Here is a 72,089-nt window from a genome sequence, read left to right as displayed (position 1 = left end):
GGGGGTTCTTGCCGTGTAGGGGGGGCGATGTAACCAGCGTCCTACCCTGGCTCAATAGAAGGAACGGTCAAAACAAGCATGAAGGAGCGGAGGCTCGGTGTGGCTCAGACAAGTGTGAGGAGTGCTGGGGTGTGGACCGCTGAAGACCTTGGCTTCGAATCCAGGGAGGTGTGAAGGCCACCAGGGTGTCGTCAAGTGCATGTGGCGAGGTACTGCGATTCTTCTTCCAGTGAGTTGATCGGCAGGCGGCGTCTGGTGTGCTGAAGCGTGGGTGTGGGTGGAAACCTGAGCAGCGGGAGAAACCCCACGCGTGCGAGGGGGAAACACTCTATCCCCATGCAGACGGAGCGGGTGTCGTCCACAAAGTTTGCTGTGCCGCCATCTCCTGGCAGGCTCCTCCTCGAACGCGCACCCACGGGTAGGAAGGGAGTTTCGCAACATCGTCTCTGGTGGTGATCCACCAACCCTGGCTGCTGCTGCTGCTGCCGCCTTCACAGCCCTGCTGAGAATACAGGCGGCCACGTGCAGCAGCGTAGTCACTACAACCGCCAGCACCATAGCCACCACCACAACCACCACAACCACCACCACAGCCACCACCACCACAGCCACCACCACCACAGCCACCATAGCCACCCTCACAGCCACCACGGCCACCATAGCCACCACCACAACCACCGCCAACACCATAGCCACCACCACAACCACCACAACCACCATAGCCACCACCACAACTACCACAGCCACCACCACAGCCACCACCACCACAGCCACTACCACCACCACAGCCACCACCGCCACCACAACCACCACTGCCATCACAGCCACCACCACCACAGCCACCACCACCACAGCCACCGCCACCACCACCACCACCGCCACCGCCACCACCGCCACCACAACCACCACTGCCACCACAGCCACCACAGCCATCACCACCACTGGCACCACCACAGCCACCACCACCACTGCAGCCACCACCACCACCACCACCACCACAGCACCACCACCACTGCCACCACAACCACCGCCACCACCACCACCACAGCCACCACCACCACAGCCACCACCAAAAGGTGGGGGGGGGGGGGTGCCACATTCAGCGCGCCGCGGTGCTGAACCCTCAAAGCGATGGAACATTTCAACGGAGACGTGCGGGCAAAAAAAACTGATTTCACATTACGATCGTTTTTATTTACATTTCAAGTGTAAACAGTTTTGCCTGCTTCGGGCCAGAAGATTGCATCTTGCTACAATACACATCTTTGTAAGCACTTGTTTTTTACGCGCAGCAACGGGGGAAAAAAACTGGAAGCACGCAGCAAAAAAGAAAACTGTTATTTAATTTTCAGGGTTTTTATTTCTGCCCGTGGCAGAAAAACACTCTGTTATCACGCACGGCTAGAGAGATTATTCCAAACTTCAAAGCTGCTCCACTTCTTTTTTTATTCGTATTATTGTCATCAACTTGAGAACGAACGCGATTATGTAAAGCTTTTCGGGGCGTGAGGATAAGAATTGAATTTTGTTTTGATGCCAATTCTTAAATTATATAAAACAGCCAGAAAGTAAAAGTTGTCTCCGCTGCCATTCGGGATGCGGTAGAACTCACGGATGATGATGATCATGGGCCAGTGAGTGGCTAGTCCACATTCCCATGGTAGGAGAAAATAAATGTTGGACTGTCACTGGTCTGATGATGCCAATTTTACCAACCACAGTGATGACAAAAGTGATGATGATATGTACGGGACATTTTGATCGGTATCAAAATGATTTAAAAATAACAGCATGCTTTACAATCCCTGGCAATGAAAGGGGGGCTAAGATGTTAAAACAACCAACTAGATAACCAAATAGATGCCTATTGCAAGGCATCAACTCTGCATTCACCGCAAATTCTTGTGGCAAAATATTCAAATACAATAATTGCATTTGAAGTTTCATGTTCTCCGCGTGGTCTCGGGGAATTTTCTCCGGGTTCTCCGTTTCTTTTTTGTCCTCCCGTCAACATTTAGAATCGACACCACGCGTTTGTCGTGTGTGGCCGCGATCACGTGATGCCGACAAGCCACTTGGTTCAGCTCTGTCTTGTGACGGGCAGGCCGCTTCTGAAGAATAGCTTCCGTAGCTCAGTGGGGCCTTAGGGGCCGTCCATAAATGACGTCACGCACCTGGGGGGGGGGGGTCAGACATTTGTGACGATGTGTGACGAGGGGGGGGGGAGTTTGAGAAATGTGACGTCACATCAAAATGCGCAACTTTAAAGAAATATAGACAACACGTTCTACTTAATAAATATACTTTTTAACAAATGTTTTCTCCTACAACAGCAGAGTGCAGCGCCACATTAAATACGCACTACAATGACAATAGTTTAAAGCGATTTGAAGCATGTTTAATTTGTTGAGGGGGGGGGGGGCAGAGCTTTGTGATGTCATATTTGAGGGGGGGGTCTGACTTTTTGTGACGAGGGGGGGGGGTCAAAAATTATCAGGTGCGAACATTTTTTTTATTGCTGTGTTTTTTCACACCTGTTGATGATTGCTTGTGTTGCAGTCGAAACCTCGTGCGAATGTTATTGTTTTATATATTTGCATTTTATTGTTTCCCTTCTACGTGACTTTACCGAAAGAACCAAGCATATGAAACCCTGCAGTCACGAAAGCTTTAAAGCAAAATTTAGACTTGACCATGTATGGCAATAAAACGGGACTTAAATATTCAAACAATCACGGAGATACCTATTGCAAGGAACCACGTGTCTGCATCAACTGCACGTACTCGTGGCAAAACACGCAACCAAACACGCTCTGATTGTATCGGCCTCGTCTTTGAAACTGGTTGGCTTACACCCGAGACAGCCTTCTTCATGGCCTCGTCTCACCGCCAGTGTTTGACCGGGGAACAACGCCGATAGGCGATCAGTCCAAGGGCAGTGCAAACACAAAAGCATTTCTCGCCGGGGTTGAGCAGCTATATAATGGGATCTTTTTGAATCTAGATTTGAAGTTTATTTTTGTCATCATTTTGATCTTGGCATAAATGTGCGTGTTTGCTTGTTTTGCCACTCGTATGTGTGGTTAATGCAGACTTGTTGATTCCCTGAAATAGGTGTGTCCACGTGGCGCGTGAACATGTTAAAACCATACTCTTAGGTTTTTTCGGTAAAGTCACGTGGGTAAAAAATACATATTAAATTAAAAAAGAAAGAAATAATAATAAAAATAAAATAATAAATCACGACGTTTCGGAGGCAACACCAGTCTCCGTCATCAGGTGGGACCGTCACAGCTAAATTTACTGTATCAAGTTACCTACGTGACTTTCCCAAAATAACATAAGAGTATGAATCCTTGCAGTCACGAAAGCTTCAAATCTAGAATGTGAACACCAAATCTTTTACCGCCAGAAAGGGTATTTTATTTTGTCAGTGATGATGATGATGGAGCTGAGCCATGTGGTTATGATGTGTGATGAATAGATGATGATGATGTGTGATTAGGTGTGATACATTGATAGTCGATACGATCATATGTGATGAATTAATGATTATGCGTGATGACGATCATGAGTGATGATGAAATCATCATAATGATCATGAATTGATGATGAGGTTAGTTAATCATCAAAGAGAACACTGCGGTTACAACAAAGGAAGAAATACAATGCCCTACATTAGCAATTTCTATAAAATTACGGTTGATGGGATGAATAGGTGATGATGATGACTATGAGATTGCGTGATAAATTGATAGTGTATAAATCACGTGATGAATTAATGATTATGGGTGATGACAATGAGTGATAATAAAATTATAATAATGATGATGAATTGATGATGAGATTAGTTAATCATCAAAGAAAACATTGCGGTTCCAATGAAGCGAGAAATACAATGCCCTACTTGAACAAATTACATACACTTGTCCAGTCAAACATTCATTTTAACCAGAAATTACTTCTTTTGGAAGCAACCACGATTGCAATAACGTGCCAGTCAAATACGAACATCTGTCGGAACAAAGAAGAACAAAAAGAGCAGGTGTGCATTGTTCAGTTAATCTGAGAGCCATTGGCAAAAAAATAATAATCTATTTTCAGTAAAGCTAAACGGACTTTAGGGAACGGGATTGAAATGAAGGTCACGCATCTTGCTGCAAGGCCCTGTAGAGCAAACTGGAACCGACAACGATGAGAGCGGTTGGTACGTACGGTGCGAACGAAGTTCACCATAACGGCACTACACTATACACTACATACTACACTATACACTGCGCTACACGCTACAGTATACACTGATATACACTACACTACTATACACCACACCACGAAGACTAATTTATTTCTAACAACTTGTATTGTTTAGTTTGCTGTCGTTCCCACACCTGCGGTGAGCACGGTTCGCTGCGTCCGATGTGTAGTCGTGTACATTGTCGTGTAGAGTAGTGAGGTGTGTAGTATATAGTGTATCGTAGTGTGTATGTTTACCACGTAGGGTTTCGCGACCAATATCCATGATATCGGTTTTATTTGTGTATATATGTTGAACTTTCTTCTCACCATACGTAGCCAGCCGTTACTAATCCCAGGTGATGCGGGGGCGATGAGAGCAAGTGGGGGGGGGGGGTCTCTGATGCAGTCGCTGAGTAAATGGAAGGGAAGGCCACAATCGCCGATGTCTTTGAGAATGGACCTGGCTCAGAGAGAGATGGACTCAACACTGCCCCATAGACTCAACACTGACCCATAGACTCAACACTGCCAATAGACTCAACTATACCCATAGACTTAACACTGCTCCATAGACTCAACACTGCACCATAGACTCCACACTGCACCATAGACTCAACACTGCCCATAGACTCAACACTGCACCATAGACTCCACACTGCACCATAGACTCAACACTGCCCATAGACTCAACACTGCCCATAGACTCAACACTGCCCATAGACTCAACACTGCCCATAGACTCAACACTGCCCCATATACTCAACACTGCCCATAGACTCAACACTGCCCATAGACTCAACACTGCCCATAGACTCAACACTGCCCATAGACTCAACACTGCCCATAGACTCAACACTGCACATAGACTCAACACTGTCCATAGACTCAACACTGCACCATAGACTCAACACTGCCCATAGACTCAACACTGCACCATAGACTCAACACTGCACCATAGACTCAACACTGCACCATAGACTCAACACTGCCCATAGACTCAACACTGCCCCATAGACTCAACACTGCCCATAGACTCAACACTGCCCATAGACTCAACACTGCCCATAGACTCAACACTGCCCATAGACTCAACACAGCCCATAGACTCAACACTGCCCCATAGACTTAACACTGCCCATAGACTCAACACTGCACCATAGACTCAACACTGCACCATAGACTCAACACTGCCCATAGACTCAACACTGCCCATAGACTCAACACTGCCCATAGACTCAACACTGCCCATAGACTCAACACTGCCCATAGACTCAACACTGCACCATAGACTCAACACTGCCCATAGACTCAACACTGCACCATAGACTCAACACTGCACCATAGACTCAACACTGCTCCATAGACTCAACACTGCCCATAGACTCAACACTGCCCATAGACTCAACACTGCCCATAGACTCAATACTGCCCCATAGACTTAACACTGCCCATAGACTCAACAATGAACCATAGACTCAACACTGCCCCATAGACTCAACACTGCCTATAGACTCAACACTGCCCATAGATTCAACACTGCACCATAGACTCAACACTGCCCATAGACTCAACACTGCCCATAGACTCAACACTGCCCATAGACTCAACACTGCCCACAGACTCAACACTACCCATAGACTCAACACTGCCTCCTAGACTCAACAATGCCCCATCGACTCAACACTTCCCATATACCAACATTGCCCATAGACTAACACTGGCCACAGACGAGCAAGTTATTGAGTAGTATCATTGACAGAGATCAGTGGAAGGCCTTTGTCGCCGACGTTTCTGAGAACGGACCTGGCTCCCGGGGAGACCCAGAGGAGAACCGAATGTTCACGAGCGGATACCGGCGTCGGTTGTTGCGTTAAATCTTAAAGAAATAATTAACAAAATAATAAACCCCGTCCCATGTTTGAACCGAGAGAGAGAGGGAGGGAGGGAACGGTGCCATCATTTGCCCGCCGCTAATAAAACATCCGCACACAATCCCTCGATTTCCATTTCGTCGCATTTTTTTTTCATCAAAAATTTTAATTTCAATTTAATCCGGCGCCTGTTTGCGATTACTCTGGGACTTGAGCGTGGCGGTGTTTGTTTCTCCCCGTACACCTCCGCGCAAACTGTTGCCCTTTATACGCGCGTGTGCGTGTTAAGCCCCCTTGTCGTTTTTTACCAGATAATTCTTTTTTCTTTTTTTACCCCAAGCCACGCGTTTTATTGCAGATAATTCACGGAATATATTGCGCGCGCTGGAATAGTTTGTTTAATTTAAAAACAATTATCGCTTCCCACTCGATGTTACAAAATGTAATTTCAAAAAGATGCTCGCAATTGCTGTGTTCCCGAATAAGGTCGCTTTAAAGACGCTCGGTTAATTCCTGCGCGAGCCATCGGCAAACAATTTTCACGAGATATTTTCAATGAAATTGAAGGACTGTTTTTCGTCTTTCACCGACACGACTGCACTGCTGTCACTGGGCAGTCTGAAGTCACCCGCGCCAGTTCACGACGGCTGAACAAACAGCGATTCGGCGAATCTCTCTCTCCCATGGGCACGAAAGATGCCACACTTTGGCAATTTCGGGCGAGGTTCGTCTGCTAACATTTTTGAAAATGTATTTTGGTAACCATATGGTCAAAGAGAAGCGCCCGTTTTCGCTAACCGCACATACATCGGTAGGTGGTGCAAACATAAAACTGGTGCTCACAGATTCTCCATCTGCTCCAAAGGGCCATTACGACCGCACTTTAACAGCCCTCCTCCTCCCCCTTCCCACCGTGCCGACTGCCCCCTTTTTCTGTTGGAAACAAAAACAAACGAGAACACAAAAGCTGCCTCGCAGCAACAGCAGCAGCAACAGCGGCAGTAGCAGCAGCAGTAGCAGCAGCAGCGGCAGCAGCAGTAGCAGCAGCAGCAGTAGCAGCAGCAGTAGCAGCAGCAGCGGCAGCAGCAGTAGCAGCAGCAGTAGCAGCAGCAGTAGCAGCAGCAGCTGCAGCAGCAGTAGCAGCAGCAGTAGCAGCAGCAGTAGCAGCAGTAGCAGCAGCAGCAGCAGCAGCGGCAGCAGTAGTAGCAGCAGCAGTAGCAGCAGCGGCAGCAGCAGCAGCAGCGGCAGCAGCAGCGGCAGCAGCAGTAGCAGCAGCAGCAGCGGCAGCAGCAGCAGCAGCGGCAGCAGCAGCAGCAGTGGCAGCAGCAGCGGCAGCGGCAGCGGCAGCAGTAGCAGCAGTAGCAGCAGCAGCAGCGGCAGCGGCAGAAGCAGCAGCGGCAGCAGCAGCAGCAGTAGCAGCAGTAGCAGCAGTAGTAGCAGCAGCAGCGGCAGCAGTAGCAGCAGCGGCAGCGGCTTTTGGCTGCGAACGAAGACGAGGCTCACCGCGTCGTCGCGCGGCGCTTTCAGACGCGCTTCTGCGGCCGTCTGGAACGCTCTCCCCTTCCGATGTTAGGAAGCCACTGGGGGTGATGCACTTTTAAATCATCATCATCATCTCGATTGACCAACTCACTTCCTTAGAACAGGTTTGTGTGTGTGTTTAATTTGTTGTCCTTCCACCCCGCACCACCGATTACCGCAGTTGGCTGCACACGTGCGAAAGAAGTTGAACACACACACAGGTAGAGTCTGGGTTCAAGTACAAGGTCATTTTTAGGGAAGCAATAATGTCCGGTCCTTTGCCAATTCACTGCTCGACGAAGGCTTCCCAAAAGACGAAGTTCCCCCCGTGTAGCCCTGAAACGAACGAGTGGGGGGTGGGGCCAGTGCCGGGTTCATAGCACCGTGCCCTAACCACTACGCTACCCTTAACACACACAAAGACAAAGACAAAGATCACCCCGGATAGCCTTAACAGATTGTAGGGGCAAGTGCTGTTAGCGAGCACCTATGAAGGCCGGAACGACACACGAGGGGGTTATTGGCCAGCACCACTCCCGGCCGCCATTGTTTCCCCGGTGGCGAGGTTTACGCACCGCGCCAGGTACTTATTTAAGGCCGAGTCGACCTAGGGGAGGCCCAGAACCGGTACAGATAATCGTCACCGGTGTTGGTGACCGTGAGCGGGAATCAAACCCGGGTCGCCAGGTTCTTAGCGCAGCGTAGCGCTAACCACTACACCCACCGCTCCCCACAACACACACGCACGCGGCGAGTGTGTTGTAGAAAGCAAATTAAAAAAAAAACATTTTTTATGTTTTTTAAAGACGCTGCCTTCGGGGTAAATGCAAGCTGGTCGTAATGCTGACGCGGGCCACGTGCTCGCAGTACATAAATCAAGCGAGACTCTAATACATGCGGAGGCGTGCGCGGGGAGGCCAGATGGCCGCTCGTAATAGCCCGCACGCGGCAGCGCGGGGAGTTACGACTTCGAAATCTGCGATCATTACCAAGTCTTTAAACTCGAGGCGGCGGGGGCATCTCTCTGGGGGGGGAGGGGGGTCTTGGGGTTATGGGGTTCGTAATGTCTGTTGGCGTAGCAAGGGGGCACCGTTACGAAACGTCGGGCAGCTGATGAGGATGATGAGGATGATGCGGACACTCTCGTAACGACGATGATGATGACGCACACCACATGGCAAATGTAAATATGTTTGAGTCACTACCAGAAGCGACCTGGCCACAGCAAATGTCCTTATTGTCATCGAGTAGAAATGTATCGCAGCCAAATGCTCTAAGCGACTGGGCGATGTTGATTCTAAATGTGGAGGGGAAAATCGGAGGATCCGGAGACAGGGTCGGATTCGAGCCCACGACCTCCTGCATACCAGGCGAGGTAGTTAACATCTCCTAGCCACCGTGGCGGAGCGTGCGACTCGAAGCCCCAGTCACAAATACGAAGGAGGGAGGCATCATCGTCACCACAGCGATCATCCGGCTCATCAACCACCCCCATGTAGATTCACAGCTGCTGCTCTGCACCGACATCAGCCGCGAGGAGAAGAAGAAGACTGAGATCTATGGATTTACACAGACATCCGTAGACTCACGCAGAGACCCTTAGACTCACACAGAGGGCTTTGGATTCCAACTGAGACCCATAGACTCACGTAGAGACCCTTAGACTCACACAGAGGGCTTTGGATTCCAACTGAGACCCATAAACTCACGTAGAGACCCTTAGACTCACACAGAGACCCATAGACTCACGTAGAGACCCTTAGACTCACACAGAGACCCAGAGATTCACACGTAGAGCTTTAGAATCACACTGAACCTCTAGACTCATGCAGAGACCCTTAGACTCACGCAGAGACCCTTAGACTCACACAAGAGGGCTTTGGATTCCAACTGAGACCCATAAACTCACGTAGAGGCCCTTAGACTCACACAGAGACCCATAAACTCACGTAGAGACCCTTGGAGCCACGCAGAGATCTATACGAAGGAGGGAGGCATCATCGTCACCACAGCGATGATGATTCACCACTCCGTGACTCCAGACGCAATCATCTGGCTCATCAACCACCTCCATGTAGAATCACAGCTGCGGCTCTACATCATCAACATCATGAACCACACGAAAAGGAAGATAGCATGGACGTAGGGGCAATTTCAGACCCGAGCTTCAAGCCCTGGGGTCTGGGTGTCCCTCCCATGGGCTCATCATCGCCACGTCAGAGCCACGGAGCCAATACTGCTGAGGTCCCGAGTTCAAACCCCAGACGTGGGTCTCTCGCTCTCTCAGGGGTCCATAATTGCTTTGTAAGAGCGACTGAGTCAGCGTCTCGAAGCTCTTTGGTGTGAACCCCGGAGCCTTGAGAAACTCTCGCAAGTGGTTGCTAATGGCCGAATGTTGAATTTATTTTGCACCGCAGCCAGCCGCGCTAATCGGAGGCGCGGGGAAAGGACAACAAACGAAAGACAAAACGGCAGTTTCTCAAGAAATTAGTTTGCCAATCGAGACGATGATGACGATTTAAAATTGCATCATAGCCTCCGAGTGGTTTCCTTATATCGGAGGGAAGAGTGCGTTCCAGACGGCCGCAGAATCGGCGTCTGGTCAACCAAAAGCCACCGCCGCAGCGGCTGCGAGGATGGGCGGAGTCGGCGTGATGATGATGATGATGATGTGTGCTCTTTGACGTGATCAGCGAGGTGCTGTGGTCCCTTTGTGGCGAGCGCTTTGTGCGTGTAATGAGCGCGACCTACATTCATGTACCCGTTTGGCAACCGGAAAACCAATGCAGTACGTGTAAGCACTTGCCCCCAGCAGTGAGTTAAGGCTACCCGGGGGATCTTTGTCTTTGATGTCTGGCAAAAGAACCACCGCCTCCGCGTCGTGCCAAGCGGTAACCCTGTGGTGTGCTGTGCGCAATGCTATTGGGGGTGGTGGGGGGGCAGGGGGTGCACAGGCCAGCTGTTAGCCTCGTGGCTCGCTCGCATCCACCACGGTGGCGAACGGGGGCGCTGGACGGGGCCCCGCGAGGTGGCGGTTGACCCCTTTGCACGCGTCCAAATCTCTCTGTCTGTCTCTCTGTCTGTCTCTGTGTGTCTCTGTGTGTCTCTGGCTTCAATAATCCCGACTGGATTGTGAGATGGGCTCTCAGGTGCTTGCGGGGATCTGGACACGGTCCCGTCAGCGAGCTCGTCCTCTGGCGGGCGAGGCCGCGGTGGCTGGGCCCATCCACCCCGCGTGGCCGAGACAAGCGCATGTCCGAGCAGCTTCTGTTTGGCCGGAGAGAGGGAGGGTCAAACGGGCGCGGCACGGGCTGGAGAAGAGACGGACGCCGACGCGGCACGGGAGGGTGTGGAGCTGAGTGGGATTCGCCGATGATCGCTGCGAGCGGTGTCAAGATCGGCCTCTGTGGAGGTAGAGGAGGAGGAGGGGGAGGGGAGGTGTTGGATGTTCTCCCCGTGCTCGCATGGGTTATTTTTTGTTGTCCGGGTCCGTTGGGTTTTCACTCCACAATTCGACATTTGGCTTTAGATGATTTCGATTGTTTTTCTGCTATGAATGTCCACGTGATAAGCCACTTTTGTTGAGATGTCATTTGTGGCCAGACCGCTTCTGAACAATACGCTAATAGCTCAGTGGGCTTCGTCTAGCAACAACATCAAATAGTTTAGATTTATACTCTTTGGTTTTTTCGGTAAAGTCACGTAGGTAAAAAATAAAATAAAAATAAATTACATCACGACGTTTCGGAGGCAACACAAGCTTCCGTCTTCAGGTGGCACCGCCAAAGCAAAATTACTGTATCAAGTAGTTTATATTGATTCGTATATTTTGAAGTGATTTGTTTACCTTTCGTATACTTCACACTCGTGCCATGCTTGTATACTGTTTGTTGTTGTAACGTTCTGACCCACCCCTACTGGAGATGCGTGAAAACGAGCTCTGTAGCCCATCGGATTCCTCGAGCAGGAGCACTCCCATTGTGATTGTGAGGCTCGTGAAGGACGCCGCTGGGAAGTCGGAGGCAGTCGCCCTCCAGCTACAACGGAGGAGGGGGGAGAGGAGCGACGCTCACAACAACGACGAGCGGAGCGCCGGGGCGGTTAAAAGTAGCGAGTTGGCACGGTAGGGGGTAGGGGGTGGGGGGGGCGTCTGCCCGGTCGTCTCAGCGAGTCGCCGCCCACGCACCACGTGGGCGGCGTCCGCGTCGGCGCGGCCGCGGCTCGCGCGCGGTGCCGAACCAAAATCATGGCGCACAGTGTGAACCCCTGGGCATACAACCCTCCCATACCACCCACCCACCCATTCCACCTAAACACCCATTCCACCCACCCATACCACCCACCCATCCATACCACCCACCCACCCAACCACCCACCCATACCACCCACCAATACCACCCACCCACCAATACCACCCACCCACCCATACCACCCACCCACCCATACCACCCACCCACGAAACCCCTCTCCGAGTCTCAAAAACCTTTCTTCAGGAGGATGCTGCAGCTGACATTAACATTTGGGGGGGGGGGGGGTATTTCTCCAATATTTGAAGCGATGCAATAACTCCCGCGCACCAAAGTAGAGCAGCCCACTTGCTGCACTGCCACACTCCCACCCCACCCACGGCGACAGACACAGCCAAAGTGCTGCTGATGATGATGATGACGATGACGACGATGCTGCTGTCGGCGCCAAGAAAAATACATAAATACAAAATAAAGGGCGGACAGGTTTGCGTGGTGAACAAAGCGGGCTCGTTAATTTGTAATTGCAGGGCCCGTCTCTAAATGAAATTGCGGTTAAATTGGTTAGGACGAACACGAGTTATTGTGTTTACTGCGGAAATTATGTGTTCAAGTTGCACGAAGCCAACCCGCAGGCGATGACATACGCCGTAATGGCATTAGAGCACGCACACACACACACAAAACCCTGCACACAATCCAGTTTCTGCAAATTAAACACGTGTTAAAGCCACGTTTTTTCTCTCTCTTTAAAGTGCGTCTGCCTTTGTCAAAGGCAATGTTTACACACCGCAATATGCGTAAGTAAAAAAGGAATCATGCTAATATTTCCCGTACCTTGCAATTTACGTATCCCGCGTAAGCCTCAACGTTTGGATTGTGGCTGAACAAACGAGATATTGCCGCGTGCCACGCCGCGTTGGGCGACGCTCGCTCCCGCTGTTGACACTGTGCGGGCAGTGACGGTGGCGATTCCACGTTACTATGCCAAGGACGATTGTTCTCTGCGACTCTACTTTCGGGCGTCCGCTCCTATCGCCCTGCACTACAGCTCCTGTCACCCTGCACCACAGCTCCTGTCACCCTGCACCACAGCTCCTGTCACCCTGCACCACAGCTCCTGTCACCCTGCACTACAGCTCCTGTCACCCTGCACTACAGCTGCTGTCACCCTGCACTACAGCTCCTGTCACCCTGCACCACAGCTCCTGTCACCCTGCACTACAGCTCCTGTCACCCTGCACCACAGCTCCTGTCACCCTGCACTACAGCTCCTGTCACCCTGCACTACAGCTGCTGTCACCCTGCACTACAGCTGCTGTCACCCTGCACCACAGCTCATGTCACCCTGCAGTACAGCGCCTGTCACCCTGCACCACAGCTCCTGTCACCCTGCACCACAGCTCCTGTCACCCTGCACTACAGCTCCTGTCACCCTGCACCACAGCTCCTGTCACCCTGCACTACAGCTCCTGTCACCCTGCACTACAGCTCCTGTCACCCTGCACTACAGCTCCTGTCACCCTGCACCACAGCTCCTGTCACCCTGCACCACAGCTCCTGTCACCCTGCACTACAGCTCCTGTCACCCTGCACCACAGCTCCTGTCACCCTGCACTACAGCCACTGTCACCCTGCACTACAGCTCCTGTCACCCTGCACCACAGCGCCTGTCACCCTGCACCACAGCTCCTGTCACCCTGCACCACAGCTCCTGTCACCCTGCACTACAGCTCCTGTCACCCTGCACCACAGCTCCTGTCACCCTGCACCACAGCTCCTGTCACCCTGCACTACAGCCACTGTCACCCTGCACTACAGCTCCTGTCACCCTGCACCACAGCGCCTGTCACCCTGCACCACAGCTCCTGTCACCCTGCACCACAGCTCCTGTCACCCTGCACTACAGCTCCTGTCACCCTGCACCACAGCTCCTGTCACCCTGCACCACAGCTCCTGTCACCCTGCACTACAGCTCCTGTCACCCTGCACTACAGCTCCTGTCACCCTGCACCACAGCTCCTGTCACCCTGCACTACAGCCACTGTCACCCTGCACTACAGCTCATGTCACCCTGCACCACAGCTCCTGTCACCCTGCACCACAGCGCCTGTCACCCTGCACTACAGCCACTGTCACCCTGCACTACAGCTCCTGTCACCTTGCACTACAGCTCCTGTCACCCTGCACCACAGCTCCTGTTAACCTCCTCATTCTCCTTTCTCCACCGTCCCCACGCGGGGCCAGGGTCACTGGGCGCGTAACGTTTCTCGTGGCCATCACCATCGTCACCATCGTCACCATCGTCATCCCGCTGCTGATTCTGCTGCTTCTGTTGCTGCGGCTGCTGATTCTGCTGCTCATTCACAGCGACTGCGTTAGAACTTCCCCGACTTTGAAGAGGCACTTGAAGGCTCCACGTGTTAAACTCTAAACTAAGCAATTGCTGTGTTATTTGGCCAGGTAAGGGCCCGCTCAGCTGCTATGATGCATAAACTCTTTTAACAGACGCCACCTGGCTGTCTACTAATGACAGCTCAACGAGATTGCTCATCATCATCATCATCAATCAATCAATCACGTGCAAGTGTCTAGCAGCGGCCAGATACTCGGAAACTTGTCAACGACGCCGCCTCCTCTTCGCGAACGACACGGACCTCGACCTGCACGCCTCGGACGGGCCACGCCGCTCGCTCACGGAGAATCTACGACGACTTGTCGGTTGAGCGCTCACGGGGAATCTGCACTCCGTCGCTGGCGGTCTCGCGCAAGCACAAGTCGCCAGCTCGACCACGATGGGCATCGCATCACACCGCACCGCACCGCTCCGATCCACGTGTCTCCCGACTCGTCACCTCTGCTCGGTGTCATTCCCAGCAGGCGTCTCTCGGCGTTTACTTTATTGGGGGGCGGGGGGGGGGGGGCAAATCGTCGGTGCCTTTTTTGAATCCGCGGGTTTATTTATGAATTTAAACTAAAATCTGCGTCGCCGTAGCAAATCAACATTTCACGGGACGTAAGATGCACACACTTTTGCAAGCGTTCCTGATCAAAACGGGCGATTGTTTTTCATTATCGAGATGTCTCCTCCTCCTTTCCCTCCTCCTCCCTCTTCCTCCTCCTCCTTCTTTAAAAAAAAATCACTCAAAAGCTGCCCTTAAAAAAGTGTCCATCGTTTTGATCTCGCTCTCTCTCGTTTCGCATCTTTCAGTGAAGTTCCTCCAACGCCGATCGCCTCTCTCTCTCTCGTTTTTGTTCTCTTCGTCAGGTTATTCGCGCTTGTTACTTTTTTTAAAAATGTAAATAAAACATATTCGGCTCGGATTCATCTTTTGGACAGTAAAAAACACTTCGCAGGACGTCTCTTTGTTGGCTTCTGCAAGAATGCATGTGTCCGTTCAATTTCCCTCTTCCGTTGTTGTATCTCTTGTAATGTTTATAGAGGTACAGGAGACTCGCTTATCCTGCATTTTTTTAATTTGGGGAGGTGAGGGGTGACAGCGTAGAGCAGGGAGAGGCAGAGAAATCGCAGTGGTCCAGACCGGTGGAATATCGGAGCGCCAAGCCGCGAGTTTGGCGGCTTGGCCCTGCCCCCCCAAGTCCTGCCACTCGTGTGTCGTCCAACGTGTCGCCTTCTCGCGCACTAATTTCTCCCGATCCTCTCTACGGTCTGGTGCTGAAATATAGAATCCAGCAAACATCATATGATTGTGCAGTTTCATCTTATTCACGAGAATGCCCCTAACACAAGATAAGGTCGTACGTGTGTGTGTATGTGTGTATGTGTGTGTGTGTTTGTTGTTGTTGTGTGTGCATGTGTCCAGAGTCTCATTGACTCACGTGTCGGTTGGTTGCGTTATTTGTACACCACTACAGACGGGCACTATCTAAAATAACAAAATCAGATGACCTCAAGTTAACAGATGACCCCCCAAGTCATCGCGAATGGGATTGATTGCTTTAAAATAGAAAAGAAGACACCCAGATACCGGTCAAACATAACGCATAGAATTCACTTGCTCGATAAATAACCATCAGTTACCAATCATTGTCGGAAGTTATTGATAATCATCGTCATGTTTATTGAAGATAAAATAAGTGGTACATCATTGTGGGACGTTCTATTTACGTGACGACCCTTACTAGTTGGCTGTGTCGAGTGGTGGCGGGTTTAACGACACATTTATATATTTACGCGATCTAACCCAAAACAACCTCGATTATGGATCCTGCTGTATATTTGGAGTTTGAGTGTCTCTCTCTCTCTCCCGATGGTCGCCTGTATTTTTCTCCGGGTCTTCTGTTTTTTTCCCTGCACATTTAGAATCAACGTCACACGCTTAGAGTAGTTGGCTGCTACTATAAATATCCACACGACGACGATGACGATGATGGTGATGAGCCACTTCGTTGAGCCTTCATTTGTGATCGCCAGGTTGCTTCTGCAAAGGAACTCCGTAGCTCCGTAGCTCCGTAGCTCTGTGGTTCTGTGGTTCTGTGGTTCTGTGGCTCTGTGGCTCTGTGGCTCTGTGGCTCTGTGGCTCTGTGGTTCTGTGGCTCTGTGGTTCTGTGGTTCATTTTCGTGGCTCCTCTTGACGAGCGTCGATCCCTCCCGTTTCGCCGTGACACGGGACAGGCTCAGGCTCTCCGACAGGGCCATGGGGCACTTTAAATCTAGATTTTAAAAAAAACTCGTCACTTATTGAGAACTCCGTTTTGTGTTTAGTTTGTTGTCCTTCATCAAATACCTCCGATTAGCACGGTTGGCTACGTATGGTGCGAAAGCAGTTCAACATAAATACATTATGGGCACGCTGGGAGAGAGACCCAGATCTGGGGTTCGAACCCAGGACCTCAATGTTGCTGGCTCACATTTTCTCCGACATGGCCATTATGAGCCCGCTAGGAGAGAGACCCAGATATGGGGCTCGAACCCAGGACTTCAATGTTGCTGGCTCACATTTTCTCCAACGCAGCCACTACGATGCCCTCTACGAGATAGTCACCCAGACCTCGGGTTCGAACCGATGTGTCCAGTGTGTGCTGGCACACTTACTAAAACACGGTCAACATTAATTTCTCCCGGTCTCCTTGTGCCCATCTCACGTTGCAATGCAAGCTAATTCGCTGAAATAAAGCAGAAAAAGAAACCCGTCTCATCCTCTCGTCAAACGCATTACTCAAATCGGATTCATGTTACGCGCGGTCATTAAGGATTCCTCGCCACTGTTTTGTAAACTGCAAGCCTCCACGCTCCGAGGTGGCTTTTCATACGTAACTGTCGCGTTTAATTACGTTTTAATTGCCGGATAATTCCACAACAGCGACATCGTCTATTCATCATCAGCCCCGCGTCAGGCCGCACCTGTAAGGAAATCACTGAGAATGGATCAGGGAGGCGATAATTAAATGATGCATTGGGAAGCACATTAGGTCCGCGCAAGTTCAACGCTGGGTTCTTAGGACCAGCCAGCCACCCCCGTTAGGATTTAAGCGTCCCTGACGATGTTGGCGGCGCAGTGGCCTGTGGTGAGCGTCTCGCAATAGGAAAGGTTGCGAGTTCAAATCCTCGATTTAAAGCTTTCGTGACTGCAGGGATTCATCTTCTTGGTTCTTTCGGTAAAGTCATCAAAAGAACTAAGAAGATGAGTTCAAATCTTGGTTGCGGAAGTGGGGGGAGGGTGGGGGGAGGGTGGGGGAGGCAGGGGGCGGGGGAAGGGTGGGGGGAGGGTGGGGGGCGGGGGAGGGTGAGGGGAGGGTGGGGGGCGGGGGGGAGGGTGGGGGAGGCAGGGGGGCGGGGGGGAGGGTGGGGGGCGGGGGGAGGGTGGGGGAGGCAGGGGGGCGGGGGGAGGGTTTGACTCAGCCCACCATCGCTCGAGGTTCAATGAAACGAGCACCACGTTGTGGCCAGGTCAGCCATAGGAATGTGGAATTTCCACCACCGGCTCAGAGCCGTACAATGGGAGGTGAGTGTCGCCTCAATGCTCATCTGGGCAGGAGGAGCATTGGGCGTTGAGGCTGGCGAGATGTTAACGACCTCGCCTGGTACACAGGAGGTCGTGGGGTCGATCCCGACCCTGACGCCTGCTGCTGTGTATGTTGGAGTTTTCGTGTCTCTCTCTCTCCGTGGTCGCGTGGATTTTTCACTGGGTCCTCCGGATTTTCCCTCTACATTGAAAACCACCGTACCGTTTCAAGTATTTGGCTGCGATGTATTTCCACGTGACAAGCCACTTTGTTGAGCCATCATTTGTGATGGCCGAGTCACTTCTGAAAACAATGCTCCATAGCTCCGTGCTGTTTTCCTGGTCAAATGAAAATATTTTGGTTCATAGTTAAGTATTAGGAGATCAATCGGAATTTTTAAATCAATTTACTTAAAATTAATTTACTGAAAGTCACAAGTGCCTTGCTGCTCAAAGCAAAGGGTGACGCTGTCCATCTCCGTTGGCGACACTGAGCCAGCGCTGGAAATTCCACGTTCCCATGGCCGCGGACGACCTCTCTACATCATCGTGTTGCTGTGGGAGCAGTATCACCACGCTCATCATCAGCAGTAGCAGCAGCCTTCACTCATCATCACCATCAGCGACAGGACCAGCATCATCAATCTCATCACCGCCGTTGGCGGCATCTTTATTATCAGCCAAAAAAAAAGAAGTTATCCCTATGGATGGACTCGCCCTCGTCGTGGGAACTTCCAGCACGGAGCCGGGAGCTGAGCGCAGTGCCACCTCCATCTGAGCGTTGAGGCTCCGTCAGCAGCAGCTGCTGCGTGCGCGCGCGTGCGCGTGCCCGTGCGCGTGCGCGTGCGTGCGCGTCCCGTGCGCGTGCGTGCGCGTGTCGTGCGCGTGCCGTGTGCGTGCGCGTGCGCGTGCGCGTGCGCGTGCGTGCGCGTGCCGTGTGCGTGCGCGTGCGTGCGCGTGCCGTGCGCGTCTGGAATCACGCAGGGCGGCCGCGACCTGCATTTAAAAATCCCAACGATTTGACTCGGCCAAGACCAAATGACGTGGAACGCGGCCGCTCGCCGTTAATGTGAACGCACTGCGAACACGGTTGTCGCAGCGGCGCAATTACCCACTCCGCTGCCCCCTGCACAAAGAATCCTCTCCCCTCCCGAGTGAAGCAGGCAGCGTTGTGCGTGTGTGCGTGTGTGCGTGTGGGTGTGTGGGTGTGTGTGTGTGTGCGTGTCTGTGTGTGTGGGTGGCTGTGTGTGTGCGTGTCTGTGGGTGTGCGTGTCTGTGTGTGTGCGTGTCTGTGTGTGTGCGTGTCTGTGTCTGTGTGTGTTCGTGTCTGTGTGTGTGCGTGTGTGTGTGCGTGTCTGTGTGTGTGCGTGTGTGTGTGCGTGTCTGTGTGTGTGCGTGTCTGTGTGTGCGTGCGTGTGCCTGTAATTGTGTGTCTTTGTCTGTGCGCGTGTGTGTCTGTGTTTGTGTGTGTGCGCGTGTGGTAGTGTAGCGGTTAGGGCGAAGCGCTACGAACCCGGCGACTCGAGTTCACTTCCCGCTCATGACACAACACCAGCGACGATTATCTGAACCGGTCCGGGGCCTCTGCTAGGTCGACTGAGCCTCAAATGAGTACCTGGTGCGGTGTGTAAAATCATCGCCACTGGGGAGACAAAGGCGGCCTGGCGTGGTGCTGGCCACCCACCCCCACGTATGCCATTTCGACCTTCATAGGTGCTCTCTGACAGCACTTGCCCCAACAGTCTGTTAAGGCTATAAGGGAATCTTTGTCTTTGTGTGTGTGCCTGTACGTTGTTGGGTGCATCCGCACAACATCGTGGGTGCATACCAGGACGCAGCCTCGTCACGCCCGTGGCACCAGCATCTGCGTTGCGCTGATCTGCCCACTCATCATGGGCTATCATCTCAAGAAGTGCACTGCAATCCCCCCCCCACCCCACTGCGGTGGTGGTCATCCACCAAGAAAAACGGAGCGCACTCAACACCCGCAGTGGACAAGTCTCGGGAAGCGAAGACGTAAAGGAAACTGTGTTTTATTTGACTTTACCAGGTGAGGCTCACTGAGCCGTGAAGCTCTTGTTCAGACGCGACGTGGCCATCACAAATGATAGCTCAACAAAGTGGCTCATCCTCCTCATCCTCATCATCATCACGTGGAGATCTATAGCAGCGGGCAACTACTCTCCAAACGCGTGATGGCGATTCTATATGTGGAGGGAAAACCCGCAGGATCCGGACACAAATCCACACGGACCACGAGAAGAGAGAGAGAGACACGCAAACTCCAAACTAAACAGCAGGCGTCAGTTCGAGATCGAACCCACGACATCCTGTATACCAGGCGAGGTAGTTCACATCTCATCACGGGGAGAGAGAGAGACGGAAACTCCAAATCTACAGCAGCAGGCGTCAGGGTCAGGATCACACCCACGACCTCCTGCATAACAGGCGAGGTAGTTAACATCTCCTAACGCCCAACCAATGGGAACACCACCACAGTCGACGTACGGCGTCAGGGTCAGGATGGCACTCACGGCCTCCGCTGTACACCAGCGAGAATTGCATCATCGCTCGCAGCTGGCGTAGGCATCGTCCACCTCGGCCCTCCTCCCCATGCCGAAGGGCCATGGGTGAGCTTCAGGACTGTGGCCCATGCAGCTGCTCTGGTCTACACGTGTAGGCATGCATGTGTGGAGGACTTCTTTCGCACCGTACGGAGCCAACCGCGCTCATCAGAGGTGTTGCGGGAGCGAACTGAACAAAGTGGAAGCGCGTGCGAGGGGGTCATCCCGTGGACAGAGCTGAGCGGAGGAAAGGCGACGATCGCCGATATCTTTGAGAATGGAGCTGCTAATGTCATCCCGCGACGCTCAACATTAACTCGATATGAATGTAGGGGTGTCAGGGGAAGGATTCCCACCAATAGGAGGGTTAGTGGGAGGGGTGATCGAGGAGATTTAAGGGGAGAACGGGCGGGAAGAGGGGGCCTGCCTTTGGCGGGAACGAGATTGGGACGGCGGGGGACAGGTGTGGATGGGAGACAAGGATTAAAAGATGAAACCCCTGCAATCTTGTGTCGGCTCTGCTTTACATAAAGACCAAGTCCCATCCTCGTGCCAGCGAGGCAGGAGGCTTAGCGCGGCGTTTGCTCGACGGTTGAAAGATGAGTTTGGTGTCTGAAGTGGGAAATCCAGTCTCACAAACCCCAACCGAATGTCGATCGTGTTCATGAGCACGATCAGTTGCATGGAACGATGTTTATTTATTTGTGAAGTGGCGCGGTTGCTTGCACATCTTCACCCGGGACCATTCGAGTGGCGTGCTGCAGTGTGAAGCCCTCGAGGGCACCCCCAGCGGCAGCTTGCCCCACGTGGCACAAGGCGAATGCTCAAACTGAAGACGTTTTATTTCGTTATTTTATTTTAGCAGGTAAGGCCCCGGCGAGATGCGATGCAGCTCTTGTTCGGAAGCGAGTTGGCGGTCACGCATGACAGACAGCGGCACGAAGTGGCCGATCATCGCGTGGAAACGCAGAGTAGCCAAGTAACGCGACACGCGCGATTCAAAATGTGGAGTGGACAAGCGGAGGATGCGGAGGCCACGCAGAGGACACCGCAGACTCCAACGACAAAAAGGCGTCGGGATTTAAAGGGCACCATGGCCCTGTCAGCTAGAATTACTGAGCCAGGGACCATGTCACGGCAAAACGGGAGGGGATCGACGCGAGTTTAGAAAAGTCACTTAAACTCAACAAGTAGAACCCACTGAGCTCTGTGTAGATCTTATTCAGAAGCGACATGGCTGTCACAGATGAGAGCTCGGCGAAGAGTGGCTTATAGATTGTCAGTTATAGTTGCAGCCAAATACTCTAAGCGTGTGACGTTGATTCTAAATGTGGAGGGAAAAAACCGGAAGACCCGGAGAAAAATCCACGCGACCACAGGGAGAGAGAGAGAGAGAAACAGAGAGACACGGAAACTCCAAATACACAGCAGGAGTCGGGGTCGAACCCACGACCTCCTGTATACCAGGCGAGGTAGTTAACATCTCCGGCATCGTATGCCGTTGGTACAATATTTGTACCAACGGCATAAACATGACGGGTGTGTTGGTTTAGTAGATAACAATAAGACAATTTCATTCAATAAGGAGGATCACTTATTCAACCCAGCAAGTGAATTGAAACCCGCGACTGGATGGACCCCCCCACCCACCGCGTGTTTTTGTGACGGTTTTGCACTTTACCATCGCAGGCCATTCCAAAGACAAAGATCCCCCGTATGGACTCAACACATGTTTGGGGCAAGTGCTGTTAGCGAGTAGCACCTTTGAAGAATCGGCACGGCACACGAGAGGGTGGGGGGGGGGGGGGGCAGCACCACGCCCGGCCGCCTTTGTCTTCCCCTCGTGGCGACGTTTACTACGCACCGCACCGGCTACTCATTTGAGGCTGAGTCGACCTAGATCATCGTCACCGGTGATGTGCCGTGAGCGGCAATCGACGCCTCTGCTGATGTCGGAGCGCAGCTGCGAGCGACCCGCTCCACCGCCGCCGCACGACCACCGACGGTGGCACGAGCGTAAGAATTGCCAGGGGACGTCCCTCTACCGCTGCCATTCAACAAACATTAGCTCTAGATTTGAAGATTTCGTGACTGCAAGGATTCACATTCTGAGTTTTTTTCGGTAAACTCACGTAGGTAAAAAAATAAAATTAATTAAAGTAAAATGAAATAAAAATAATAATAAACATTTGCTCGGCAGAAGAAGAAAAAAATATAAAACGTCCCAAAAAAAATCGCAAACGAACCGACTCTTCCACTCGATTACAAACGAGCCGTGGTCGAAAGGTCACGTGAGCGGGTCAGCGTTGGGTTGCGACGTCCAATTCCGATTGTTTTTCTGTCTTATTCATTATCTTCTCCCTCGCACCTTGAAAGGGGCCGCCGTCACCACCTCCTCCTCCTCCCCCTCCCTCCTCCCCCTCCTCCTGCTCCTCCTCCTGCTCCTCCCACGGCGAGAAAGTGCATCGCGACGGGCTGCTGCTCCTTCACCTGTAGCAGAGGGTTTTTTTCGTTGCTGCGGTGGTGGTGGCGGTGGTGGTGGCGGTGGTGGCGGTGGTGGTGGTTGTGGTGGCGGTGGTGGTGGCGTCGTGGGCCTCACGCGACACCGCCAGATTGGATTCCTTTAAAAAAGCTGCGGCGGCGTTTATCGGGGGGGGGGGGGGGTTGGGGGATGGTGGTGGGGGGGGGCGTCCCTAGGGGTGACTGCGGTCTTGCCGGAGACGGCTTCGAACGCGGGGACTTCTAAAGCAACAAATTCATTGCCCCCCCTCCCCCACGTGCCCCCCACGCCCCACCCTCCCCACGTGCCCCCCAGGGCTGGCTTCACCACCACGCGCCACCACGCACCACTTTACCACGCACCACCACGCACCACCACCACGCACCACCACCATGCACCACCACGCGCCACCACGCACCACCACGCACCACCACCACGCACCACCACGCACCACCACGCACCACCACCACACACCACCACGCACCACTACCACGCGCCACCACCACCACGCGCCACCACCACGCACCACCACGCACCACCACGCACCACCACCACGCACCACCGCGCATCCACCACGCACCACCACGCGCCACCACCACGCACCACCACCACGCACCACCACGCACCACCACCACGCACCACCACGCGCCACCACCACGCACCACCACGCGCCACCACCACGCACCACCACGCACCACCACCACGCACCACCACGCACCACCACGCACCACCACCACCACGCACCACCACGCACCACCACCACGCACCACCACGCACCACCACGCGCCACCACCATGCACCACCACGCTCCACCACGCACCACCACCACGCCACACCACGCACCACCACCACGCACCACCACGCACCACCACGCGCCACCACCACGCACCACCACGCGGCACCACCACGCGCCACCACCACGCACCACCACGCGGCACCACCACGCGCCACCACCACGCACCACCACGCGCCACCACCACGCACCACCACGCCTGGTACACAGGTCGTGGGTTCGACCCCGCCCCTGGCGCCTGCTGCTGCTGTCTATTTGGAGTCTGCGTCTCTCCCTCTCTCTCCGTGTCCGCGTGGGTTTTTCTCCGGCTGCTCCGGTATTTCCGTCCACATTGAGAATCATCGACATCGCCACGCCGCGTTCAGAGTGGCTTGGCTGCTTGCTCTGAATGTCCACGTGGCGATGTTGACGACGATGATGATGATGGGCCCACTTGGGTGAGCTGTCGTCTGTGATTGCCAGGGTCGCTTCTGAACGAGAGCTCCGTAGCAGCTCAGTGGGGGCCGTACCCGGTGAGTTAAACAATAGTCACGATAACTCAGTCTGTCGCCTGCCGAACACGTCTCACGGGGAATCGATGATGACGACGACGACGGCGGCGATGATGATGACGACGACGACGATAATGATCATGACGACAATGATCATGATGACGATGATGACGACAATGATGATCATGACAATGATCATGATGACGACGATGATGACGACGATGATGATGACGACGACGATGATGACGATGACGACGACGATGATGATGACGATGATGATGATGACGACGATGATGATGACGACGATGATGATCATGACAATGATCATGATGACGACGATGATGACGACGATGATGATGACGACAATGATGATGGCGACGACGACGACGACGACGATGATGATGATCATGATGAGAGAATTAGCGTCCGTCGCCTGCCTTTGTCCCATTTCGTCATCCGGTCGTCAGTAACGCTTCTTCAATTATTTTTAAAATAATAATTTTTTAAGTAAATTTAGTTTCAATGATTTTATTTATTTATTTTGTACACACACTGCTAGCCCAGCATCTTCGTCTATCGATGATGATGTCGTCACAGTCACCGTTTGTTGTTATCGTCATCATTAAATCCTCACCAATTCACCACACATCACCATCACCATCCTCACCAATCCACCACACATCACCATCACCATCCTCACCAATCCACCACACATCACCATCATCATCCTCACCAATTCACCACACATCACCATCACCATCCTCACCAATCCACGACACATCACCATCATCATCCTCACCAATTCCCCACTCATCACCATCATCATCCTCACCAATTCACAACACATCGCTCATCACCGCCAACAGCAACGTCTCACGGCGGTGACGCCATCAGTCGTGACGGGGCTGACTCAACGTCTCACGCTGATTTGAACTCTCGCAGCATTCTGCGGAAGCCCACGGAGGGAATTGGAAGGGCGTTTGGCCTACTCTTCCACGCCCGTTGTTGTAAGACAACCAGGAAACTCGTCGTGGTTCTACGACGTGAGGCCCCACGGCGCTTGACTTGTCAGGCTCTTCTTCTTGGTTCTTTCAGTAAAGTCTCGTAGAAGGGAAGTAATAAAATAATTAAAATAAACATAATAAAATAATTCTCACGACGTTTCGGCCACAACGCAAGCAGCCGTCCTCAGATGAAGACCAGGTCTGTCGGGGAGACAGCGTCTGTCTCCCCGACCTGAGGACGGCTGCTTGCGTTGTGGCCGAAACGTCGTGAGAATTATTTTATTATGTTTTATTCTTATTATTTTATTAATTCCCTTCTACGTGACTTTACCGAAATAACCAAGAAGATGAATCCCTGCAGTCACGAAAACTTTAAATCGAAATTGTCAGGTTCTTGTTCAGAAGCGACCTGGCGATCACAAATGATCGCTAGACGAAGTGACTCATCATCGTGGTCATCATCATCTTGGGGAAATGTATCGCTGCCAAAGACTCTAAACGTTTGATGACGTCGATTTTAAATTTGGAGGGAAAACCCGGAGGACCCGGAGAAAAATCCACGCGACCACGGAGAGAGAGAGAGAGGGAGGCAGACACTCAAACTCCAAATACACAGCAGCAGCAGGCGTAAGGGTCGGGATCGAACCCAAGGCGAGCATAGTCAACATCTCATAGTCAACGTGGGGTGGGGTCTCTACCCCGCCGTGATATCTGTAGATCGACTCTCTGCGGCGTTACCATTATCCTGCTGCGTGGATGAAGGCTGCGAGGGAGGGAGGGAGGGGAGGGAGGGAGGGAGGGAGGGAAGGGAGGGAGGGAGGGAGGGGAGGGAGGGGGGAGGGAGGGAGGGGAGGGAGGGGAGGGAGGGAAGGGAGGGAGGGAGGGAGGGAGGGAGGGGGGGAGGGAGGGAGGGGAGGGTTATTAATAAAACATCGGTCCAGCTCTGCTCCCGGCCCGGGGAGACCCGAGCGTGACCTCTGCATTCAAAGTCCAGCGGGTTAACTCATCATCGTTACGCCACGGTACACATTTGTGGAAGGATAATTATTCGAGGTTTACGTTACACAAAGCTCCCCCGTGTAGCCTTCGCAGACTGCTGGGGCAAGTGCTGTTAGCGAGCACCTGTGAAGGCCGGCACGGCACACGAGGGGGTGGGTGGCCAGCACCACGCCCGACCGCCTTTGTCTCCCCAGTGGCAATGTGCACCCACCGCACCAGGTACTCATTTGAGGCTGTGTCGACCTAGGGGAGGCCCAGGACCGGTTCAGATAATCGTCAGTGGTGTTGGCCGTGAGCGGGAATCGAGCTCGAGTCGCCGGGTTCGTAGCGCAGCGCAGCGCTAGCCACTGCACACATGCACACACCTCCCAGTGACACTGTTGGCTACGTACGGTGCGATGGAAGTCCACATACATATGTACAGAAATACTTTAAAGCTGTGACTACGATCGTCAAACGCGAGACGATAATACACCAGCCCACAGGGGATTATTGTGTCCGTCCGTCCGTCGTGCATCCAAAAATGGGAGGGGTGGGGCTGGGTGGAGAGGGGAGGGTGGGGAGGGGCTGGGTGGGGAGGGTGGGGAGGGGCTGGGTGGGGAGGGTGGGGCTGGGTGGGGCTGGGTGGGGAGGGTGGGGAGGGGCTGGGTGGGGGGTGGAAGGGGTGGGGCTGGGTGGGGAGGGGCTGGTCACCCCGTGGTGCCCTTATACAACTCAACGTTTAACCTACTCACGCCGGCTTGTGCCCGCCCTCACAGTCGGCCATATTTGCGGAATACACCACGCCGCCGTTGACCCTGGCCATTGACCGAGCAACCCAACGTGTTCCTACCAGCTCCCTCCGCAGGAGGAATGTGTTTATTATTGACGATAGATTGTGTTGTTGTTGTTGCCTCGGGTTATGCCACCAGGTAAATGATCCGGCAAGCTGCACTGTGTGTCGTGAAACCCTCCCACCACCCGGCACAGCCCAACAAAGGCAACTCTCACGATTGTGTTGTCGCAGTGGTCACGAGTGATGTGAGGTTATTTGTTACATTTCAACATTTTTTCTCTCTCTCTCGTTCCTCGTAATGAAATCTCAAAAATGATCTGCACCACGCAGTCGCTGGTGAAGTTCATTGTTTCTCCCCCCCCCCACCATTCCACCCCCCCTCCTCGGCCCCCTCCCACCCTCGTTGGAAAAAACCGTAAACCATACGCCATTATATCCCCTCCCCCTCCTCAAACAAAAAATTACTTGAAAAACTTCGCAATTTCTGAACCATTTTTCCAAAACAAACAATTTCTGCCTCCTGATGGCAGAGGTCCGCTGCAAAGAGCCACACTTACATTCATCGATGCCCTGCCAGGCGCGTCACGAGACACAAAAACGCTCCCTCCCTCCCCCCTCGATCCCCTCTCCCCCGCCACCACCCCTCCCCCTCCCAGTTCGCCCTTAAACGGCAAGGTGGGTCACAGACCCCATCAACATTTTTATCGGATTTTCTCAACATTTCAGTCGCTGTTGCTGGGCCACCCCAATCTCGGGCCCAGCGGTCCCGCGATTAACGGCAATTGTGGCAGAAAAAAAAAACTAAAAATCCAAGTGACATCGAATTTATGCTCTCGCAGCGAATTTAAAAAAAATCAAATGGGAGGCCAGATTTTTTTTTGTATGCACAATCAATCCGTTCGCCGGCAATACTATTGATCTGATGTCTCGCCTCATTTGTGAGCAAACATTGGTGGGTGTGACGTTCCAATCTTGTTGTAAAATGTGATTTTTTTGCGCGCGCTCGCTCTCCCACGTGTCTGTGTCTGTCTGTGCGTGTGTGCGTGTGTTGACTGAGATGTCCCGTGGAATGACTGTAATTTAAAATCGCTTTGTCAAATCGCCAACTCAATTTTTTTTTTCATTTACACGAGTGCTTATTTTGTGAATGTCAAAGAATTATATCTAGGTTTTTTTTATTTTAATTTGTCACTTTAGTAGATAAACACTTACACAAAATAAATGACCACCGTCAGCGCCTGGCGGGAATGGTGCGAGTTCAAATCCAGTTTGAGGGGGGGGGGGGGGGGCTCCACCCAGCCCATCATCGCTCCGAGGTCAATAAAACGGAGTACCACTTTGCGGTGAAGTCGGCTGTGGTTCGTCCCTCTGGAGAGACTCGCCGCCGCCACGGGAATGTGGCATTTCCACCACTGACTCTGAGCCGTCAAATGGAAGATGATCACCGCCTCGATGAGCGGCGGTGATCGTTTCTGTTGGCGGCCTCAAGCCGAGCAGTGGAAATTCCACGTTCCCGTAGCAGGGCCAGTCCATCCATGGCAGAAGCAATATTTGACTTCCCATCAGAGTGGCAGTGATTTTTCCCACCGTGGAGAAATGATGACTTTGTGTAAGTAAACAATAAGAAGTATAATATTGAAAATAAAAAAACGGCAGTGGGAACGGTGGCGCAGTGGTTAGCGCTATGAACCGGGCGCCATGCGTTCGATTCGACACCACAGTCGATATCAATAACTGAGCCGCTCCTCGCCCCATCCCTCTACCCCTCTCTATAAACACCCGCGTTGACCACAGCGTGACGAGGGTACGATCACACAAACGCCTCGGTCATCGGCCGATGCAGTAGGTGGCGATGACGACGAAATCTCTCGCGGCGAACTCTTACCAGAGCGTCCGCGCCCAGACTCACGGGCAGAGCGTCGACTGAGCCGGCAACTTCGTGAGGTTTGTCGAGTCAACGACGAGCGGTGGGACAACGTGCGGGTCACAAGTCTGTTGGGTTTCACTTGGTCATTCTGGCTCGTCTGGTCGTCTGAAGCGGTCAAGCGTTTTTGTCCAACACTCACCATGGTGGTGGTGGTGGTGATGATGAGATTACGAGCGTGGCGCAGTGGTAACGCTCGTGCCGCACGGTAAGAAGCACTTGTGTTCGATTCCGGACTCGGACGCCTTCCTTATGGGCACCACGGTAGCTAGGAGATGTTAACTACCTCGCCTGGTATACCGGAGGTCGTGGGTTCGATACGGACCCTGACTAACGCCTGCGTGTTTGGAGTCTGCGTGTCTCTCTCCCTGTGGTTGTGTGGGTTTGTCTCCGGGTCCTCCGGTTTCCCCCCTCCGCTCTTCGTCGCCAGCGTGTCCAGTAATTGGCTGCGGCTCGACATTTCCACGTGGTGACCGAGCCACTCTTATTCGAGCTATCGTTTGGTGAAATAAAAACAAATATTCTCATAGCTTAGTGTTCGTAATAACAATACAACACTGCTGCAATTAGACACATCAACAATCGCCGAGATCTGACAGCCTCGAATGTAGCAGCAGCTGGGCTCCGAACCTGGCAGAAGGAAGGAGGCGATGGACGGGGTGGAGATGCCCTTTTCACCATCAAGATCTGGGGTAGGCGTCGGGCAAGGTATTTATTTATTTATTATTTTCGACAAGGACAAAGATCCCCCCAACCCCCCCCCCCCACCGGTATAGGCTGTAACAGACTGTTGGGGGCAAGTGCTGCGTTAGCGAGTCGCAGCACCTTTGCTCAACGTGCTCACCGCTACAAAGGTAAAGATCCCCCATATAACCTGAACAAACTGTTGGGGCAAGTGCTGTTAGCGAGTAGCACCTATGAAGGCCGGCACGGCACACGAATGAGTGGGTGGCCAGCACCAGGCCCGGCCGCCTTTGTCTCCCCAGTGGCGATGTTTACACACCGCACCAGGTAGTCATTTGAGGCTGAGTCGACCTTGGAACGATTGAGATAATCATCACAGGTGTTGATGACCGTGAGCGGGAATCGAACTCGGGTCGGTGGGTTTGGAGAGCAACGCGACTAACCCCTCCACTCACCGCTCTCCCACCATCCACCCACCAACACCACCACCACCATCCACCCACCACCACCACCATCCACCCACCACCACCATCCACCCACCATCCACCCACCCACCACCACCATCCACCCACCCACCCACCACCACCACCCACTCAACCACCACCACCACCCACACATGAGCACCACCACCGCCCACCACCAGCCACCCATCACCACCACCACCCACCACCACTCACCCATGACCACCACCACCACCCACTCAACCACCACCACCACCACCCACACATGAGCACCACCACCATTCACCCACCACCACCACCATCCACCCACCACCACCATCCACCCACCACCACCATCCACCCACCTACCACCACCATCCACCCACCCATCACCACCACCACCACCACCACCAACCAACCACCACCACCACCGACCCATCACCACCACCGACTCATCACCATCACCACCACCGACCCATCACCACCACCGCCGCCGCCACGAGAGAAGATTCAATGACACGAGAACGTGCCTTACACACAAAAAAAATAACAACCACCACTCTCCCCGCCGCCACACAAAGGCGACGAAGGAGACGGATCTCCACGAGGCAGGGGCCATGTATTCCACTTTCAAAATAATTGACGCGTCAAGATAGGGAATCAATTTGTGTCGAGCGAGACAAGGGAATGTTAACGATGACACTGTGTAAAGCAGCAAGGCCATAAAAAAAATCACCCCCCCCACTACCCCCCCCCCCACTCCTACCCCCTCCCCCCCATCACCCCCCCCCCCCCCGCGCTGTCAGCAGCAGAAAAGAAGCAGGGATTTATATATATTTTATCTGAGTTGTTTGTTTGGCACATCTTAGAGACCAATGGTTGGAGAGTACCCCCCGAATCAAATTGGATAGAGAGGCTGCTGCTGCTGCTGCTGCGTTGTTTGGCAATTCACAAATAACAACATTTACGTCATTCATTTAAGAACGAACGAGGAGGAGGAGGATTTACCCACCACTCTCTGGCTGTCGCCGACGTTTCAAGAAACGTGCCTTATTCATGGCGACATAAATCAATCGCGTAGACAGTGCAAGTACATTCATTTGTTTTGCTTTGATAAAGGGGCGTTGCCCGAATCGTCGGCGATTATAAATGTGATTTTTCCTATTGTGTTGAGTTCAAAGTGTTCTTGGACGAACGCGTTTGTTGTTTGCTTTTATTGTTGCTGCTGTTGCCCATTTGTGCTCTTGTACCGCATCCGTCCGTACGCGGACATCGCCAAGACGACGTTTTGCTGAAGCTTATGAAGCCTTCAGAAAGCCTCCTGCCCTGGTGATGTTTTGACCAATGCCCTTTATCGCATCGTGGGTTCGAAAAGCCACGATGTGTCCCCCCCCCACCACCAACCCCCACACATATCCCAGTCAACTCACAGCCCAGTGGGTTTGAGAGTTTTCCACATTTCCGAATGATCCACCAACTCTTGCCTCCACAGCACCGTGAACATTAGAAAGCTGTCTCTGGTGTGGACCAATCAGTTCCAAAGACAATGCATATATTATCAGAGTACGTTTTTGTTTGCATTTTGACCACAAGTATTGTGGTTAATGCAGACACGATTCCTTGTAAAAGGTTTCAGTTTGGTGTCTTAAACATCTTAACACCTGTTTTGTTGCCAGAAAAAAGGGGAAAACATATTCTCATGAAGAGTTTAGTGAGTTTAGTCACTGGATCGCAAGATCACGTCACCCACGAGGCTTACCAGTGGAGATGGGGCGGTGCTAATGGTCGGTCGTCAGCGATGCTGGGCCATGGTGGGAATCCTGCACGTACGCGGTAGGAACCAGTCTATCCATAGAACAACGTCCCACAACGTGGTACTCATTTGATTTATATCAGAGCGGTGATGATGATGATGATGACGACCCTGCTGTTGATGTTGTTGGTGGTGGTCACGATAGTCGTGGATCACCCGACCCTGCTGGACACCTGTGAAAAAGAGCTGCATAGCTCATCGGATTCCTCCTTCTGACAACGACTGAGGCCATGATGATGATGGTGAAGATGACGACGATGATCTTAGTTACGGTGAGAAAAACGGGTGACGCTGGTGGTGATTATGATGATGGCTATCGAAGATACAACAACAACAACATTGACAATGACCTAAGATGGTTCTTGACCGGGATTTGAACTTGTGGGCTGCCAAAACGCGAGTCAATCTTTCAAGCACCTTCCAATTGGCAATTCGGTTTTTTTCTTCTCAAAGTGAAATAAGTGGAAACGTAATTTAACAAAGTATATTTTAGTTTTTTTCTGAAGTCTCCATTAAAATAACTAGAACTATCTCACAAGACAAAGATCCCCCGTATAGCCTGTAACAGACTGTTGGGGCAAGTGCTGTTAGCGAGCGCCTATGAAGGCCGGAACGGCACACGAGGGGGTGGGTGGCCAGCACCACGCCCGGCCACCTTTGTCTCCCCAGTGGCGATGTTTACTATACACCGTACCACGTACTGATTTTAGGCTGAGTCGACCTAGGGGATGCCCACGACCGGTTCCAATAATAGTCATTGATCTCACACACCCATAGACACGAGTAAATAATTCAAATAGCTAAACACAGCAATGGCCAAGTAGCGATTGTCCATCTTAACAACGGGTGGAATGGAGAATTATTCACCTTAGAAAATGTAGGTTAGGCTCGCGCTGTTAAGAGGGACGCCTGTGTGTGTGTTGCGGTGTGTGTGTTGCGGTGTGTGTGTGTGTGTGTTGCGGTGTGCGTGTGTGTTGTGGTGTGCGTGTGTGTGTTACGGTGTGTGTTGCGGTGTGTGTGTGTTTGTTGTGGTGTGTGTGTGTGTGTTTGTTGCGGTGTGTGTGTGTTTGTTGTGGCGTGTGTGTGTTCGCTGTTGTTGCGGTGTGTGTGTGTGTTTGTTGTGGTGTGTGTGTGTGTGTGTTTGTTGCGGAGTGTGTGTGTTTGTTGTGGCGTGTGTGTGTTCGCTGTTGTTGCGGTGTGTGTGTGTGTTTGTTGTGGTGTGTGTGTGCTCGCTGTTGTTGCGGTGTGTGTGTGTGTTTGTTGCGGTGTGTGTGTGTGTTTGTTGTGGTGTGTGTGTGCTCGCTGTTGTTGCGGTGTGTGTGTTGCGGTGTGTGTGTGTGTTTGTTGTGGGGTGTGTGTGTGTGTCGCGGTGTGTGTGTGTTGTGGCGTGTTCGCTGTTGTTGCGGTGTATGTGTGTGTTTGTTGCGGTGTGTGTTGTTGCGGTGTGTGTGTTTGTTGCGGTGTGTGTGTGTGTTGCGGTGTGTGTGTGTGTTTGTTGTTGCGGTGTGTGTGTGTTGCGGTGTGTGTGTTCGCTGTTGTTGCGGCGTGTGTGTGTGTGCACGGTTATGGATAGCCGCTTCTGCGCCGCTAGCTTCGTCCTTGAACCCGCGCAGAGACAGCAGCTGCGTGAGGGCAGCGCCACGAGTCTGGGGAAGAGACGAGCCGAGCACAGCGAGGGGCACGGGGGTGCGGGTCGAGGGGAGGGGGGGGCAGCACAGCAAGTAGGTTTGCCGTACATCGACTGTGGTGGGGTTCCTATTGGTTGGGCGCTAGGAGATGTTAACAACCTCGCATGGTATGCAGGAGGTCGTGGGTTTGATCCTGACCCTGACGCCTGCTGCTGTCGATTTGGAGTTTCCGTCTCTCTCTCTCTCTCCCCGTGATGAGATGTGAACTACCTCGCCTGGTATGCAGGATGTCGTGGGTTCGATCTCGAACTGACGCCTGCTGTATAATTTGGAGTTTGCATGTCTCTCTCTCTCTCTTCGTGGTTGCGTGGATTTTTGTCCGGGCCATCTGGGCTTTCCCTCAATTTTTCGCATCAACATCACCACGCGTTTAGAGTATTTGGCTGCTCTAACTTTACACGTGATAAGCCAATTCATCGGGCTGTCATCTGTGATAGCGAGGTTGCTTCTGTGGGCCTTACCTGGTAAAATAATATAAACATTTTAGTTGATTGCCTTTTCGGTGATGGGGATTTGGTGATAATAACATAAATAATTGACACTTATTAAGCGCGTTTCACAAAGTGGTCGCAAGGCGCTGCACAGAGTTAAAAGCGAGTAAGTGAATAACTACACGCAATTCTAAAAGATAATTTACGCACGTAAGCGCATGATTCAACCACGGATACGAATACCCCCCCTCCCCAACACACTCCCAGGACACATCGCAAGATTCACAAGGAGACAAATCCTTTCAGGAAAGAAAATGTCTTAAGGTGAGATTTAAATAAACCGAGGGACTCAGCAGACCCAGTGCTGGATTATCGTAGCAGCATATGTAGCTACAAATGTGTAGCGACACATGTAGCTACACACATGTAGCTACACATGTAGCTACACATGTAGCTACACATGTGTAGCTACACATGTGTAGCTACACATAAGTAGTAGCTACATAAGTAGTAGCTACATAAGTAGTAGCTACGGGCCCCGCACTTTCAAGGGCCCCGCGCTAAATGCTTTCAAGCTCTCAATTCCAATTCAGTGATTCTGCACTTGCTCTATTACTATAGTACTATACCGCCTTCAACTTTTATGAACGACTGGGTGTTTAACGTTGGCGATTTGTCGTATTATCTGGCTGTATAGCAAATAAAAAAATACAATAATTTTACTGTGCAAGTGACATTTTTTTGTTTTTAATATTTACGTGTTTTTATTTATTTAGGGCCCCTTTACAACATCATGCTACAGGCCCCGCGCCCACTTCATCCGGCACTGGACAGACCGGGGGGGGGGGGGGGGGTCACGGCAACAGGCCCCGGGTCACCCATTGCCGCTGGGGTGAGATCGCGAAAACAAATCGCAAACGTGTCGTGAGGCCCGCCACCACCCGACGCGAACCAGAATCGGCGAGATTTTGTCAACGCAGACAACAACAACAACAGCACGGCTTCACTCCGCGTTCAAATCCCTTCGCAAGACGTTCACCCTCAGCCCCCAGCCCCTCCCCAGCCCCCCCCCCAGCCCCTCCCCAGCCCCCCAACCCCCCCCCCAGCCCCTCCCCAGCCCCCCAGACAGAGCTCCAAAGCCCCGATTCCTCTGTTTGCGAGGAGACGCATTTGTACTCTGACCACGGGAGAGAGAGAGAGAGGCCGTCCCTTTGTCGTGCGCCTCTCTCTCTATATATAGTCTACAATATATATAGTCTATAGTATATAATATATTTTTTATTTTTGGTCATTCTTTTTTTGCTGGGGGTGGTGGGGGGGGAGTGAAATTGTCGTTGGCTGCGAAGCGGTGGAGTCGTCGTCGTTGTTGTTGTTGTGGCCGATTGGCGCATTAAAGTGATGAATGTTCTGACGTAGGGGACACTTTTTCTCTCTCGTATCTCCGCTCTCTCTCTCTCCCCTGTCTCTCCCCTCTCCTCTGTCCCCTCTCTCCCCTCTCCTCTCTGGCAAGACAGCGAGCGGCCTTTTCTATTTGCTTTTTTTTCCTGCCGATAACCGGTCCATTTTTCACGGAGCGACGCCACAACAAAGAGAGACGTGGATGGCATCTCGTCTTTGTTGTTGTTGTTGTTGTTGTTATTGTTGTTGTTATTGTTGGTGTTGTTATTGTTGGTGTTGTTAATCTCTCCCAATTTTGTCGTCTCCTAGGCGGACACAAAGAGGAAAACTTTCGGCGGCATTTTATAGCCAAGAAGAGCTCGAAAATAAAGTCTCACCCCGGTTGCGTTTCTGAGGTTTTCGTTTTGTCTTTCTCCCTCGTCTCGTCTGCCTTTACCACTCGGACATTTACTTTCTGTGAATGTTCGATCTGTGTATGTACGATCTGTGAGTACGATCAGTGAGTGTACGATCTGTGAGTGTATGATCTGTGAATGTTCGATCTGTGAGTACGATCTGTGAGTGTATGATCTGTGAGTGTATGATCTGTGTTTGTACGATCTGTGAGTACGATCTGTGAGTGTACGATCTGTGAGTGTATGATCTGTGAGTGTACGATCTGTGAGTGTACGATCTGTGAGTGTATGATCTGTGAGTGTATGATCTGTGTTTGTACGATCTGTGAGTACGATCTGTGAGTGTACGATCTGTGAGTGTATGATCTGTGAGTGTACGATCTGTGAGTGTACGATCTGTGAGTGTATGATCTGTGAATGTTCGATCTGTGTGGTGTCGGCGTGGTTGACGATCGCGCGTGCCACGCTGCCACGCCGCTTCTGGAAGCTGGCGACGTTTCCATGTTGACGTGGGGGGGGAGACATTGTTGAATTGCAAGGGCTAAGAATGGGGGGGGGGGGGTGCAAAAAGAACCCCCCTCCCACTTCGACAGCTGTCAGCGCTTGAGTCGCTTTGTATTATTATCGCGTGAAACATTTCACAGCGTCCAGTTTGTAGTCGTTGTTGTTCCTCGCTGCGTCTGCTGAATATCGCAGTTTAATTTGTGAGTCCATTGCCGCCGCCGCCGCTTGCCGATGAGTGGCACGCGGCGGCTGAGTGGCGCGCCTCCTTCCGTGCGTCTCGCCGCCGCCGCCGTGTTGGGGGAGGGGGGGGCTTTGTCGTGCCCGGGTCTGCGAGTCGTCGTGTGCGTCTCGAAGTGTGTGCGTGTGTGTGTCCGTGTGTCTGTGTGTGTGTCCGTGTGTCTGTGTGCGTGTGTCTGTCTGTCCGTCTGTCTGTGTGCCAGTGTGTGCTCGTGTGTCTGTGTGTCTGTACTCCCGTGTGTCCGTGTGTCCGTGTGCCCGTGTGTCTGTGTGTATCTGTGTTTCAGGAAAGCGCGGTCCTGCACAGATGCCATATTTTCTGTCCGTCTGCTACAGCAGAGGTGTAGGGAATTCCAACAAGACCTACATCTCTGCTTTATTGACCTGGTCAAGGCCTATGATACCATCAGTAGGCCTGGGCTCTGGGTTGTTCTTCGTGCTTTCGGAGTCCCTGACCCTCTGCTCACGATCATTAAGGACCTTGATGATGGTGAGCGTGCCCGGGTAAAACTACGTGGCCGGGAGTCAGAGCCTTTCCCTGTACACCTTGGAGTGCGACAGGGATGTCCTCTGGCTCCCACATTATTTAACATCTATTTTGACCGCGTAGTTCGTGAAGCCTTCAATAGCTGTTCCGGAGGAATTTCCATCTGGTACAGATATAATGGGAGGCTGATCGACGCCCGGGTGCGATCCAGGGATGGCTCCCTATTGGTCAACCACGTTATGTATGCCGATGATTTGGTAATAGTTGCTCATTCAGAAGAGGAGTTGGAGACGCTGCTGCTGAGACTGGAGCGTGCCACTAAGAGGTGGGGCCTTACCATCAGCCCCACCAAAACTAAGCACCTGCCTGGGTATTTTGTACCATCGGACACTCCACCCCCACAACTCCCAATCGGTGATGGGGCAGTTGTGGAGAGAGTGGAGAGTTTCCCATACCTGGGCAGTGTGCTCATGACCGGCTCCAGTTTAACAGCAGAGGTCTCACTCCGAATCAGTCGAGCGGCAATATCTTTTCATCGGTTGCGTAACGCTGTGTGGAAGCTACCTGGTCTGTCGCTCCGCACGAAGCGTCAGGTCTTCTCGGCCACAGTCATTCCCTCCCTTCTCTACGCTTGTGAAACGTGGACCCCCCTAATGGAGCATCTTCGCCGGTTGGAAACATTTAGGCTGGCCTGCCTATGATCTCTGGGTTTAACCAGGCTGGATTGTGTGAGGAGCTCACAAATCCTTGAAAGATCTGGGCAAAGTCCCATCAGTGAGCTCCTCCGGTAGGCAAGGCTGCGTTGGCTGGGTCATGTAGCCCGCATGCCCAGCCACCGCATGCCTAAACAGCTTTGGTTCGGCCAGATCGAGGGGGCTAAACGGGCGCGGCACGGGCTAGAGAAGAGATGGAGTGATGTGGTACAGGAGGACGTGGAGCTGAGTGGACTTGCTGATGACTGGTACCAGCGGTGTCAAGATCGGCCTCTGTGGAGGAGGCTCGTGAAGGACGCTACTGGGCAGTTGGAGGCAGTCGCCCTCCAACAACAACGGAGGGCAGAGGAGCGACGCTCACAACAACGAGCGGAGCGCCCGGTGGCTAAAGCACAGAAAGTTAGCATAGTAGGGGACACAAGTGGTGCATCAGCCAGTCATCTCGGTCATCTCGGTCAGTCGACCCGTGGCACCTGGGTCTGCCCAGTGACCTCTTGCCAGCGGGCGTTCGACACTTCACGTGGCCTCAAGGTGCACATGGCCTGGCACAAGCGTCGTGGTGACGTCACCGCTACTTAGTGGCGAATGGCGGTTGTTGTTGTTGTTTGTGTGTGTCTGTGTGTGTGTGTTCGTGTCTGTGTGTGTGTGCCCGTGTGTCTGTGTGTGTGTGTCTGTGTGTGTGTCTGTGTGTGTGTGAGTGTGTGTCCGTGTGGGGAGCGGTGGTGTAGCGGTTAGCACAACGCTGCGCTACGAACCTGGCGACCCGGGTTCGATCCTCGCTCACGGCCAACCCCAATGACGATTATCTAAACCGGCCCTGGGCCTCCTCTAGGTCGACTCAGACTCAAATGAGTACCTGGTTCGATGTGTAATCATCGCCACTAGGGAGACAAAGGCGGCCGGGCGTGGTGTTAGCCACCCACCCCCTCGTGTGCCGTGCCGGCCTTTATGGGTGCTCGCTTTCAGCACTTGCCCCAGCAGCCTGTTAAAGACTATACGGGGGACCTTTGCCTCTTTCGTGGAGGTAAGAGAGTGGGCGTCTGTCCAGTTGCTTGTCGATTTAATACATTCCACGTCTCGTCGTGGTAGGAAACCGAATCGCTCCATTAACCAACAATAACAACGACGACGACAACTCCACCGGCCTAAAGAGAAATCCATCATCGCACACGTCAGATAAAGTAAACAGCGAACCTACTTGCTGTGCTACCATCACCATAGCGGCGAAGACACCTGCCTGACCTCCCTCCCCTCCCTCCTCTCCCTCACTCACTCCCTCCCTCCCCTCCCTCCTCTCCCTCCCTCCCTCCCTCCCTCCCCTCACTCCCTCCCCTCCCTCCCTCCCCTCCCTCCCTCCCCTCCCTCCCTCCCTCCCTCCCTCACTCCCCTCCCTCCCTCCCCTCCCTCACTCACTCCCCTCCCCTCCCTCACTCACTCCCTCCCCTCCCTCCTCTCCCTCACTCACTCCCTCCCCTCCCTCCCCTCCCCTACCTCACTCCCTCCCCTCCCTCCCCTCCCTCACTCCCTTCCCCTCCCTCCCCTCCCCTCCCTCCCTCACTCCCCTCCCCTCCCTCGCCCCGCACAATCTCGCACACAGAGAGAGAGAGCCGGGGCCTGTCAGGCGAGAGAATAACCCAACGACTTATTGGCAAAGCTGACAAGACGCAACCATAACAGCGGTCACTTTTCTTGTTTTCTTTGCCCCCCACCCACCCACCCACCGGACCCCCCACCCACCCACTGAGCCCCCCCCAACCCACCCACCGGGCCCCCCACCCACCCACCGGGCCCCCCCCACCCACCCACCGCCCCCCCCCGTCCAGCCCCAGGAGCGATGGCCACGTGGCTCGCGTTGCGTGTGGACAGAGGTCGGCAGCCCCCCACACCGCCGTCTTCCATTTAATTACCATCACTCACCCCCCATCCCATCCACATGAAGACAAAGACAACCCTCCAATAGGCTGAGCACACCGTGCTGTTAGCGAGCAGCACCAATGAAGGCCGCACCGTGGCACACGAGGGGGTGGGTGGCCAGCACCACGCCAGGCCGCCTTTGTCTCCCCAGTGGCGATGTTTTTACACACCGCGCCGGGTACTCGTTTGAGGCTGAGTCGACCTAGGGGAGGCCCAGGAACGGTTCGGATAATCGTCACCGGGTGTTGGTGGCCGTGAGCGGGAATCGAGCTCGGGTCACCGGATTCGCAGCGCGCCAACCGCTGAACCACCGCTCCCCATCCACCCTCCTCCTCCACACCCTACTCCCCTCTTCATCTCTCTTTTTATAAGACATCCATCTCGCGCTGATCTAAATACGCGGTCGATGGGCGTGCAGGACGAGGATTAGGGTTTCAGCGTCTGAACATAAAAATTGAAACGTCGATTTGGGGTTCTGTGTCTCCCTCCCTCCCTCCCCCGCCTGCCGCTCCAAGCCGCAACGCAACACCGAGACGCAAGCGCCGACTGCACTTGCAGCCGGAGCTGTGTTCACCGCTGCTGCCGCTTGCGAGCTGCTGCTAATGATAGCGGTGGTGGTGATGGTGGTGATGATGATGTGTGGTGGTGATGTGTGGTGGAATGATGGTGATGATGATGATGTGGGGTGGAGTGGTGATGATGGTGATGATGTGTGGTAGTGATGGTGATGTGTGGTGGAGTGATGATGATGATGGTGATGATGATGATGATGGTGGTGATGATGGTGATGTGTGGTGGAGTGATGGTGATGATGGTGATGATGATAGTGATGATGATGATGATGATGGTGATAGTGATGATGATGGTGATGTGTGGTGGAGTGATGATGATGGTGATGATGATGTGTGGTGGAGTGATGATGATGATGATGTGTGGTGGAGTGATGGTGATGATAGTGATGATGATGGTGATGTGTGGTGGAGTGATGATGATGATGATGTGTGGTGGAGTGATGGTGATGATGGTGATGATGATGGTGATGTGTGGTGGTGATGATGGTGATGTGTGGTGGTGATGATGATGGTGATGCGTGGTGGAGTGATGGTGATGATGGTGATGATGATGGTGATGTGTGGTGGTGATTATGATGATGGTGATGTGTGGTGGAGTGATGGTGATGATGGTGATGATGATGGTGATGTGTGGTGATGGTGATGTGTGGTGGAATGATGGTGATGATGATGTGTGGAGGAGTAATGATGATGGTGATGTGTGGTGGTGATGATGATGGTGATGCGTGGTGGAGTGATGGTGATGATGGTGATGATGATGGTGATGTGTGGTGGTGATGATGGTGATGTGTGGTGGTGATGGTGATGATGATGTGTGGAGGAGTGATGATGATGGTGATGTGTGGTGGAGTGATGATGATGATGATGATGTGTAGTGGAGTGGTAACGATGGTGATGTGCGGTGTGTAGATTACCACTGAATCAGTGGTTATTATGTGACGCTTCGTAATTTTGATTTCGTACACTCACCGCCGCCCAGCATCGCCGTGCTCACGATCGTCGTACGTACTTTGAACTTCTTTCGCACCGTACGTAGCCAACCGCGCTAATCAGAGGTGCGGGATTAGAATCGCATAAGCGTTACTAGAAGCACACCATGCTTGTGTGTGTGTACGTTGTGTGTACGTTGTGTGTACGTTGTGTGAACGTTGTGTGAAAGTTGTGTGTACGTTGTGTGTACGTTGTGTGTTCGTTGGAGCGGCAGTGTAGCCGCTAGCGCGCTACGCTACGAAACTGGTGACCCGAGTTCAATTCCCGCTCACGGCTAACACCGGTGGCGATGATCTCAACCGGTCCTGGGCCACCCCTAGGTCGACCCAGCCTCAAATCGTCCGGTTTATTAAAAAAAACATCGCCACTGGGGAGACAAAGGCGGTCGGGCGTGATGCTGGCCAACCACCCCCTCGCGTGCCGTTCCGGCCTTCACAGGTGCTGTTCGCTAACAGCACTTGCCCCTACAGTCTGTTAAGGCTACACGGGGGATCTTTGTCGTTGTAACTACGTTCGACTTTTTTCGCACCGTACGTGGTTCGTACGATCAGTGGCAATGTCTCGCGGACAGGATGACAAGAGAGACAAATATCTCCCGTATAGCCTCGATCGACTTTTGGGGCAAGTGCTGTTAGCGAGTAGCGCCTATGAAGGGCTGACACTGGAGACGAGTGGTGGGTGACCGGCGTCACGCCCGACCGCCTTTGTCTCCCCAGTGGCGACGTGCTCTACACGCCGCAGCAGGTACTCATATCGGGCTGAGTCGACCTAGGGGAGGCCCAGCACAAGTTCAGATAATCGCCACGAACACCAGTGGCACAGTACGCTATCCACTCCGCTACCGCTCCTACATATACTACAACAACAACAACCGCCATTCGCCACTAAGTGGCGGTGACGTCACCACGACGCTTGTGCCAGGCCATGTGCACCTTGAGGCCACGCGAAGTGTCGAACGCCCGACGGCAGGTCACGGGGCAGACCCAGCAGGTACCACGGGTCGACTGACCGAGATGACCGAGATGACTCGCTGATGCACCACCTGTGCCCCCTACTGTGCCAACTTGCTGTGCTTTAGCCACCCGGCGCTCCGCTCGTTGTTGTGAGCGTCGCTCCTCCGCCCTCCGTTGTTGCTGGAGGGCGACTGCCTCCAACTGCCCAGTAGCGTCCTTCACGAGCCTCCTCCACAGAGGCCGATCTTGACACCGCTGGTACCAGTCATCGGCAAGTCCACTCAGCTCCACGTCCTCCTGTACCACATCACTCCATCTCTTCTCTAGCCCGTGCCGCGCCCGTTTAGCCCCCTCGATCCGGCCGAACAAAAGCTGTTTCGACATGCGGTGGCTGGGCATGCGGGCTACATGACCCAGCCAACGCAGCCTTGCCTGTCGGAGGAGCTCACCGATGGGACTTTACCCAGATCTTTCAAGGATTTGTGAGCTCCTCACACAATCCAGCCTGGTTAAACCCAGGATGGATCGTAGGCAGGCCAGCCTAAATGTTTCCAACCGGCGAAGATGCTCGATTAGGGGGGTCCGCGTTTCGCACATACACATACACGCACACATACACACGCGTGTGCAAAAAAAAAGATCTCCCGTATGGACATCACAGACTGTTGGGGCAAGTGCTGTAAGCGAGTAGCACCTCTACGAGGGGTGGGTGGCCAGCGCCTCGCCCGGCCGCCTTTGTCTTCCTTGGAGCGATGTCATTACGCACCGCACCAGGTACTCATTCGAGGCTGAGTCGATCCCAAGGGAGGCCCAAGACCGGTTCAGATATGATCGTCACTGGCGTTGGCCGTGAGCGGGAATCGAACCCGGGTCGCCGGGTTCATAGCGCTGCCCACTCCACCACCCCTTCGTTATCTTGCAGTCACGAAAGCTTTAAATCGAAATCCACCCCTTCGTTATTCAACAGATTTTGCTCGATCGCATTTTTTCAATTCTCACGCCAACTTTTCACGTTGTAATTTCTGCACATTGCGCAAAAGGAGGGGGATTACCCCCACACACGCACACTAATTACCACCGTGGTTATTCGTCTTGTTTAGAATGACATTGTTTTTGCGATGGGGGGTTATTTCCCTCGGGGTGTGAGTGTGTGTGTGAGTGTATGTGAGTGTGTGAGTGTGTGAGTGAGTGTGTGAGTGTGTGTGAATGTGTGTGTGAGTGTGTGTGTGAGAGTGTGTGAGTGTGTGTGTGTGAATGTGTGTGAGTGTGTGTGTGAGTGTGTGTTTGTGAGTGTGTATGAGTGTGTATGAGTGTGTGTGTGTGTGAGTGTCAGGCTGGATTGTGTGAGGAGCTCACAAATCCTTGAATGATCTGGGCAAAGTCCCATCGGTGAGCTCCTCCGGCAGGCAAGGCTGCGTTGGCTGTGTCATGTAGCCCGCATGCCCAGTCACCGCATGCCTAAACAGCTTTTGTTCGGCCGGATCGAGGGGGCTAAACAGGCGCGGTACGAGCTAGAGAAGAGATGGAGTGATGTGGTACAAGAGGACGTGGAGCTGAGTGGACTTGCCGATGACTGGTACCAGCGGTGTCAAGATCAGCCTTTGTGGAGGAGGCTCGTGAAGGACGCTACTGGGCAGTTGGAGGCAGTCGCCCTCCAGCAACAACGGAGGGCGGAGGAGCGACGCTCACAACAACGAGCGGAACGCCGGGTGGCTAAAGCACAGCAAGTTGGTACAGTAGGGGGCACAGGTGGTGCATCAGCCAGTAATCTCGGTCATCTCAGTCAGTCGACCCTTGGCAACTGGGTCTGCCAGCGGGCGTTCGACACTTCACGTGGTCTCAAGGTGCACTTGGCCTGGCACAAGCGTCGTGGTGACGTCACCGCCACTGAGTGGCGAATGGCGGTTGTTGTTGTTGTGAATGTGTGTGAGTGTGTGTGTGAGAGTGTGTGTGAGTGTGTGTGAGTGTGTGAGTGTGTGTGAGTGTGTGTGTATGAGTGTGTGTGAGTGTGTGAGTGTGTGTGCAGGGAGCGGTGGTGTTGCGGTTTGCGCTACGCTGAACTACGAACCTGGCGACCCGGGTTCGATTCCCGCTCACGGCCAACATCAGTGACGATTATCTGAACCGGTCCTGGGCCTCCCATACGTCGACTCAGCCTCAAATGAGTACCTGGTTCGGTGTGTAAACATCGCCACTGGGGAGACAAAGGCGGTCGGGCGTGGTGCTGGCCACTAACCCCTTGGTGTACCGTTCCGGCCTTCATAGGTGCTCGCTAATAGCACTTGCCCCTACCGTCTGTTACAGGCTATACGGGGGATCTTTGTCTTTGATCTTTGGGGCGAGGCAAAAGAGCATTCTTTTCACTGGTTACAGGAACAATTATCCGTGTTGTGTTCACCCGAAGTGCCCCCCCCCCGTCCTCCCACTCGTTTCCGAATCAGAATATTGATAAAGTACAGCAAAGCGTGTGGACGAATCTCCATCTGGTTCGCCAGCAGGAAGCGGTGACATCGCAAAGTGTGTGTGGGCTAAATCTCGACTTAAAGCTTTCGTGACTTTAGGAATTCACATTATTGGGTCTTTCGGTAAAGTCACGTAGATAGAACAGTAAAAAAAAAATGAAGTGAATAAAAAATAATAAAAATATCACGACGTTTGGATCGCAACGCAAGCAATCGTCATCAGGTGAAACACGAGGGGGGAAGCTGCTGATGCAGGATGTTTAAAAGGTTTGAAATGGGTGCACGGATGATTCTCCACATTCGGCCCGTTTCGTCTCCTCTGGGCTTCAGGCCACAACGATCTCCCGATTGGAACCTCGCCACGTGCGTTCTCTGCCTTTGCTTTGTTGGAATATGAAAAAAAATCACCATCATCATAATCATCGTCGTTGTCGTCGTCGTCCTGGGATTTCGAGAAGACGTGGTTCTTTGTGAATATAATAATAAACAGCGCCCCAGCCAGGGGATTTATTTGCGAGCCGTGGGTCGATTCCTTGAATGTTGTAGCTCCGTATCGAGCGACTGAGAATAGTTTTTGTTCATTAAGTTTTAACTATGACAAATTAATCTCGAATTCAATGCAATTTAATTAGCGCTGAGAGAGAGAGAGGGATGGAGGGAGGGACGGTGTGACGGTAACTCGGAACCAGAGCAAGTCACCCAGAGGCCGTCGGTGAGATTCCATCTCCTGGCGCGGCAATTGAAGCGATTGGAGGGAGGGGAAAAGTTTCTGAATCATCTCACCCCCCCCCCCTGACCCCCCCCCTGACCCCCACACTCAGAGCCGTTCCGAGGGCGCTTGGCGAATCAGGGCGAGCGCCACAGGCCCCGCGCTTTGGGGGGCGGGGGGAGAGACTCCGGGCTTTTGGACATTACGGTGTCATGTGTAATACTTGCGGTTTAAAACTACTCTTTGAAAACTATGTTTTGCTTGTCACATACAGCTCTCTCAGCCCACTACAGTGAAAAAAAACATGTTTGCTGTGGTTGTCCCACCTGATGACGGAAGCTTGTGTTGCCTTCGAAACGTCGTGATTTTGTTATTTTTTATTTTATTTTCTACCTACGCGAATTTATCGAAAGAACCAAAGAGTATGCGTTTCGCGTGATTATTTTTTATCGTCCTTCCCCCCGGCACCTCCGATTAGCACGAGTTCGGCTACGTATCTGCGCCAAAGAAGTTCAGCGTGCACACAAATACACGTCGTACGTAGCGTGTACACACACAAAAACAAACACGACCATTGCCCTGCATTGCCTTGCAGCGCTGCCATGGCTAACGGTGTCCGTCACCTTCACGTGACCTGGGGAATTGCCTGAGCTGGGTAAGGTCACGCGCTCCGCACGGTTCCCGGCTTCTTGGGGATGTCATGGAGAATTCCTCCCGGAGTAATTTATGAACACGTGAGCGGAAGCCTCGACTTGCAAGCTCGTTTAAAAGATATTTACATATATATGCACACGACGTTGTGTGTGCTTCACATTCGACTTTAATGAGTCCCCGTGGCGTCGTTCGAAATGAACAGGCCATTGTGTGGCAGCGTCATGGCCCCAATGTGGTCAACAAGAAGAACATATATTTGCACCGCGTGCGGTGCGACAAAAAGTTAAATGTACATACAAAGAGATCCCCCGGATAGCCTTAACATACCGTTGGGGCAAGTGCTGTTCGTGATTCGCAGCACCAATGAATGCGGGCACAGCACATCCGGGCGCCGATGTTTTGTTGTTGTTTTAAAACAGCGCATTAGGTACTCATCTGAGGCTGAGTCTACCTAGGGGAGGCCCAAGAACGGGTTTAGATAATCGTCAATGAGTGTTGGTGACCGGGTCGCCGAGTTCGTAGCGCTAACGCAACACCGTTGCTCGCCGAACTTGGGGCCACACAAACACACAGCGGTAATCACTGCCGCTCGACTGGCTGATGCACAAGGGCAGCTGCCAGTGGGGGAGCCCCTCGTCTCGCTGTCTCGAGGGGAGACGGAATTGTTCGGGCGCTTGTGAGTTGCCGAGCCATTTAAAAAACGCCGCGTAAAAGGCGAAGATGATGACGATGACCGGATCTTCCACAAAAGCCGAGTTTGACTTCTATATTTGGGCTGGCAGTGGTTCGCTTTGCTAGGAATCGCGGGTGCACATTGTGAATTTATTTTAAATCTTAATTGTAAATTACTGAAAACTAATTAATAAAGGTGCCCAGCTTGGGAGGGGCTTTACGTGCCCCCCCCCCCGCCCCCCGCAAACTCCGCCCATGATCTTCCACGAAGCTGCTCACGGTCCGCCCTGTACGTCATCCGCACTGCACAAGGCGCGTCAACAGCAGCAGCAGCTGACACCCGGTGACGCGCAGATGGAAACATTGAAATGTCTCCAGGAGGAGTCGTGGTGGGCGTGCGACTGGGGCCCCTCCAGAACGCACCGTAAATCCACACACCGGATCTACTCTCCAACACACCCGTGGGCTGGAGTAGCACACTAATTGGCGCGTTGTTTACGTGACAAACCCCTTCCTGGCTCTGTCGGGTGGTGGAGGGTCACGACACATTCATACTTAACGCGATCTAACCCAAAAACCTTCATTAGGAATAATATCGGTCGCGAAAGCCGACGTGTTAAACTGCTGTTTATGTATGTACACACACAAACACGCAAACACGTGGAGTGTTTGCGTGTGTGTGTGTGTGTGTTGCTGGTGATTATTTCAAGGTGTCTGCGTCATCCCCCCCCCCTCTCCCACGTGGCCCTCTCTGCTGCAGGTGTTCACATTTGCGAGTCGCACATCGGGGAGTCGGGGACTAATTGCCGACCGGCAAACAGCGCCACGTGTGTCTACAGCCTTCGGTGGGGGGGGGGCAGACGTTCATTACGTTTTTAAAATTGTGATAATAATAATAAAAGCCGATTCTCCGTTTAATTCAAATGTGCTGACAAATTATTTGGTGTTCCCTGCTGATTTGTAGATTAGTCTTTATATAGAAGTCGTGTGATGATGATGGTGACGGTGATGGTGGTGATGGTGGTGATGCATTCCGCACCGTACCGAGTACTCATCTAAAAGGCCGAGTCGATCTAGAGGCTCAGGAACCATTCGCATGTTCGTCACTGATATTGGCCGTGGAGTCGAACTCAGGCCGCCGGGTTCGTAACGTCCTGCATTGCGTCACGTGACGCCTTGCCTTGCGTGTGCTGCGTGTACTGTGCGTGTACTATGTGTACTGTGCGTGTGTACTGTGTGTACTGTGTGTACTGTGCGTGTGTACTCTGTGTGTCATCTGTGTGTACTGTGTGTCATCTGTGTGTAGTGTGTGTGTACTCTGTGTGTAGTGTGTACTCTGTGTAATGTGTGTGTCATCTGTGTGTACTGTGTGTGTGCTGTATGTAGTGTGTACTGTGTGTACTGTGTGTGTAGTGTGTACTCTGTGTAGTGTGTGTGCTCTGTGTGTATAGTGTGTGTGTACTGTTTGTGTGTAGTGTGTACTGTGTGTAGTGTGTATTCTGTGTACTGTGTGTGTAGTGTGTACTGTGTGTGTACTCTGTGTGTGTAGTGTGTGTACTCTGTGTACTCTGTGTGTGGAGTGTGTGTACTCTGTGTACTGTGTGTGTGTAGTGTGTACTCTGTCTTCTGTGTCTGTGCTCTGTGTGTATAGTGTGTGTGTACTGTGTGCACTCTGTGTACTGTGTGTGCTCTGTGTGTGTGCTCTGTGAGTGCTGTGTGTAGTGTGTACTCTGTGTGTACTGTGTGTGTGTTCTGTGTGTGTGTAGTGTGTACTCTGTGTAATGTGTGTGTACTCTGTGTGTGTGTGTAGTGTGTACTCTGTGTACTCTGCGTGTGCACTGTGTGTGCTCTGTGTGTGCTATGTGTGTGCTCTGTGTGTGCTATGTGTGTGCTCTGTGTGTGTGCTTTGTGTGTGTGCTCTGTGTGTGCTACTCGACAAGCTTTGTGCGCCCGTGTTTGTAACGCATCTACTACTACCGCATAACGCGACGTGAACCTGTGCACATTTGTTGGTGGATGATCATGATGATGATCATGATTCAGATCGCCGTGCAGGTAAAACGTTGTGTGTCGTACACCCCCGCTCCACGTGGTGTACAGAACGTGGCCGGCCAATGTCAAGACTCATTCAGCTGCAGCAGCAGCAGCAGCAGCGTCGTTGTCTGCGTTGCTGGAGAGAGACCCACGGATCCCAGCCCAATCGTTAAACGTGTGACCCACATTTGTTGCTCTTAACAATGATTAATTATGCATTATTCACCTATGTGAGTTGAGCTATTTTTATTAAAAAAATATTTCACTGAAACGCGCAGCATTGTCGAACACAATCCATGGGTGCGGGGCATCACTCGGGTTAACTATCTTTGATCAATCCCATTAACAATTAACGAGAGAAGTCTAATGAAGGCGAGGAGGAGGAATGAAACATTAATAATCCACAATGTAGATCCACTACGTGCTTTCACGTCTCGTCGCAGGGTCTCTGCACTTGAGCTGGTGTCTAATTAAAGTAAATTAAGCTAAGCTCCAAGTGCAAACGCAGACGGCCTGGGCTAATTAACGACAACAAGTATGTCGCCGTCATCGTCATCATCATCACCACGACAAAGAGCTCTCCCTCGCTGTGGAGCATCGTCGGCACGCTGGAGTCCCGCTGCGTGGTGCCGTGAGCGCGGGGCACGGCTTTGCTTTAGTTTGCATCTTGAACAAGGGGGGTGGGGGGGGGGCTCCCGGGGGGGGGGGGGAGGCTCCCCCCGGGCCCCCCATGAGTTTCGACCGGCGATGCTCTTGCCAGTCACAACATCGACTGCGGGCACTCGCAGCAGAATGTCACCGAACGAGCTTTCAAGTAAATTGCGACATGTTGGGCAATAACCCCTTCTTCGTGTCTCACAAACAACGACTCCGGAGAGGCGGAGTGGGTGATACGTGTTGGAGACTCTACTAGACACCACGGGGCGTTGATGTTTTCTGATGAACAAATAAGAAAAAATTGGCATGTGAATAGTGGCACAATCGCGACTCTTGACAAACGCACGAACTCGTCAGCAATCACACGAAGTATTTCGGTTAAAATAAATCAATTTGTATTCAAAAGTTAAATTATTTAAATGTTGCTGTGCACAATGCATTGTGGGAATGATTAATTAAGTCGTCAATTAATCAATAAATGTGTTGCATAATCAACCGGTCGCCTCATTAATAAATTCGTAGATTGATTAATTATTTGTGTCGTTCAATTCTTCCGCAAAACTCCTACGGGAACGAAACGATGTTGATTTCAGTGACAACACGGACACGACATACAAATATATATAAATGTACATATACTGTCACGCGAGCACGTGGATAAAACAGGAGAGTTTATTTCATGGAGAGCGGGGTTAGGAAATTGAATTGCACACGCACAGGGGCGGTCCATATGTCTTGTGACCCCCCCCCCCCCCCCCTCTGAACTTCATACAATAGTATTTGTGTACACCAGTGGGTGTGTAATGTCATGTAAGCAATATCACTTTTATTCAGTAGCATCGTCATCATCATCATCATCCTCGTCGTCGTCGTTAAATCTTTCACGAAAAACTCATTTTGAACATCTTCCTGTACGCGCACTGTAAAGCCGTTCTCCCACAGTCCAATGAACTCGTACGTACCGACCACATCTGAAATAATGAAGTGGGGTTCATTTAGAACAGAAATGAATATGCAAAAGAAGAAAAATAATTGGGTGGAGCCGGGGGGGGGTTGTCACGAGACATCTGGACCACCACCGCTGTGGGGCGAGTCTGTGACGCACGTGGACCACGTGACGGCAGCAGTGGGTGTGGCTTGTCCGTCACGCCCCCTCCCTCTGTCAACCGTCACCGCTACCGAGCACGCGGTCACTCCCAGAGTGCTCGGGACGTGTCGAGCACTCGGATCCGACCACGCCGAATGTTTAATCTCATCCGTGCTCTGTGTTCAAACACCACCACCACCACCACCCAGCATCGCCCAACCACCCACCACACTGCAGGTCACAACAGCTACACTCATACTCACTCACCCACCCACTCACCCACTCACCTACCCACTCACCCAACCACTCACCCACTCACACACCCACTCACCCAACCACTCACCCACCCACTCACCCAACCACTCACCCAACCACTCACCCACTCACACACCCACTCACCCAATCACTCACCCACCCACTCACCCAACCACTCACCCAACCACTCACCTACTCACCCACCCACTCACCCACCCACTCACCCAACCACTCACCCACTCACCCATCCACTCACCTACTCACCCAACCACTCACACAACCACTCACCTACTCACCCATCCACTCACCCAACCACTCACCCACTCACCCATTCCCTCACCCACTCACTCATCCACCCACTCACCACACTGCAGGTCACAACAACAACTACACTCACTCACCCACTTACCTAACCACTTACTCACCCACCCACTCACCACACCGCAGGTCACAACAACTACACTCACTCACCCACCCACTCACCACACCGCAGGTCACAACAACTACACTCACTCACCCACCCACTCACCACACCGCAGGTCACAACAACTACACTCACTCACTCACCCACCCACTCACCACACCGCAGGTCACAACAACTACACTCACTCACCCACCCACTCACCACACCGCAGGTCATCTCACTTGTCTCTGCTTATTCCCCTCGTACTTCTTCACATTGGGAATCTCCCCCCTCCCATCACCACCACCACCATCATTATCATCACCATCACCACCACCATCATCATCATCAACACCACCACCACCACCATCATTATCATCACCATCACCACCATCATCACCATCACCCCCAACATCATCATCATCACCACCACCATCACTACCATCATTATCCTCACCACCACCGTCACCATCATCATCACTACCACCATCATTATCATCACCACCACCATCACCACCAACATCATCATCATCATATGTGTGTATGTTTGTATGTATGTGTGTATCTGTGTGTGTGTATGTGTGTATATGTGTGTATGTATGTGTGTATGTGTGTATGTATGTATGTGTGTATGTATGTGTGTGTGTATGTGTGTGTATATGTGTGTATGTGTGTGTGTATGTGTGTGTATGTGTGTGTATATGTGTGTATGTGTGTATGTATGTGTGTATCTGTGTGTGTATGTGTGTATATGTGTGTGTATGTGCGTCCGGCAAAACAACCTCCTACCTCCTCGCGGTGCCGGACGGGCAACACTGTCGTGGGCAGTGCTGTGGGGGGAGGGCCAATGCCCATTGGCCTCTCCCCTCATGGCGTCTGTGGCCACCACAGTGGCTAAACGGGGGCTCTGGACGGGTGCGAGGGGCTGGTAACCCCTCCACCTTCAATTAACCACCACTAAACTACGAAGTAAACATAGACCTGTAACTAATAAGCTTGTGCCGGAGGCCCCGGGGGGTCAGGCTTTTATGACGTCTCCTGGCCAAACCCCATTTGGCGGAGCCAGGAGATTGAATTTTCACCCTCGGGGCTCCTCCAGAAACAACGAAAAACCATTGCGGATGGCCACGTGGAATGTTCGAACGCTCACTGCGGAGGAGAGGCTGCCACTCCTCTGTCGGGAGCTGGACCGGTACCGTCTGGATCTCTGTGGCATTCAGGAGGTCCGGTGGACTGGTTCTGGATCCTGCCACCATGAGGGGTGGACAGTCCTCTACTCGGGGCAGGAGACTGCCAAACAACAGGGTGTGGCTCTTCTTCTGAACAAAAGAATGAAGGGGGCGTGGGAGCGTGGCGGTGAGGTGTGGGAAGCTGTAAGCCCCAGGCTACTTTGGGCTCGCCTTCCCATCAATCAGAGGCGAGGAGTGGTGGTCGTGGTTACTTATGCCCCCACCGAAGACGAACATCCGTGGAGGGATGCAGGCAAAGCCGATGAGTCAGACGCTTTCTATGACCTCCTGTCACAGGTGCTGGCTAAAGTGGCCACTCGGGACAGAGTCATCTTGTTGGGTGACTTCAATGCCCGAGTTGGTCATGATGCTGACACCTGGTCTGGAGTGATTGGAAGGCATGGGCCAGATCAGCTCAATAATAACGGTAGGAGGCTGCTAGATTTTTGTGCAGCCCATGGGCTTGTAATTACCAACACGCTCTTCCGGCATCGGCGCATCCACACAACATCATGGATACATGCCGGGTCCAAGCAAGAACATGTGCTGGACTACATAGTGACGGACCAGCGGATGCGAGCCCATGTCCTTGACACCAGGACCTACCGTGGAGCTGATCTGCCCTCTGACCATCGACTAGTCATCTGTAAGATGCGCCTGCTATTCTTCCACTCCGGTGGTGGGTGTACACCCAAGATCCCATTCCAACCAAAAGTGGCCTGGTCTCAGTTAGCTGATGAAAGTTGCAAGCGAGAATTTCATCATCGCTTGCAGCTGGGGTTGGCATCATCCCCCACTCCACCTGATGTCGAGGGTAAATGGGCGAGGTTTAAGACTGTGACTCATGCAGCCGCAATGGCTGCTTTGGGTACGCGGTCCAGACCTCCCCAGAAACCCTGGCTGACGGAGGAGGTGTTCAGGTTAATTGAGAAAAAGCGACAGGCCCACTCTCATCGCCTACAGCATCCCACGTCAGAGAATGAGGAGGTTTACCGCAGCCTTCGCTCGGAGGTTCGGAGAGCCGTAAGGCGCTGTAAGGATGGGTGGTGGTCGCGGGTTGCTGAGGAGATAGAGTCTGCCTCAGTGGCCCGCGATCACAAATCACTATTTAACTCCATCAAAAAAGTAACCTGCAGCGCCACACCTATTACCATCATTAGAGGAAAAAACGGTGATCCAATCTCCGACCCCCAGGAACAGGTTTGCAGATTTGCTGAGCATTTCTGTGAGGTCCTGGGGGAGGGAAAATCTCTCAGCCAGGAAAACATCATAGCACAAAGTGGGGATAACCCTGCTGAGGCTGCGGTGCCTCAAATATTGGAAGAGGTCACCCCCTGTGAGTGGCTGGCTGAGGTGCCAGCTGTTGAGGAAGTACTGAGGGCGATCCGGAGTCTGAGACCAGGGAAGGCACCGGGCAGAGATGATCTCCCAAGCGAAATGCTGAGGGAGGGTGGCGTTTGTGCACAGACTGCCCTATATGACATCATAACAACAGTCTGGACCACTGGACGGGTTCCGCAGGACTGGAAGGATGCCCTGGTGGTCCCCCTCTTTAAGAAGGGAGACCGTACCGACTGTAACAACTACAGGGGCATCTCACTCCTCAGTGTGCCGGGTAAGGTCCTGGCAAGGATTATTCAACATCGCCTTGCTAGGCACGCTGAGGAGAGGCTTGCGGAGCCCCAATGCGGTTTCAGGAAAGGGCGGTCCTGCACAGATGCCATATTTTCTGTCCGTCTGCTACAGCAGAGGTGTAGGGAATTCCAAAAAGACCTACATCTCTGCTTTATTGACCTGGTCAAGGCCTATGATACCATCAGTAGGACTGGGCTCTGGGTTGTTCTTCGTGCTTTCGGAGTCCCTGACCCTCTGCTCACGATCATTAAGGACCTTCATGATGGTGAGCGGGCCCGGGTAAAACTACGTGGCCGGGAGTCGGAGCCTTTCCCTGTACACCTTGGGGTGCGACAGGGATGTCCTTTGGCTCCCACATTATTTAACATCTATTTCGACTGCGTAGTTCGTGAAGCCTTCAATAACTGTACCGGGGGAATTTCCATTTGGTACAGATATAATGGGAGGCTGATCGACGCCCGGGTGCGATCAAGGGATGGCTCCCTATTGGTCAACCACGTTATGTATGCCGATGATTTGGTAATAGCTGCTCATTCAGAGGAGGAGTTGGAGACGCTGCTGCTGAGACTGGAGCGTGCCACTAAGAGGTGGGGCCTTACCATCAGCCCCACCAAAACTAAGCACCTGCCTGGGTATTTTGTACCATCGGACACTCCACCCCCACAACTCCCAATTGGTGATGGGGCAGTTGTGGAGAGAGTGGAGAGTTTCCCATACCTGGGCAGTGTGCTTATGACCGGCTCCAGTTTATCAGCAGAGGTCTCACACCGAATCAGTCGAGCGGCAATATCTTTTCATCGGTTGCGTAACGCTGTGTGGAAGCTACCTGGTCTGTCGCTCCGCACGAAGCTTCAGGTCTTCTCGGCCACGGTCATTCCCTCCCTTCTCTACGCTTGCGAAACGTGGACCCCCCTAGTGGAGCATCTTCGCCGGTTGGAAACATTTAGGCTGGCCTGCCTACGATCCATCCTGGGTTTAACCAGGCTGGATTGTGTGAGGAGCTCACAAGTCCTTGAAAGATCTGGGCAAAGTCCCATCAGTGAGCTCCTCCGGCAGGCAAGGCTGCGTTGGCTGGGTCATGTAGCCCGCATGCCCAGCAACCGCATGCCTAAACAGCTTTTGTTCGGCCGGATCGAGGGGGCTAAACGGGCGCGGCACGGGCTAGAGAAGAGATGGAGTGATGTGGTACAGGAGGACGTGGAGCTGAGTGGACTTGCCGATGACTGGTACCAGCGGTGTCAAGATCGGCCTCAGTGGAGGAGGCTCGTGAAGGACGCTGCTGGGCAGTTGGAGGCAGTCGCCCTCCAACATCAACGGAGGGCGGAGGAGCGACGCTCACAACAACGAGCGGAGCGCCGGGTGGCTAAAGCACAGCAAGTTGGCACAGTAGGGGGCACAGGTGGTGCATCAGCCAGTCATCTCGGTCATATCGGTCATCTCGGTCAGTCGACCCGTGGCACCTGGGTCTGCCCCGTGACCTCCTGCCAGCGGGCGTTCGACACTTCACGTGGCCTCAGGGTGCACATGGCCTGGCACAAGCGTCGTGGTGACGTCACCGCCACTTAGTGGCGAATGGCGGTTGTTGTTGTTGTATGTATGTGTGTGTGTATGTGTGTATGTATGTGTGTGTATGTATGTGTGTGTGTATGTGTGTTTGTATGTGTGTATGTATGTGTGTGTATGTATATGTGTATGTATGTGTGTGTGTATGTGTGTATGTATGTGTGTGTATGTGTGTGTGTATGTGTGTATGTATGTGTGTGTGTATGTGTGTATGTGTGTATGTATGTGTGTATGTTGAACTTCTTTCGCACCATACGTAGCCAACCGTGCTCACCGTAGGTGCGGTGAAAGGACGGCAACCTAAACACAGCAAGCAGTTCTAAACAAATGAGTTTGTCCATCTAGACGACGATGACGATGATTTAAAAGCGCACCATAGCCCCCCAGGGGCTTCCTAAATATCGGAGGGGAGAGCGTTACAGACGGCCGCAGAAGCGGCATCTGCAAGCGCCGAGCGGCGCCTCTGAGCGTGCGACGATGCCAGCACCCTGGGGGGTTTCAGTGTCCAGAGAGTCGCCGGTTCGACTCCGTGTCACGGCGGCTTCTGTCCACCCAGGAGCAGTCGATGCGGTGGTGGGGCAAAATGTGGGATACTTGCAGCTCTTTCAAGACGTCTGGCTGTTGTGGAAGAGTAGGCCAAGGTGCCCTCTATAGAGAGAGTGGGTGGGGGGGGGGGGGGTCTCTTGAGAGACATCGAGAGAGCTTCCTCGAAGTGGAGGTTCCTTCAGACAGCGGTGGCGCGAGCGGGCACTTGCAGGGCTGCGCCTTTGATTTGCTGGACGTCTGTGATAAAGCACTTCAGAGCACATCGGATCCCTTCGGTGTGAATACAAATTCAGATGATGGTCTTGTGTGCACGCTTTTTCTCTTGTTTCGTTTATTTTTAACGTGACCAGTCCGCTCCGAGCCGGTTGCGGCAATTCCACGGTCCTATGGCAAAGGGCCCAGACGATACATATTGAAATATAACAACGAATTATTAAATATTACATCACCCGGCGACTTCCAAGAACAATGTGGTGCTTATTTTATCGGTCCGAAGGGATGATAATGATGATGACGAGACCCAGTTTAATTTTGCACACAAATACAAAGATCCCCCGTATAGCCTCTACAGACTGCTGGGGCAAGTGCTCTGAGCGAGTAGCAGCACCGATGAAGGGCTGGCACGGAACACGAGGGGGTGGGTGGCCGGCACCACGCACGGCCGCCTTTGTCTCTCCGCAGTGCCGATGTTTACTCACACCGCAGCAGGGAACTCGTTTAAGGCTGAGTCGACCTAGGGGAGGAGGCCAAGGACCGGGTTTTTTTGTTATATATTCGTCACCGTCTTTGGTCGCCAGCGGGGACTTGGACTCGGTTCGCCGGGTTTGTGTCGCGAAGTGCGCTAACCGCTGCGCCACCGCTCTCCGCAACGCAGCACACAAACGCGCACGAGCGACAATACATGAGCGAGTCGGCGGTGTTCGTGCCGCCGGTTCGAAATCGCTTTGCCGATGAGTTCTCGCAATGGGACGCGTGCTACGCTTGGTGAAGCGTGTGCGGACTACACAGGCTCACGTTCACACACACACGCATACGCACCATCATCATCACCACCACCACCATCATCATACCATCTTCTTCTGATGGGCGCATCTTTAGAGCACACACACAACAACAACAACAACCCCTATGTACAGGGCTGTCCATAGGAGGGGGGCGGGGGGGATGATGGATTAGTGGGGGGCCCGGGGAAAATCCCCCCGAGTGTGGACCCCCCCCCATCCCCACACCATCAATACTAAACCGATAGCAAAACAATCTGACGCCGTGACGTTGAATGGCGGCCAACCCCCCCCCCCCCCCATAAATTGCGGGGCCCGGGGCGATTGCCCCGATTCGCCGTTGACACCCCTAGGGACGGCTCTGCCTACGTATAAGCACATTGCAGGAGCACTCGGCCGAGCCGCGATGATATGGGGGGGGGGGGGGGGGGGGTGAAGTCGTCACTACATTGTCACGCGTTTTGTTTGCGCGACGAACCCTTACTTACTGGGCCGTGTCGGGTGGTGGCGGGTTTAACGACACAACATTGATATTTTACGCGATCTAAACCCAAACTAAAAAAACCTCTATTATGGATCATATTAGTGATATATATTCCGCCACGGAGGCGAAATGTTAACTCCCTCGCCTGGTATATAGGAAGTCATGGGTTAGATCCTGACCCTGACGCCTGCTGCTGCTGTATATGTGGAGTTTGCGTGTCTCTCTCTCTCCTCGTGGTCTCGTGGATTTTTCTGCGGGTCCACCGGCTTTTCCCTCCACGTTCAGAATCAACATCGTCACGCGCGTCGCGGTGACGAGCCACTTCGTTGGGCTATCACTTGGCATGGCCTCGTCGCCTCCGACAAAGAACAGCGAAGCACATTGGGGCCTTCCACTTTGGTCAAATAATATAATTTTAAGTTTTAGTGTATTGGTCGCGAAAGCCTACGACTCTGCTTCGGTGTTGAAGAGGCGTCGAAGGATGCCAACAACGGTTTACAAACTAACAATGATCCCGAGAGGAGATCGTGAACACCATTGATGCCCTGCGCTATCAGGTGGAAATTGTACATTCCACTGGCGGAGCCAAGTCCATCCATTTTATACACCCAAAAAATAACGATGATGATGATGATGGATGTTTGTTGGTGGTGATGATCATCATGAGGATGTCTGTGGTGATGATGATAATATTAATGATGCTAAAGATGATGATTGATACTTGATAGTGGTGATGAATAATAATGTTGATGCCTGCACGAACGATGATGATGTTGATGATGATGGATGTGTGAGGGTGATGATGATCATGATGTTGTCTGGGATGATGATGATGATGTTGATGATGTTGATGATGATGGATGTTTGGTGGCGAAGCTGATGATGGTGATATTGCTGAGTTGACAATACCCACGACCTTGCTACCGAGAGGAGATCTCTACGCAGAATCAACATATTTACAAATTAAAACATGTAATATCGTCACAAAATCAGCACGGAGGGCCTTGCAAATTAGGGCGATGGAATCACGCCGACTCAAACTAAAAAAAACGTTGCGTCAAAGCAATTGGACGGGACACGTCGATCTCTCTTCCCTTCCAGCAGCACGCGGACGAGGACGGCAATTCGTGATTCCGAACGACCCATCAACGTCCGCACACCTGCAGGAAGGCTTGGCGTGGCGCGCGCAATCACGCCAATTATAATTGAGCCGCAAATACGATAATCACTCACACACTCACTCACACACACACGCTCACACACACACACACTCTCACACACACACACTCTCACACACACACTCTCAGACACAGAGGCAGGGCGCCTCCTCGCCGCTTGAAGCGCCGCGTTTGACCCTTGCGCCGTTAGATTTCCTCTAGGGAACGCTTCCAGCACAACGGCTGAACGCGCCTCACCCCCCCCCCAACCTCGTTATAACGCGGAACGGGCACCGTTATAACGCGTGCACAGGTATAACGCGGAACGCATCCATCGTTATAACACGGAATGCGTCCACCGCTACAACACGGAACGCGTGCACCGTTATGGCGCGGTTTCTCAGCAATTTGCGACGAACTACTTTATTGAGCGGCGCCACGGCTGAGCCTGTGCACAGCGATGCGGTAACGCGGAGTGATACGGTCACGTGGTGGTGACGTCCCCTCTGTTACGTGTCTCGCGATCTCACCGCGTGCGTGCGCGGCTGTCGTCGTGGTCGTGGTCGCGTCGCGTCTCGACAAACGTCGTCGTCGTTACATCACCGATGGGGAGTTGGTTTTCGCCAAGTGTTTTTTTTATTCGCGCGGCACTTTTTATGAACGCATCTACTACGACGAGCGCGTTAAACGAGGACTTGCTGTATTGGTATTTGTATTGTTCAGCCACTGTAGCCTCGCTGAGTTCAGAGGACTCGTTTTCAAGAGAATCCCGCCAAGATTTGTATTGGAAAGACCCTCCAACACCCGACCAGCCAAATCGGATAAAATTGTCATTTAAAATTGTGCCAAACATCTCCGTGCAGGACCCTCTTGAACGATGAGTAATGAGACTCAGCGTGAAGCTTTACTGGACGTACGGGCTGTCTTAGCATTATTATTATACGATTTATTTAAAGATTTTACAACGCGGGTTCATACAGAGTCAGCAATATAATTGCAGTGTAGCCTTACGAAGTTGTACTTATTTTATCGACCCCACGATGATAATGATGATGAAGAAGTCATGATGATTATACAATAGTGATGATGAGACATAGCGATGCTGCTGCTGCTGATAAAGATCGCATTGATGATTGCCCGATGCTGCTGCTGCTGCTGCTGATGATGATGATGATGAGAAACAACGATGCCGTTGCCCACCGGACATCTGCGAGAAGGAACTTCCAAGCTCATCAGCGTCAATACACATTCTCATTCTGACTGCTACTGACGATCACATTGGTGCCGTGACAGTGGAAATGAGAAATAGAACGACGACTCCTGTGTTGATGCTGCTGCTGCCGATCATCGTGGCGATGAAGCCAATGACGACGGCGATGACGTCACAACGACGGCGGCGACGACGTCACAACGGTGGCTCTCTTCAGGTCGCCTCCTACATCATGCGGGTGCTGAATGTCCTCGGCTCGGCGGCGCCACCGCCGCCGCCGCCTTCTTGGCTGCAGCGTGGCACGTGTCCCACGTCGAAGGTCTTCTTCACGCGCCCCTTGGCGCGGCTCCAGACGAACAGGAGCAGCAGGCAGAGCAGCACAACGCCCAGGAAGGAGCAGCACCCCATGGCCGTGGCCACGAGCACCGTCTGCAGGTTGAGCAGGAACCTCTTGTGCGGCAGCGCCACGTCGCCGCTCCCGCCGCCGCCGCTGCCGCCGCCGTCGTCGTCCCAGCTGCCGTTGTCGCCGTGGCCCGGCCTGGCCGCGCCGTCCACCAGCGGCGTGGTCCTGGCCATGTGCAGGAAGTGGTCGGCCCCCGCGTGGCCCCGCACGGCGAGGCGCACCGCCAGGGTGTCGTTGCCGCCCGCGTTGGCCGCCACGCACGTGTACACGCCGCCGTCGCCCGGCTGCGCGTAGCGCACCTCCAGGGCGCCGTCGGGCGACACGAGCATGCGGCCGTTGCCCCGCGCCGTCAGCGCGGCCCGCTGCGGCGACAGCCAGAAGACCCGGGGCGGCGGGTCGCCCTCGGCGCGGCACGGGAACACGGCGCTGTGGCCCTCGTCCACCACGGCGCTCCTCCAGCGCGACGGCGACGACCCGGGGGACGGCGGCGCCGACGACGCCGACGACGAGGCTGGCGCGGCGGCCGCGGCGCCGGCCTCGTCGAGGATCCGCGGGCGGCGGCAGGTGAAGTAGTCGGGCAGGAGGACGTCGGGGAAGTTGCGGAACTCCCAGCCGCGGACGCCGTCGGGCGCGGCGCACGCCGGCTGCGCGCCGTCGAAGCTCAGGCGCCGGCGTCGGCGCAGCAGCCACAGCAGGCGGCAGTCGCAGGCGAGCGGGTTGCCGTCGAGGCGCAGCACGGCGAGGTTGGCCACCGACTGGAAGGCGGCCTCCTCGAGCGTGTCCAGGCGGTTGCCCGACACGTTGAGCAGCCGCAGGCGGCCGAGGCCGTGGAAGGCGCGGGCCTCCACGGTGGCGAGCCGCGCGCCCGCCAGGTGCAGCTCCTGGAGGCGCGCCAGGTCCACGAGCAGGCGGCCCTCGACGGCCGCGATGGGGTTGAAGGAGAGGTCGAGCAGCCGCAGGTAGACGAGGTGGCGCAGCGCCGCGTAGGGCACGGCCGTCAGGTTGCAGTGCGTGACGGCGAGGCGCGTCAGGTTGAGCCCGTAGAGGCTGTTGGGCGCCAGCGCCTCGAGCAGGGGCCAGTGCTCGACCTCGAGCGTCTTGAGGCGCGACAGGCGGCGCAGCGCGTAGGGCGGCACGGCGCCGATGCCCAGGTGGCGCAGCCGCAGCGACAGCAGCCGGTGCAGGTGGGAGAGCGCGTCGGCGGGCACCGAGGTGAGGTTGCAGCGCTCGAGCGCCAGGTGCTCGAGGCTGTGCAGGCCGGCGAAGGCGCGCTGCGACACGTACACCAGCTCGTTGTCGCCCACGTCCAACGAGCGCAGGCTGCGCAGGTCGGCGAACATGAGGTCGAGGAGGACGACGACGCGGTTGTCGCTGATGTCGAGGTGCGTGAGGTTGCCCAGGCCCGCGAAGGCGCCCAGGGGGATGAGCTTGAGGCGGTTGCTGCGCAGGCGCAGCGAGCGCAGGTTGGGCAGGTTGTTGAAGGCGCCGTCCTCGACGCTCGCCAGCACGTTCTCGCTCACGTCGACCTCCTCGAGCAGCGGGAAGGCGGCGAAGTCGTCGGCGGCCAGCGCCCGGATGCGGTTCTTGCTGAGGTCGAGCGAGCGCGTCTCCGTGGGGATCCCCTCGGGGATGGAGGCGAGGCGCCGCCGGTGGCAGACCACCGAGCGGTTGTGGGGCGAGCAGTCGCAGCGCGCCGGGCAGGCCGAGGCGCGGCCCAGGCGAGCCACCATGGTGGTCACGGCCAGCGCCGTGGACACGAGCAGCAGCGGCAGCAGCGTGGCGGGGGAGCCACGGCGGCCAGGCCGCATCCTCGCCAGCATGGCGGCGGCAACAACAACAACAAGCTTCTTCCTCGTTCTTCTTCTCTGCTCCGCTCAGAACGACCCGTGGAAGCGGATGTCACAGAGCTACTTCTGAGCTCCTTTCTTCGTTTTCAAGTGGCACTGATCCACACACAACGGCCCGTGCAAGTGAATTTCACAGAATTAACTTCTATATCCCTTCTTCTTCAAGTGACACTGATCCACACAGAATCTCTAGTGACCAGCGACTATTGTTATATGCCAGTGCCTATTGCTGGCGCCTATTGTGCAATGCCTATTGCTAGTGCCCGGTGTCTATGACGCCTATTGCTGGTGCCTATGGCAAGTGCCTACATTGTACATTGCTCGCGTCGAATGCCTAAAATGTCTATTGCTCATCTTCAGTGGCTCATGGCGAGGAGCTAGCGTCTAAGTGCCTTATTGCTAGCGTGCAGAAAGTTCCATCTCTATGCGAGTGCCTGCCTTGCTTGTTGCTAGCGCAGAGTGCCTCGCAACTGGTGTCTCGTCGTGCGCACTTAGTGACTTGGAGTGCTGAGCTCAGGAGCTAGCGCTTCGGGTGGGTGGTGGTGGTGGTGGTCGGTGGGAGTTGGCAGAGCGAATTGTGAATGCTGCGTGAGACCTCCCAGGCAAGGCTGGCCAAACGATGGCAGTACAGCAAGTAGGCGTCCCCTCTGGCCAGTGCAGCGTTCTATCTAAGACGAGGACACGTGACCCTCTCGAGCAGGAGCAGTCTTCAGACTCACAGGGGCATAGGCGCCGTCGTTGTTATTGTTGTTGTTGCTGCTGTTGTTGTTGTTGTCTGTGCAACGTAAATATTCAACTCGGTAGTGCCTGCGTTCAGAGGGCTTGCCTCGTGATCTGAAGTGTACAGTTCAATTCCTGGTCACTGATTGGTCCGTAACTAAATGATGATGATGTAATTATTATAATTGTTATTATTGTATGGTGACGCGGCTCATCGAGGAGGTAGCTATTTCATTGAATTTCATTCTTGATTTGCAAATCGATTTTATTCTCTCCCCTCCACGCCCCCACCCCGCAATCGGATCGATCTCCGCGTACCCCTCCCGTTCACTCGGAGCGGCGTCGAATTCCTGGCGGGGTTCTCTCCACCGCCTCCTCCCCCACCACCCACCACCCACCACCACCCACCACCCACCTAGCGCCCGGCCGCCCGGAGGGCACGCGGCCACCGAGACATCGATGGGGGCTCACAGCTTGGGGTCTTCACACGGGCGGCGGTGGTGGCCGGGGTGGTGTTGGTGGTGTTGGTGGTGGCGGTGTTGGTGGTGTTGGTGGTGTTGGTGGTGTTGGTGTTGGTGGTGGCCGGGGTGGTGTTGGTGGTGTTGGTTGTGTTGGTGGTGGCGGTGTTGGTGGTGTTGGTGGTGTTGGTGGTGTTGGTGGTGTTGGTGTTGGTGGTGGCGGTGTTGGTGGTGTTGGTGGTGTTGGTGATGGTTGGTGCTGGTGGCGGTTGTGATAGTGATGGCAGTGGTGTTCGTGGTGGCAGTGGTGGTGGTGTTGGTGGTGGCGGTGTTGGTGGTGTTGGTGGTGGCGGTGCTGGTGGTGTTGGTGGTGGCGGTGTTGGTGATGATTGGTGCTGGTGGCGGTTGTGATAGTGACGGCAGTTGTGTTCGTGGTGGCAGTGGTGGTGGTGGTGTTGGCGGTGGTTGTAGTAGTGATAGCAGTGGTGGCGGTGGTGTTGGCGGTGGTTGTGGTATTGACGGCAGTGGCGGTGGTTGTGGCGGTGGGTTGTGGTTAGCGATCACGAGGGCGTCAGCTACCTCGCCGCCGTGCGAAACGGAATTGTTCCGCGAACGGCGACGTAACGGCCCTGCGGTGTTCTTCTCGCAGGGAGTACAACACGGGCGTCAAGGAACGGAGCTCCGGGCGTCATTCCAGGGTCCATCGGAGTGGCGCCCTCAGAGCGCGGCGCCCGCGAGGGAGGCTGTCTCGTCGGGGCCTCGGGCTCGTTGCAGCTTTGCTCGCGACGGCATCGCCGGACGCCTCACGCCCGTGACCCGGTGACCCCACGGCTAGCCGGCCGGCCTTCCTGGGGTAAACAAAAACATATCGATATAATGAAACAACAAAATCAGCAATTGAAAATAATAAAAACACACGCAATGCGAACGCACGTTGGCAACATACGTGGCGTGTTTTTTTTGGGGGGGGGGGTCACAGAGAGGTAAGTGAACATTGTTGTGTCGTACAGACATCCGCCACCCGACGCAGACGATTAATGAAGTTGTCACGTGATGGACACACGTGGCCCAATGCTTCGCTGCTTGGGCAGCATCACAGCAGCGATGGTGATTCACCGCTCCGCGCCGCTGCTGATCGCAATCACCCGGCCCATCCACCACCTCCACGTAGAATCACAGATGTGGTTCTGCACCATCATCATCATCATCCTCAGCCGCATGAAGAAGATGTCTCTCGATTCACACTGAGACCCATAGACTCACGTAGAGACCCATAGACTCACATAGAGACCCAGAGACTCATACAGAGACTCGTAGACTCACACAGAGACCCGTAGACGCACATAGAGACCCAGAGACTCACATAGAGACCCGTAGACTCACAAAGAAACCCATAGACTCACATAGAGACCCATAGACTCACACATAGCCCAAAAAACGTACACAAAGATCTCTATGAAGTATATTTTTTTCAGAATCATAAACATGTAATTACATTAATCATCGTCACCACAGCGACGATGATTCACCACTCTACTTCTCCAGACGCAATCATCCGGCTCATCAACCAACCTCCATGTCGAATCACAGCTGCGGCTCCACGTCAACAACGCCAGCCACGCGAAGACGCGAATTAACCACGCTTTAGCACACCGCCACACGCGACCTGTCCCATTGACGATGCCGTTGGGTTTGCCCACCCAGCTACATCGCTGAGTGCAGGCCGTGGAAAGCAGTAGGGGGCACAGGTGGTGCATCAGCCACTCATCTCAGCCAGTCGACCCGTGGCACCTGCTGGGTCTGCGCCGTGACTTCCTGCCAGCGGGCGTTCGACACTTCACATGGCCTCAAGGTGCACATAGCCTGGCACAAGCGTCGTGGTGACGTCACCGCCCCTTAGTGGCGAATGGCGGTCGTGCAGAGCAGCCGCAGTGAACTGTGGCTGTGATTACGAGACGGGTCGTGGCGGTCCCTTAATAAACAGCGGCCACGAGGTAGTCCCCTGGTGAGTCACGCACGCGGCTCCTGGAGCCGCTGGTTGCTGAGCCCTGCCCATGGTGAACTGGACTCCCATGGTGAACTAGACTCCCATGGTGAACTGTACTTCCATGGAAAAACTGGACTCCCATGGTAAACTGTACTTCCATGGTAAATTGGACTTCTACAGTGAACTGGACTTCCATGGTGAGCTAGACTCCCATGGTCCGGGATCGGCAACCACAATAACTCGAAGCGCCACTTTTTTTACGAGAATCTCAGGAGCGGCCGCCGCTGCAGTCCTGAACGAGGCACCGCGTGCCGCTCCCGAAGCCGCTGGTTGCCGCCCGCTGGTTTAGATCATCAGAGAGTCTCCCGAATTCCGTGTCCATTGGAAGATGAACATGATAATTATTATCTCTGCACCATTGAGCTCTGCGGTGGGGTAGTGTGTGACGGGCGATGCTATCAACCCAGAGAGCCGAGTTCAATTCCCAGCCACGGCCAACAGGAGTGGAGGAGAGTCAACGTCTCTAGCGGAACTTCAGTGCCAGTCGAACATCACCGGCGCCGCACACGCCCTGGGGAGACTTTCATCTGGCAGTGGACTGGCAAAAGTACTACCGAGGATAACAACGAAGATGACGACCATGATGGTTTTAACTCTGAAGAGAAGAAACATCAACAATCGTCCACAAATATCGGGGACGATTCTGTAGGCACACGGATTTGGATTTCAGCCCCCCGAGGCAAGACAACGGAGGGAGTGGGGGACTGGCAGGCCAGGTGCCGCATCACTTTGTGCCACACAGGGGCAGCTCCCACTGGGGGGCGAGGAGGGGTCCCCCCCCCCTCCCATCCCCTCTAGGCATTTAAAAAAAATGTCAGCCCGGCATTGTAAAGATTGAGAGGAGACGCGGTGTTTGGGAGCTTTTGAGATGCTGCCCGCTGGTCTCCTTTCAGCAGTGCTCAGTGGGACGAAACATGCGAATCGTTAATCGATGTGGACGCTGTACCCCCCCCCCCCCCCCCACTTATTGACAAAAAAACACGGAAGCTTCAAAATCCTGGTGGGGGAGACGGCTCGGCTCACATTGGACCCCCCCCGCCCCCCTCCATCACCACCACCACCAACACCAACACCATCACCACCACCATCACCACCATCACCACCACCACCACCACCACCACCTCCATCACCACCACCACCACCATCACCACCATCACCACCACCACCACCACCTCCATCACCACCACCACCACCATCACCACCACCACCACTATCACCACCACCATCACCACCACTACCACGAACCGCGGGTAAGTGGAACAGGCGAGTGGCCCAGCGCGTCCTGTGGAGACACCGCGAACCGCTCCCTGGCCCCCGCGCCAAACGTGGAATGTCCACACCTCGCGCCTGCGGCCGCCGTGCAGCAGTGGATGAGCGGTGATGCCCAGTGGTTACTCCTGGAAGCTCAGGCAGGAGGCTCGGGGTTGGAGGTGCGGGGATGGAGGTCTGGGGCTGGAGGTCAGGGGCTGGAGGTCTGGGGATGGAGGTCTGGGGATGGAGGTCTGGGGATGGAGGTCTGGGGATGGAGGTCTGGGGTTGGAGGTGCGGGGATGGAGGTCTGGGGCTGGAGGTCAGGGGCTGGAGGTCTGGGGATGGAGGTCTGGGGATGGAGGTCTGGGGATGGAGGTCTGGGGATGGAGGTCTGGGGTTGGAGGTGCGGGGATGGAGGTCTGGGAATGGAGGTCTGGGGATGGAGGTCTGGGGATGGAGGTCTGGGGTTGGAGGTGCGGGGATGGAGGTCTGGGAATGGAGGTGTAGGGATGGAGGTCTGGGGTTGGAGGTGCGGGGATGGAGGTCCAGGGCTGGAGGTCTGGGGATGGAGGTCTGGGGATGGAGGTCTGGGGATGGAGGCTCGGGGCTGGAGGTCTGGGGCTGGAGGTCCGGGGATGGAGGTCTGGGGATGGAGGTTTGGGGATGGAGGTCTGGGGATGGAGGTTTGGGGATGGAGGTCTGGGGATGGAGGTCTGGGGATGGAGGTGCAGGGCTGGAGGTCTGGGGCTGGAGGTCCGGGGATGGAGGTCCAGGGCTGGAGGTCTGGGGATGGAGGTCTGGGGATGGAGGTCTGGGGATGGAGGCTCGGGGCTGGAGGTCTGGGGCTGGAGATCCGGGGATGGAGGTCTGGGGATGGAGGTTTGGGGATGGAGGTCTGGGGATGGAGGTCTGGGGATGGAGGTCTGGGGATGGAGGTCTGGGGATGGAGGTGCAGGGCTGGAGGTCTGGGGCTGGAGGTCTGGGGATGGAGGTCTGGGGATGGAGGTCTGGGGCTGGAGGTCTGAGGTTAATTCCCGTTGTGGTGGTGGGAGAGGGGGGGGGGCTACTTTAGGGCAGAATCACCCTTCCCGTGGCAATTCTACCCCCCCTCTCATCTCCTCCTCCCCCGCCCCCCCCGTGGGACAGCTGTTGAGATGATTGTCGCCCGCTGCTCGCGCGAGCGCCGGGGAGAGACACGGGGGCCGCTGGGATGGCGCCCGGGCCATTTGGCATTCGTTGTATTTGATTGTATTTTTTTGTGTTGTAGTGTGTGGCCTCAGTAGCTCGCCTCTCTCGCCTCTCTTTCTCCCATTCAATTCGCGGGCAGGTATCCACAGTGCCCCCCAATGACTTCCAAGCTCTTTCAATCTATACTGGAAGCACTGTAATCCCTCCTTTTCTGATCGATATTACGGCCCATCACACACACATACAGCCACAAATGATCGTTCACACACACACACAGATGCTTGTGTGTGTGTGTTGCCAGCACACACACACACATACAACCACAAATGATCGTTCACACACAGACAAAGAACCCCCGTAAAGCCTTACAAGACTGATGGGGCGAGAGCCCCACGTGGCAATGTTTGCACACCGCACCAGGCATTCATTTTAGGCTCAGTAGACCTAGGGGAGGCCCAGGACGAGTTCAGATATTCGTCGCCGGCGTTGGCGGAGAGCGTGAGCTGGAATCAAACTCGGGTCGCCGGGTTCGTAGCGGAGCAGGTTAACTGCTGCGCCACCGCTCCCCACTGATACAAATGTTCGCTAAGACAAGCGGACACACACACACAAAGATCCCCCATACATCTTATTGGTTCTTTCGGTAAGGTCACGTAGAAGGGAGATAATAAAATAATAAAAATAAAACATAATAAAATAATACAATTCTCACGACGTTTCGGCCACAACGCAAGAGTAGTCCTGTCTCTTAGTCGTCCTCTCTCTCTGAGTCGTCCTGTCTCTGAGTCGTCCGCTCTCTGAGTCGTCCTCTCTCTCTGAGTCGTCCTCTCTATCTCTGAGTCGTCCTGTCTCTGAGTCGTCCTCTCTCTCTGAGTCGTCTTCTCTCTCTCTGAGTCGTCCTCTCTCTCTGAGTCGTCCTCTCTCTCTCTGAGTCGTCCTGTCTCTGAGTCGTCCTCTCTCTCTCTCTGAGTCGTCCTCTCTCTCTCTGAGTCGTCCTCTCTCTGAGTCGTCCTCTCTCTCTCTGAGTCGTCTTCTCTCTCTCTGAGTCGTCCTCTCTCTCTCTGAGTCGTCCTCTCTCTGAGTCGTCCTGTCTCTCTGAGTCGTCCTCTCTAACCTAGAGTCGTTCTCTCTCTCCCTCTGAGTCAAACATCGCTTGCTCTATCGGCCTCGTTTAACAATGTCCACCTCCTCCACTTTCGCGAGCAAAGTTGACAGCTGCAAGTGGAAGTCAATTAACACCGATTTCATTTTTTACATCTTCACCTCGCACCTCGGCAGACCTTATCAGGCAAAAAACACCTTTAAACGGATTTATTTTTCGTCTGTTAATCCAAATCTAAAGTCTATGCCAGGGGTTAATTAAACTCGTGAGAGAGGCGGGTGGAGAGAGGGGGGCAGGGGGGGGGGGTGCAGGAGGTGTTCTGCCGTTAATGGGCCTTGCAGCTGAGCGGGCATCCGCCTGAAGGTGACTTCAGGATGGATCATAGCGGGTCGGCAGCTATAGTCAACCCCACGAGAGTTGCATGGTCCAATTAAGCGGTCGAGTGTCAACTCGTTCGCGCCCCAAGTTGATCAGCGGCGGCGTCGTTCCGGGGAAGAGGGAAAGGAACAACAACAACACGGTGAGCCCGAGATGAGCGAGTGGAACGAAGACAAAATCAGAACACAGTGGAGATAAATAAATAAATAAACGCAACGAAACTTTCGATGTTTTTCGCATCTTACCAGGTAAGGGCCACTGAGCTAGAGACTCTCTCCTCCTGTAACGCCGCGTGTAGTTTTTCATAACGCGAATTGGATACAACGCGACCGAGCGAACGGAACAACCTCGCGCGAGTCGGACTAAGCGCGGCCGCCTCGGCCTCGCTTCACCACCACCACCACCATCACCACCACCACCATCACCACCACCATCACCACCACCATCACCACCACCACCACCATCACCACCACCACCACCACCATCACCACCACCATCACCACCACCATCACCACCACCACCACCACCATCACCACCACCATCACCACCACCACCATCACCACCACCACCATCACCACCACCATCACCACCACCACCACCATCACCACCACCACCATCACCACCACCACCACCATCACCACCACCACCATCACCACCACCACCACCATCACCACCACCATCACCACCACCATCACCACCACCATCACCACCACCATCACCACCACCACCATCACCACCACCACCACCATCACCACCACCACCACCATCACCACCACCATCACCACCACCACCATCACCACCACCACCATCACCACCATCACCACCACCATCACCACCACCACCACCATCACCACCACCATCACCACCACCACCATCACCACCACCACCACCATCACCACCATCACCACCACCATCACCACCACCACCACCACCATCACCACCACCATCACCACCACCACCACCATCACCACCACCATCACCACCACCACCACCACCATCACCACCACCACCATCACCACCACCATCACCACCACCACCATCACCACCACCATCACCACCACCACCACCATCACCACCACCATCACCACCACCACCATCACCACCACCACCACCACCATCACCACCACCACCACTACCGTCATCACCACCACCACCACCATCACCACCATCACCACCACTACCGTCATCACCACACGAGGCGACGGGATACTTCTAGACGCTACCCCACGCGCCGTCAGTGTTTGTTCGGCCTGTGTCACGCATCTCACGTTGATATCGCGGACTGTCTCTACCCCTGTATTATATTTGAGCTATTGTATCGCGATTTTTCCGTAACGCTGTGTTGTTCGGGAACGCAACTATCGCGTTATAGGACAGCATTTGCCCATTTTTCAGAATCTGACAATCTACACTGGAGGAATCCGATGAGCTATGAAGCTCTTTTTCACACATGTCCAGTAGGGGCACAGGGTGAGGATGTGACGACAACAACCACTCCGACATGATAGCGGTGCAAAGTTCAGGAGAGCTAAACAAATCACCCAAACACAAACAAACAACACTCAGACGTCCCCATCCTACCACACAGAGCCCACCGAGGTTCTTAACTTATTGTTCAAAAGCGACCTGGCCACAACTGATAGCTCAACGAAGTGGCGGCGTATCATCATCATCATCAAGATCATCATCATCATGATCATCATCATGATCATCATCATGATCATCATCAACATCATGATCATCATCATTATCATGATAATCATGATCATCACGTGGAATGTAAAGCAACCAAATACTCGGATGTCGATTCTAAATGTGGAGGGGAAAAACCGGAGAAAAATCCGCGCCACCACGGGGAGAGAAAGAGAGACACGCAAACTCCAAATCTACAGCAGCAGGCGTCAGGGTCGGGATCGAACCCACGACCTCCTGTATACCAGGCGAGGTAGTTAACATCTAGCCACCGTGATGATGAGAGAGAGAGACACGCAAACTCCAAATCTACAGCAGCAGGCGTCAGGGTCGGGATCGAACCCACGACCTCCTGCACAACGGGAGAGATAGTGAACATCTCTAACAGCACTTGCCCCAAAAGTCTGATGAGGCTATACCGGGGGGAGGGGATCTTTGTCTTCGTGGGCGTTTCGCACCTCCGATTAGCACGATTGGCTAATCGGGATCGAACCCACGACCTCCTGTATGACCGGGCGATGCAGTTAACATCTCATAGCCACCGTGGTGGTGCCCACCCCCTTAATAAGGCGAAACCGAAATGAAGAGAACGGTATCCATCTGTGCGGCGTGATGTGGTTTAGGGCGCATGGCTCGCAAACATTCTTTTTTTCATTTGGTGAAGTTGCCTTTGAGATTTCGACTTCCTGCCCTAGGGGGTGATGTGAAGGTCGGACGTTGCAATCTTGCACGTGCCGTAGTCGCCCACTGCCGCCGGAATAGTCCCCTAGGTCGACTCAGGCCTAAAGTGAGTAGCGTAGCTGGTGCGTTGAGATAGATTGCGAGCACTGGGGAGACAAAGGCGGCCGGGCGTGGTGGTGGCCACCCACACCCGTTGCGTACCGTTCCGGCCTGTGTAAGTGCTACTGGCTAACAGCACTTGTCCCATAACAGCCTGTTAAGGCTATACGGGGGATCTTTGTCAATAGTTGAAGTGCTTCTATATTTACAAAACAACTCTTCGGCGCGTCCTTAAAACAAACTAAATCCGCTTTAATTTCCCTTCGTGATGACACAAAATGAAAATGTGCCAGAGATATATATTAATTAAGAACAAAAAAACACATTTAATCTAATTTACCCAAAGTATAATTGC

The 72,089-nt window shown here is 53.6% G+C and overlaps 1 protein-coding gene across 1 annotated transcript; it reads right to left on the bottom strand.

Annotated features, from left to right (window-relative positions):
* Window positions 1-59,275: 59,275 nt before the first annotated feature.
* On the bottom strand, window positions 59,276-63,137 carry LOC144736171 (leucine-rich repeat and immunoglobulin-like domain-containing nogo receptor-interacting protein 1). The gene has a single exon (XM_078618756.1). The coding sequence runs from the start codon at window positions 62,089-62,091 to the stop codon at window positions 60,094-60,096; it is 1,998 nt and encodes a 665-aa protein (XP_078474882.1). The 5' UTR covers window positions 62,092-63,137; the 3' UTR covers window positions 59,276-60,093.
* Between the last annotated feature and the right edge of the window lie 8,952 nt (window positions 63,138-72,089).

The sequence above is a fragment of the Lampetra planeri genome, chromosome 59, assembly GCF_965212315.1.
Source record: "Lampetra planeri chromosome 59, kcLamPlan1.2.h2, whole genome shotgun sequence".
In the NCBI taxonomy this organism is placed as follows: domain Eukaryota; kingdom Metazoa; phylum Chordata; class Hyperoartia; order Petromyzontiformes; family Petromyzontidae; genus Lampetra; species Lampetra planeri.
Note: the sequence above shows the minus strand (reverse complement) of the source record. Positions and strands in the feature narration are given on the sequence as shown.

What these genes read in the sequence shown, in the direction of transcription:
- LOC144736171 (XM_078618756.1), bottom strand. Translation starts at nt 62,091, where the DNA reads ATGCTGGCGAGGATGCGGCCTGGCCGCCGTGGCTCCCCCGCCACGCTG.